This window comes from Rattus norvegicus, chromosome 8 (assembly GCF_036323735.1).
Source record: "Rattus norvegicus strain BN/NHsdMcwi chromosome 8, GRCr8, whole genome shotgun sequence".
In the NCBI taxonomy this organism is placed as follows: Eukaryota; Metazoa; Chordata; class Mammalia; order Rodentia; family Muridae; genus Rattus; species Rattus norvegicus.
The window spans coordinates 87,586,481-87,658,569 of NC_086026.1; the positions used below are offsets into that span (position 1 = coordinate 87,586,481).

At 42.2% G+C, this 72,089-nt stretch overlaps 1 long non-coding RNA gene across 1 annotated transcript; it reads left to right on the forward strand.

The window, feature by feature from the left end:
* The first annotated feature begins 11,009 nt into the window (after window positions 1-11,009).
* Window positions 11,010-39,371, forward strand: LOC134480076 (uncharacterized). The gene is made up of 2 exons (XR_010054222.1): window positions 11,010-14,133; window positions 38,657-39,371. It is a non-coding gene; the product is annotated as an uncharacterized LOC134480076 (long non-coding RNA).
* Window positions 39,372-72,089: the final 32,718 nt, after the last annotated feature.

Below are 72,089 nucleotides of genomic sequence, written 5' to 3' on the forward strand. Positions count from 1 at the left end.
AGAATTACTCATTAGAGTAACAAGGAGACACCACTCACCTGTCAGAGAAGTTAAAAGCCAAAACACTGACAACAGCCAGCACTGACAAGAACAGAAAGCAAGGAGAACTCTGACTCACTGTCTGTGGGAAGGCACAAACCATACAGGCTCTCTGGAAGGCATCTTGGAAGCCTCTTACAAAGCTAAATATAATCTTCCCGTATGATTCAACAACCACTGGTGTTTACTCAAACGCGTCGAAAACTTATCTCTACCCCTAAAAACTGCACAAAAGTATTTACAGCAGTTTTGCTGACAAAACTGGACAACCATGGAGCTGTCCTTCAACCTGTGAGCGGACAGATGGACAGACAGATGGTACTACACCCAAATGAGAGCATCATCTGGTACTGAAAAGGAACAAGAGAGCAAGCTGTAAGAAGACGTAAAGGGACTTGGGTGTGCTTGTAGAAGACGGCAACCTGACAACCAGAGCCTGAGGAAGAGGAGGAAAGGCATTCGGTGCTGGAGGAGCACAAACTGGTGAGCCGCTATGCAAATCAGTGTGAAGGTTCTCACAGACTGAAAGTAGGGTTACCACATGGCCCAGTACAGGACTCTAGAGTGTACTATATTAGGACATTACACAACATTACAGAAACTGTTACAACTCAACATTAAAACAGTGATGCAACTATCACGTGACCCGGCCATACTACTTACTCCTTTGAGTCATCGTGCCACAAAACATGCTTGCCCAAACATGTTTACGGCTGTACTGTTCACAGGAGACTGGAAATGAACCCAGGCGAGATGTCCATCCACAGGTGAATAGAAAATGAGGTCCACACGCACCACGGAATTTTATACAGCCATAAATTAAAATAAAATAATGACATTTGCAAATGCAGCTGGAAAGCATTACGTTAAACGAAATAAGATGAACTTGGAATCATGCAGAGCCTGGTTTTAAAATCATGTTGCCTAAATTGATGCCTGGCAAGAGCTAACAGGATGGAGAACAAGTCGGAGGAAGACATATATCAGCAATGTTATCTGTATTGTATTTTGAAGTGTGTGTGTGTGTCTGTGTGTGATGTGTGTGTGTGATGTGTGTGTGATGTGTGTGTGTGATGTGTGTGTGTGTGTGTGTGTGTGGTTGTGCACTCACACATTAAGTGCATTGCCATCAGAGGCCAGAAGAGGGATAATTGGCAGTTTTGAGCTGCCCCGATATGGGTGCTGGAACCTGAATTCTGATCCTGTATAAGACCAATAAACTTTCTAACTGCTATTTGGACAGTGACACTCTGGGATAAAGTAATAATAGACATTGGCCATTGTGTATTTGTGAAAACCCACAGAACTGTACAGTAGAAAATGTGAACCCTAATGTAAGCAATGAACTTTTCACCAATGATAATTTCTCAATATCTCCTCAGAGGTTGTAAAATAGCTGCCATTCCTTGTGCAAGATGTCAGTGATGGGGGGAATTCTAAGGAGTGTGGAGAATATGCATTTCTGTAGATTTATCTACTTTTTCTATACATGTAAAACCACTGTAGAAAAAAACAAGACAACCAAGAAAGAAATGACAAGGATCCACTCAGGGCATGGGAGCACACAGCAGATGGACTGAATCTGGCACTCTTCAATTCAGGGAAGATTTTCCAGAGGAGGTGAATCCTATCCTCAGTCTGAAGGGGGAGGAGAAAGGGAAAGAAGATGGAGGAGTGCAGGATGATGTGATTATGCAGGCAAAGGCAGGTACAAGACAGAACAAGGCCTGTCATTGGATGAAAAGGAAGGATGGGCGGGAGAAAAGTTTTAAGGAACAGGAGACTGGAACCACGGAGAGGGAGGCGCAACCGAGAGAACATGGAGGCGGATGTTAAGATTCCACTCTGCACATTTACAGTTGTTATTAATATTCTTAAGAGATGGATGTGTACAGGGCTTTGTATGTCTAAGTGGGCAATTATATCTTATCAATTGGATCATACGTTATTGTGTTATGTGTTCTTTCATGTGGTGATTTAATTGAATTCAAGAGAGTATGTGGTGGCTGTATGTGGAATTGAGATGTTTATGTCTAGCATGGTGGTAACCTGCCTTGGGAACTGGATGGGTAGAGAGATTGTTGCCAGGCTCAGAGAGTAGCCCTTGGCAGTGTGATAAGGGATGGAGCAGAGCAGGTGAGGCGCTTTGCTGACTGAGATGAAGATGTCTACCAGATATGATGGGGCACTGCGGTGCCCAACCTAGTGAGGAAAAAAGACAGCATGTTTTTTATAATTTTACAGCAACAGGGGAGAGGTGGGGAGAGGAGAAGGGGAGAAAATACAAAGTAGAGGGGAGGAGGAGAAGAAGGCAAGAAAGGGGGGAAGGGACGGAGGAGAAAAAAGAAGATGGGGAGGGGAGAGAGAGGAAGAGAACCAGGTACTACAGGAAGACAGGGTGATACAAGGTGGTAATAGGTAATATAAGGTGATAGAAGGTAAGATAATGCTTCCTACAAATGCAAGTTTTGATTCCCAGACCTGCAGAAGTCTCCATAGAAAAATAACAAAATAAAAGTGTAAAAGGAGATCTTTGCAAATGTAATAAAGCTCAGACTCTTGTCATGAGTAGATTATCCTGGACTATGCAGGTGAGCCCTCACCCCAATCACAAGTGTCTCACAAAAGAGAAGCAGTGGGAGGTAGACATACTATACTGTATTATTTTTTTCATTACAATAATAAAACACTTGAATCAGGTTAATCTTAAGAAAAGATTTGGACTTACAGACTCAATAGTTTAGGTCTGGGGACTTGAAATTGGAGACAGATTTCTTGCTGTCAGAATACAGAGGTGGCAGAGGACATCACAAAGCAAGAGACTGGGTGCTCACCAGTCTGTATGCCTGATCTCTTTCTCTCTTCCTGGAAAACCACCAGGGCTCAACCACAGGGTTGTATCTTGATGACTTCTTCCTGATCAGAAGCCCCACCAACAGGCACTGAGTTGGCTTGAGCTTTTTGTGTTTGTTTGTTTGTTTGTTTGTTTGTTTGTTTGTTTGTTTGTTTTTGGTCAACTTGACACAAGATATAGTCACCCAGGGTGGGTGAGAAAATGCCTTCATCAGATTGGTCCTTAAGCAATTTTGGACCAATTTTGGACCAGTTTTGAGGGAACATTTTCTTAATTCATCATTGACATGGGAGGGTCCAGCCCACTCTGAGTGGTGCTACCCTGAATAGGTAGTCCTGAGTTGTAAAAAATATCAAACAGAAGTCACGCATGGTGGCACATAACTTTAATCCCAACACTTGAAGACAGAGGCAGGCAGATCTCTATGAGTTCTAGGCTAGACAATTTAAAGCTACATAGTGAGACCATGTCTCCAAAACCATAACACAACAAGAACAAAAACAAAGCCGCTACCACCACCACCAAAGAAACAAGCCAGGGGAACAAGCCAGAAAACAGCATTCCCTATGGCCTCTGCTTAGTTCCTGCTTCTAGATCCACACCTTAAATTTCCTACCTTGTGGACTGAACCTGTAAGCTACAATAACATAATCCTTTTCCTCCCCAAGTTGCTGTGGGTCAAGGGTTTTATTGCAGCAATAGACAAACCTGATTTAGACATGGCCTAAGTTGCCCTATAATATAGCTTAATATAATATCTTTATATTAAGCTATAATAGCTTTACTAATATAACACTTAGGAATTAAACTTCTGTGTGAGTCTAGAACAAATCACATTGAAACTGTATCACACACAGAGAAGGTATAGGTAAGTGTAAAAATGGAGACACACTGGCATGATACCACCCCAAACCAAAGAGTGCTGGCTACCACCAGAAGCTGCCAGAGTGGGTGATGCCCTGCTCACACCCCTACTCACACCCCTGCTCACACTCCTGCTCACACCCCTGCTCACACCCCTGCTCACACTCCTGCTCACACCCCTACTCACACCCCTGCTCACACTCCTGCTTACACCTCTACTCATACCCCTGCTCACACCCCTGCTCACACCCCTGCTCACACTCCTGCTCACACCCCTGCTCACACCTCTACTCACACCCCTGCTCACACCCCTGCTCACACCCCTGCTCACACCCCTACTCACACCATTACTCACACTCCTGCTCACACCCCTGCTCACACTCCTGCTCACACCCCTGCTCACACCCCTGCTCATACCCCTGCTCACACCCCTGCTCACACTCCTGCTCACACCCCTGCTCACACCTCTACTCACACCCCTGCTCACACCCCTGCTCACACCCCTGCTCACACCCCTGCTCACACCCCTACTCACACCGTTACTCACACTCCTGCTCACACCCCTGCTCACACCCCTGCTCACACTCCTGCTCACACCCCTGCTCACACCCCTGCTCACACCCCTGCTCACACCCCTGCTCACACCTCTACTCACACTCCTGCTCACACCCCTGCTCACACCCCTGCTCACACCCCTGCTCACACTCCTGCTCACACCTCTACTCACACCCCTGCTCACACCCCTGCTCACACCCCTGCTCACACCCCTGCTCACACCCCTGCTCACACCTTCACTCCTGTTGACCGAATGCTGCTGAAAGTGGCGTTCTAGCTTCCAGGATGATAACTGCTAAATCCTTGTTGTTCCTAGACCATCATGTCCATGGAAATTTGTTATGGAAATTACTGGAAACTGATACAAAAAACAAAAGTGAATAATACATTCCCAAACCACCTCGTAGTGCATGCCTTATGCGTTGATTCATGTAATCTTTACAAATCTTTATACTGCTTACACTTTTCATATTATCCCAATATACATTCCATTTGTTTATTTAATCTTCACAACAACAAATTAAGTCGAATTTACCTTCATCCTGGACTGAGGTCACAATCAATAAACGACAGAAGTGATACTCAAGGCTAGCAGTTCGACCCCAGAACTTTTGTCTTTGTACAGAAGTGGCTTGGTCTGTGCTGGACACACATACATGGCTCTGTGAGCAGAGCTGTGAGCAGCAGCACAGGACTCTGGGTAAGCAGGAAGCAGACAGTGGTTCTCTAAGATCATCTGAGATCCAGTGTGCAGCATTAGGACAACTCTTCACGCCTGTGTTGTTTCATTTTTAAAATAGAAATAGAATTCTGAGCACAAAGTAAGTTAAATCATAACACTTGCTGTGTATTAACCACCTACACCAGGAAGATATTTCATATACAGTGTGATGGGAAGGGTAGAACAGAGCTGTAGCTCAGAGAAGACTCTGGGCACATTCATAGGGCATGCTCGGTCCCCTACTTCTTCTTCTGCTTTTAGCTTATTTATTTCATTATAACTATACTTAAGTAAATATCCTTACATTGGTTAGTACAGTGAAATTTAATAATTTGACTTATCCAACACAATTTAAACCAAACAGCTGTGTGTAGTACAAATTTTAAGCAGAAAAATAATTAAGACTTGAAGTGTATATTATTTTTGGTCTGTGTTAAAAAATAAACATATGTTATAGTATAAAAGCTTAAATCTGGGGGCAAGAAAGCCTTTTGTGATGTTTTAATGCTAATTGAATGAATCCCATGATTGCAGTTCAGCCGTGGAGGTGGGTAAAGAACCCATGCAACAGCTCAGTGGCTGTGCAGATCTTGTGATCGTTGTACGATGCCTCAGTCTGCACGTTCCAATCAAGCAGATCCCCAAGTCTGCAGAAACATGATGAGAGACACCCTGAAAAGCATGGAATTAAATCCTTTATACATTTAATCTAAAATTCCATAGTTTTTACGAAAGCATTTTTATTTTATTTTATGTGTATTGGTGAATTTCCTGCATGTATATCAATGTACCATGTGAGTGCCCGGTGACAATGGAGTCCAGAGGAGAGTATTAGAGCCTCTGGAACTGGAGTCACAGACCATTTTGAGCTTCCTGAAGCTGCTAATAATTGAACCCTGGTCCTGTGGAAGAGCAACCAGTGCTCTTAGCCACCGAACCATTTCTCCCGCTCTTGGGCATTAATCTTGATGGGAAAAGTTGATCTTGTCATCTTTAAGTTCAACATGTAGAGTATCTTAGTTAGGGTTTCTAATGCTGTGAAGAGACACCATGACCATGGGAACTCTTATAAAGGAAAACTCTGAATTGGGGCTTACAGTTGAGCAGTTTAGTCCATGATCATCACGGTGGGAAGCATAGCGGCACACAGGCAGGCATGGTGCTGGAGAAGGAGATGAGAGTTCTACACTGGGATCCACAGGCAGCAAGAATAGAATGAAACATACTAGACCTGGCTTGAGCTTCTGAGACTTCAGAGGCTTCAGAGGCTTGCCCACAGTGACACTTCCTCCAACAATGATACAGCGACTCCATCCAACAAGACCACCCCTCCCAATAGTGCCAGTGTCTATGAGCCTATGGTCCATTTTTATTCAAACTTTTGTGTAAGCCCAAGGTCACTGAAGAAATCCTCTTTTTCAGAGCAGCCAATAAATTCTGAGCTCCCCTCAGCCTGCCTGGAGGACTCTCTTATAAGTTCCACTGATGCTCTTAACTAAGGCAATTGCTGTGGATTTTCAAACCATCTTGTCAAACAGTGTTTTACTTTGGGTTTTACTTCTGTGAACAGACACCATGACCAAGACAACTCTTCCAAGAACAACATTTAATTGGGTCTGGCTTACAATTCAGTCCATTATCATCAAGGCAGGAGAATGGCAGCATTCAGGCAGGCATGGTGTGGAAGGAGAGTTCCACATCATCTGAAGGCTATTAGGATAAGACTGACTTCCAAGCAGCTAAGACAAAGGTCTCTCAAAACCCATCCCACAGTGACACAGTTCCTCCAACAAGACCATACCTCCCAACAGTGCCACTCCCTGGGCGAAGCATATTCAAACCACCACATTTCACTCCCTGGCCCCAAAGGCTTATTCAAACACATGAGTTCATGAGGGCCATACCTACCCATAGCATAATGCAAAATACAATTAGTTCAACCTCAAAAGTTCCACTGTCTGTAACTGTCTCAACATTAAAAGCCCAAAGTTCAACGTCTCTTCCGAGATTTAATCAACCACTTATAATTCCCTAATAAATCAAAATCAAAGAGCAGATCACATGCCTCCAACGTCACAGGACATACATTGCCATTTGGAAACATCATGGTGAAGAAATACGGGGCCAAAGCATGATAGAAAATCAGCTGGGCAAACTCCAAACTCTGCATCTCCATGTCTGAGGTCAAATTGCTCTTCAGATCTCCAAATCTTTTCAGTTTTGTTGACTGCAACAAACTCCTTTCTCCTGGGCTAATCCCACTCCCTGTTAGCAGCTTTCCTCAGCAGGTATCACATGACTCTGGCAACTCCAACATCTCAACACAGCTTCACAGCTTCTTTTCTCAATGTCTGGGATCCTACAGAGGGCTGGGGTCACTTCTTTAGCTCTGCCATCTGCAGCGCTCTAGGCTCTGGTTAACTCCACTTTACTACTGCTGCTGTTCTTGGTGGTCTTCCCATAGGACTGGTATCCCCAATACACTGGGGTCTTCTGCTGCAGCTAGGTGTCACCAATAGCCTCTCATAGGCTCTCTTCATGATGCCAAGCCTCAACTTCATTGCATGGGCCCTTCAGTCCTGGGCCATCAGCTACAACTGAGGCTACACCTTCATCAGTGGCCTTCCCTGGCCTCTCACAGCCTCAGATGTTCTCCATAACCCCTTCATACCTTAAAAACCACCTGGGTGATTCTTTTCCATTACAGCTGGACTTGTCCAGCTGTAGCATGAGGTACAAGATTGCCTATCTCTGGAACATAGCTTCTTTGTGCTCTCAGAAAACACTTCCCAGAAGATTTTACCTCACAGCTAACCAGCATCAATTGTCCCAGTGGTCCCTTCTAGTCTTGACTCTAAAGCTAGAGCCACGTGGCCAGAACTGCAGAGCTCTGCTGCATGCTGGGACTGAGACATACTCCCCTACCTCTTTATATTATAATATCACCAGCTTTCTGTTTTCCAATGCCTTCACTGCCTAAGCTTGGCTCTTTAGATTGTTCTTGAACTCAGAGATCTGCATGGCTCGGTCTCTTGAGTGCTAGGATTAAAGCATGTGCCACTATGCCTAGACTTAATTAAGCTTCTCTCCTTCGAACTTGCTCTGTCCCAGGCTGACCTTGAACTCAGAGATCTGCTTGCCTTTGTATCCTGGGACTAAAGGTGTACCATATGCCTGGGCCTAAGCTTTTCATGGTCACTATGCCCTCAAGATCTGGATCAAAAGCCTGTGTTCCCCATCTCTGAATTGTATTTTTTTTCCAAATTAACAGTACAAATGAAACAATAACCAAGTAATAATACCTAACATGGTATAAATATCCCTTGTTCAACTGCAAACACATAAACAATAAGGTTAGCTGGGTGGGATCCTGCCCTGAGATCACCACTTCCTTAATCTATTTATCTTCTTGAGCACAGGATTCAGCTCCATTGTACTTCCTGGTGCCCCTTTATTACTTGAACCAACATTTAGTGCTTTTCCTTTCTAAGCTTGCTATGCTTGATAAAAATACTCCTCATAAGACTGAACCACAGGATAAAGTCTAAACTAGGCTCTTTTTGAGACTTCCTTTGTCAGTACAGTTAATCTGAATCTCTACACCTTAGCCTCAGGAAGACTCTTTAGATCAGGGGAAAGAGCAGTCACATTCTTCACCAAAATATCACAAATACAATCCCTAGAAAACATGTTAACATTTTTTTCCCACTGAAACATCTTGGTCTGCACAGTTAAAGTCACCTCAGCTCCACTGTCTTCCAAGTTCCTTTTAGGATGGCCCATTAAGCTCCACTTAAAACATTCCATGGCTTTCCAAGTTTAAAGTCCCCAAATCCACAATCTTCCAAACAAAAACATGGTCAGGCCTATCACAGCAATATCTCAATCCCTAATACCAATCTCTAGTATTTAGCTTTTCCATTGCTGCGGACAGACACCATGACCAAGGCAACTCTTCTAAGAACAACATTTAATTGGTGCAGGCTTGAGAGTTGAAAGATTCAGTCCATTATCACCACGGCAGGAGCATGGCAGCATCTAGGCAGACATGGTGTAGGAGGAGCTGAGAGTTCTACATCTCCATCTGAAGATCACTAGAAGACTGACTTCCAGGCAGCTAGGAGGAAGGTCTCACAAAGCCTACCCCCACAGAGACACACTTCCTAATTGTGTTACTCCATAAGCCAAGCATATTTGAACCTTCACACAGAGTATTGATTATTTCAGCAAGGAAAACAGCCTTCTGTTGTTTGTTAAGATTCTTAGCAGCTAAGCCATGTCTTCAGCCCCTCGACTGTTTCAATGCTCATTTGGCTTGGTAGTTCTGTTCTTGTTTTATCCACATCCTTTGCACTGCTCTAATGCAAATGGGGCCGCAAGGAATAGAATGAACATTTGTACTTGATTCAATAAGATGGACTCATTTTTTTATCTCTTACTCCATAGACCTGTGGGTCTGCTGACAGGGTACTTTTGCTTTCTGGCATTAAACAGAGTTATCTATAGATGATGGACCAATAAAGATAGGGTAAGAGGTAAATTCCCCTCTGTGGAGAATCGTATGTCTCCGACTGTATCTCAGGGTTTTGTTTGTTGTTTGTTTGTTTGTTTTTAGATGGGTCTCATTCTATAAACTCCTTGGACTCCTACCAATACTCCTACCTCAGTCACCTAATTACCTTCATGCAATCTACCCGTTTCCATGGATACGTCTTAGCATGCAATATGTCTTTTAAGTAGTAGTGATTTCAAGAACTGAGCTCTAGAAGACACCAAGAACCTTTGACCGCCCTGGGAATCACTCAGCTTGCAGTGTATCCCTCCTTGGTGATTCAGAGAGAGAATTACCCACAGGAAATGTCACACCCCTCAGAGCTGACTTCCTCCAAGCTTTTCTTCTAATAACATCTGAAGGTCAGAATCTCATCTTCCAGATGCTTCTGTGACATAAGAGCCTGAGGCCTCGCAGTGGAAGTCTTTTCCTTGCCCTGTGCACAAATATCTCTTGCCCCCCCATCAAGTCTTCGTTCCTGAACCCAATGTTGTATCAGGCTTCCTCTAAACTGGTAGTGACTCTACTCCATGCACTTAATACCAGGAAAAATACATCTGTTTTTAAAACTAGGGTAAAAATAGATGCCATTTTAAAAACAAGAGTGGAAATAAACTAGGGCAAAAATATTGAAAAGCAATCTTTCTGTTCCACCTATTTCTTGAAAAAATATAGAGCGCCCATATAAAGCACTCATCAGCAGCAAATACATTTTCCTCAGCTTAGATCACTGTGATTACTTACGCTCGTATATACGTGAATGCATGCTTTTTAAATGAAGTTCTCACAGCAGTCCTGTGAGGTCGAGTCTATCATGCATATTTTACAGATGGGACAACTGAAGGTCAGATCTGCTCACTGAGTTATAAGCTTTAAGACTCAGGCTTCCACCTGATACAAAGTGCTTTTCCTCACAGCAGGCACTCAAGCTGTTGTCAATTGAAGGCAGAAAATTAGTAGCACTGTGATCATAAGCCTTTAGGGCACTATCACTTTAAGTACTTATTTCATTGAATCCTTATAATCTGTGCAGAAGGTAGTGTTATTTCTGTGGATGAAGAACTTTAGGCAGATAACCTGCAGGACTCTGGGGCTCACTGGTACAGGGGCAAGATTGTCTTTATCACTGTATAGCCATCTTTTTGAAATGGACGGGCAAAAATAAACATGTGTTGTTGTTGAATAAAACGTTAAAAATCACTCTCATTGCTTAAGAACAGCTAAAATATCTGAATAAAGTTTTCAAGTCATTAGTTAACAAGATAGAGAAAAAAAAGATTGCTACAGTGGGGTTGAAGAGTAGAAAGCTATGGCAAGTGAGAGGGAGAGAGGGAGGGAGGGAGACAGGAAAGGAGGGAGGAGGGGGGGGGGGAGAGAGAGAGAGAGAGAGAGAGAGAGAGAGAGAGAGAGAGAGAGAACACAATTTAGGAAATGGAGTGATAGAAGCCATTACCAGCAATGGCATACCGGAAGATTATAGAAGAATTCTAGAAGAATCTAAAAACAAACCAAAGCCCATTGCTCTACCAAGGTCAGTCCCAACCAAACAGGAAGCAGAAGTAGAGGAAGTTCTCTGGGTGGGTCTGAAGTGACAGTGAGAAAGGAGCCGGTCAATAGAGAAGAGACTGACTCAGAAGGAAGCCCTGGTTCCCAGGGAAGACTTAGTCGATTCCTCCTCTATTGCTTTTCAAACATTTGCTGGGTTTTTATTTTTGTTTTTCTTATTGAGCAAATTAGTACATACTCATTGCCAATTAGTTTAGCAATAGAGATGAATAGAAGAAGCACAATTATTGCTTCTCTGGAGACTCCCTGAACACCTGGGGAAGTGGACATTCTTCAGATCATCAGCGCCTTTTGCCTGGGAAAAGATGCTGTGTGTGTGGAAAGGCACAGCTGAGAATGCGGCACTGCAGGGAGGCCATTTCTACTGGACCCAGAGAGTCCAGTGTCCTGGGCAAGTGCACAGTGCGACACCAGGATGGCTCTCTCGTCTTCATAACAACAGAGTTGCCCCATGTTCTCCAGAAGCAAGAGGGGAAATTTATGGATCAAAATCCCTTTTCTCTTACCCTAAAGTGAAAATGTCAGGTGTTGGGCACTCACTTGTGAGTTCCGAGCTGTCCTCACGTGATGGGACTAAGGACACTTAGAGGACTGGAAGGCCTTAGCTCAGAGAGAACTCAGAAAGTTCCACTGTTCTACAAGGGAAGGTGTGGGGGGTATTTCTTTCATCTTGTAGCCATTATATATATCCACTGTTGCCCTTTCATCAACAAACACCATAATTATAAATATAATGCCTTTTGCTTGTCTTTTTAAAATTGGCATATCAAGGAATGGGTGTAATTACTATACTTTTGTAATACTTTGTATTTGATATTTCTTCCCAACCCCCCCCCAGCTCCAGCCTCTTCTTCTCTTCCCAGGGCCCACCACCACCACCCATCTCTCCTTTGCTTTTAACATGATGGTTTTTAAGAACATAAATAATTTTGCATTGAAATATTTCTGATTTTTCAATGTTATACAGTTTACTCTAGGCAGTAATATTAATAAATATGTTACTGATGTTTTGTCAACATGTAAATCATCATTACATGTGTAAATAAATCCATATATAATGTAATATATATGCCATTTTTGAGTGAAATTTTTATCAAATAAATTAACTTTGTTTTGGGCCATTGACAAGCTGCTCTCCTCAGCTTTCAGCTGAGGAAACACCAACTAATAATTGCCTATTCACAAAGAACAACAGTTCTTTATATAAGGTTTTGTATTTGCAGCCTTTCAGGCAACGTTCACTGCACTATTCATAGCTGTCTGTACAAAGTGGTCATGAGAGAATGGTATTCGAGTTTGTTTAATCAGTTCCCTTCAGAATTCAGTAATAAGCTTGAAGCTCAACTCTAAAACGCTACTTTATTATTTATGTAGAGTGGTCTTTTTTTCATTTAAGGTATATATGTTGATTCAACTAAACTTTTTGTTCAAGAGTACAACCTAAATAAAAGACACAGGATCAAAGCACACTGATAAAGTCTCTACCAAGTTCTCAATCCAAAGAGATTAAGAACTAGATCTGTCAGAGGTTGGAGAGGTAGATGGCTCTGACGTAGAGTACTGGGTTCAATTTCCAGTCCCCATGCCCTCTGTAACTCCTATTCCAGGGGATCCTCTTCTGACCTCTTCAGCACCACGGGCACACATGTCAAACAGACATATATCCAGGTAAAACATCCACACAATAAAAACATTTAAAGGATATAGATCTGTCAAAACTCATGATGGATGTGGAACTGATGAAGGAGTCTTTTGAAAAAGGTCAGTTATAACTCTAGTTGTAATCAACCCTCAAAGGCTTGGAGGAGAAGAGGGGACGCAGAGCCCTCAGAACGAATAACTGAATCAAGACATACGTCCTCTGCTCCCACGAATTTCCCACGCCCCGATGAGGCAATAATCAGAGACATTCAGATAGCCTATGAATGCAGCAACATAGTGATGAAGCAAAACAGGATGAAGCAAACAGTGACCACTAAAGTTGTACAAGAGAAGTCACTAGAACATTCTTCTCGCCCTTCAGGATCTAAAGTTCGCTGAAGCCACTAAGGCACCCACCACATGTTCCATGCAGCTCTTCCTCCACCGATGCCCAACAGGGTCAATACTAAGAAAATACCCTCCCTCCTCCGTGCCTTCCCTCAGCCCTCTCTTCTGAGGACAGGAGTCAAACTTCCTGATAACTTCCTGATATGTTCTTCTCTTGTCTTCAATGGAGTCAGTGTAGTCATGACTAAGAATTTCTACCATCTCCTGAGAAAGGGAAGAAAAACTCCACAAGCATCTCAATGCCTCTGGGTACAACTTGATTCAGGCCTGCCTGCATGTGCCTGCCATGGGAGCCATTCACTGTGCCAAGTTCTTAAATATTGAGCAAGTCTTGAAAGAAATCCCAGTCGGGCCTACTCAAACTTCCAGCGAGAAGAACGGGGAGACGGATTTAAAACAAAAGCAAACAAAACAACAACCCCCGAATAAAAGCAGTGCTACATTTTACACCGTGGTAAATAATGTGTCTGAAAGGTTGAGAATCAAATATATAATGAAGATAATCATTAATCTCAGCCAAAATAGAGGCTGTGTTCCAGGGAAGACAAAGTCAATAGGGAAAAGAAAGAAGAAGGAATATTCCAGACAAAAGGAAGAGTACACGTCAGCTCTATGGCACATTCAGTGAATGGAAAGGGAAGCTAAATCGGCTTGGTTGGGTATTGAGACACATCTAAGGATTCTGGCTAAGAAGTCATCAGCTCAGCACCCTGCCCTATTCCCAGGTGGCTTTCACAAGCCTGGAGTGAATAGCCTTAACGTGGTCCAGCTTTCGCTCTTCCAAGAATCCTGGGAGGCTTTACTGCAGAAGCTGCAGGACCACAGCCAGTCAGGATTCTGAGTACACAGTGTACCTTGTACTGACCCAGCATGCCGTGTGCAGCTTCAGAGGCTACCGTGTGAGAGCAGCAAGGGTCCTAGCAACAGGCTGTGGTGAGTATTCCAGGCGGGGGCGGGCGGGAGGTTCTATTTTTACTCACAAATGAGAGAGAGAGAGAGAGAGAGAGAGAGAGAGAGAGAGAGAGAGAGAGAGAGAGAGAACACTGTTTTTCAAGCTGTGATAGGTCACCTGTCTGAAGATGACACCTGAGAGAGAGAGAGAGAGAGAGAGAGAGAGAGAGAGAGAGAGAGAACGAGAGAGCACTGTTTTTCAAGCTATGATAGGTCTGATAGGTGTCTGAAGATGACACCTGAGGAGAAACATCCTCTGATGGGACTCCTCAGGGAATAATAGTCCATCAGCCGACGGGCATCGGCTGTTTCTATTTCCTGGCTACTGTGAATAGAGCAGCAATAGATAAACAAGTCTCTCTATAGAAAGATACAGAGCCCTTTTGATATATCCTTAGAAGTGTTTGCCTCGATCTTAGATCTATGTTCAGCTACTTGAGGAACCTGTACCCCGATTCCTGTAGTGGCTGCACAACTTTGCACCCCCAGAAGTAGAGGATAAAGGCTTCCCTCTCCCCACTTCTTCCACAGCATCTGTTGTCATTTGTTTTTATTTTGTTTTGTTTGTCATTCTGGTTTTTGTCTTGGCCATCCAGATGGCTAGCGTTTTCAACATTTTTCCAAGTGTTTCTCAGTCATTTGTGTTTTATCTTTGAGAACTCTCTGTTTAGTCCCATGCCCCATAGTTTTTAAGACTGTGATATGTATTTTCTTGTTTAGTTCTTTGCGTTCTTTATTTTCTTGTTTAGTTCTTTGAGTTCTTTGTATAGTGTAGACGTGTATCCTCTGTCAGATGCACAACTGGTAAAGTTGTTTGTTCCTTCCCATTCTGTAGGCTGCCTCCTTGTTTCAATGGTGGCATCCTTTGTTGTTCAGGTTTTGTGTGGTCCCATTCATCAGATGTTGGTCTTAATGTTTGTGCTATCAGAGTCCTGCTCAGAAAGTTCTTTGCTGTGCCTGTAAGTTCAAACCTATTGCCTACTTCCTCTGCTATTGGATTTGGTGTATTTGGTCTTACGTTGACATCTGTGATCCATTTGCAGTTAAGTTTTGGACAGTGTGATAAAAATGGATCTCTTCCCATTCTTCTGTTCAGCTAGACAGGACAGCTACCCAGTTTGACCAGCACCATTTTTCTGTTTTGTGATGTTTTGGGCTTTTCGTGAAACACCAGGTATCTTCAGGTGTGTGGACTTACATCTGGGTTCTCATTTCTGTTCCACTGGCCAGTGCCAGTTTTTATGCCAGCGTCATGCCTTGATTTATTGCTAGAGCACACAGCACAGGCAGAATGGGGAATGGTGGGATCTCCAAAGTTCTTTATTGTTCAGGATCGTTTTAGACATACTGAATTTTCAGTATTTCAATATGAAGTCTAAGGTTATTATTTCAATTACTGTGGGGAATTATGTTGGAGAGTGTGTTGAACCTTCAGATTGCTTTTGGCAGGATGGCCATTTTCACAACATTAACCTATCAAGCCATGAGTATGGAAGTTCTATACATCTTCAGCTATCTTATTAAATTCTTTCTTCAATGTCTTAAAGGTTTTTATTGTGCAAGCCTTTCGCTTCCTTACAGCTATTCTGAGATGTTTTTTGAAGCTACTGGGGATGGTACTGGGTTTTTCGTTGTTGCCGTTGTTGGTGGTGGTTTTGTTTCTTTTCTTCCCTTGTGTGTTCATTGACTGGCTATAGGAAGCCACTGATTTTTGTGTGTTGATTTTGTATCCTGTTATTTTGCTGAATGCATGTATTAGCTGTAGAAAATTCTTGGTAGAGTGTTTAGGTATAAAATCATATCATCTGCAGATGGATATTTTGACTTCTTCCTTCCTATTTGTACCCCTTGTTCTTCGGTTGTCTTATTGATCTAGCCAAGACTCCAAGAACTATACAGAATAGGGAAAGAGAGAGTGGACATCTTCAGCTTGTTTCTGTTTTTAGTGGAAATGCTTTGTGTCTCTTTGGGTTTAGAATGATGTTAGCTGTAGGCTTGTTGCAAATTGCCTTTATTATACAGCGATATGGCCCTCATACATCTCGTCTCTTCATGACTTAGATCACGAAGGGGTGTTGGATTTCATGAAAGGTCTTTTCTGTGTCTGATGAAATGATTCCTGTTCCTTAACTTATGTGGTGGATTATGTTTATTGATTTATGTATTTTGAAGCATCCTTGTTTCTCTGGGATGAAGCTGATTTTATTATGGTATGTAATCTTTTTGATGTGTTGTTGAATTCAGTTTCTGAGGTCCCCCCCCCAGAATATTTGCATATAGATTCCTCAGAGATTCTGGCCTATGGTTTTGTTTTTGTTGACTCTTCATCTGGTTTTTGTGTTAAGGTAATACTGGCTTTGTAAAAAGAATTTGGAAATATTCCTTCCGTCTCAATTGTATGCAACAGTTTGAGGAGTATTAGTGTTAGTACTGATAGTAGTAGGCATGGTAGAATTCTGCACTGAATCCATCTGCTGCACTACTTCTATTTAATTGGCTGTTATGAACCTGTTTAAATTATTTTGTTTAAATTATTTACTTCATCTTGATTTTACTTTGATTGATCATGTATTCATCCTTTTTTCTAGGTTTTCCAGTTTAGCAGAATACAATTTAAAAAAAAAATATGGCCTTATGATTTTTTTAATTTCCCCAGTATCTAACACTTTCCCCCTCATCTCTAATTTTATTAATTTGCATCATCTTTCTCTGGGATAATTTAGCTCAATATCAGTCTTGCTAATTTTTTCAAGGAACAAACTCTTCCTCGTATTGATTCTTTGTGTTATTTTTTCATTTCTATTTATTAATTTCATCCCTGAGTTTGATCATTTATTTCAGTTGTTTGTTCTTGTTTTCCCAAGGCTTTCAATTAGATGGGGTTGGGTAATGGGGAAGGGAGGGGCTGATTCTAGAAGTCTCTAACTAGGCTTTTGGCTTGGCAGTCTTCCTTCCAGCTTATCAATTACAACTGCTTTAGTAGCCAGAGACACATTGTCTAAACCAAAGATGACATTATTTCTGTCACAGTTGGCAAAGGGTCACTAAATGATCATGACATTTCGCTGTTTCAGCTCATGGATAACACTACAGTCTTACAAGGAATGTATTGGTGTTATTTAAAGTTTACACATGAAAATAAGGCTTAAATGGGTCAAATAGCCTGATAAATGTACAAGCAAAGACGTAAAAACATTAACAGTGGCTCAGTGGCTCACCTCTCAGGTTAAAATCAAGGATGAATAAATCAGGCTGGCAGGAACTCTGCTCCACAGAGTCATGAGAACCCCAGGACTCTCAGCATCTAGTATACCACCCTCATTTGCATAGTCAAAACCAACTTGTGGTGAAGAGGAAGAGCCTCCAGAAAGCAGGCTACAAATGGTTGAAAGTTTTAGCACAAAGGGAATGTCTATCTTCTACTCTAATTCCACATTCCCATTACCAAAGGATTCTGCAAAGTGGAGTGCCTGAATGTAATGCCATTGCTATAGGAGAGGTAGAGAAGTGACTTTGACGGCCAGTCTGGTACAAGCTATATTAAAAGGCTATCCCTATGATGTATGATACCATCAGCTCTCATCTGAATCATGCGCCTGACCTTACAGGTCTCCAAGTTCAATCTCGGTAAGCAAACTCCCCACAAAATTCCAAGTAAGCCAGTATAATAAAAGCCAGGCTGTGATATTCTTCTTCTCAGAACCCTGCAGAGGCCTCTGTCCTCATCAAGAACACAAGCAGAAATCCTTGCCATTACCACCTGGTCCCACCTTTAACTATGGCTCAGGCTGCCTTTCCCCCTTCTGCCTGTTGTCCACCTTTCTCCAGACGTATTGGGAAGTCTGCTCTTTCTTAAGGAGGTGAAGCAAGCAATCTCAATCACGACTTTTGTAGTTGATGGGACAAAAAGAAGGCAGTTAAAAGAACCTTGAAAGAGCATCATGGGCAGGGGCTGGGGATTTAGCTCAGTGGTAGAGCGCTTACCTAGGAAGCGCAAGGCCCTGGGTTCGGTCCCCAGCTCCAAAAAAAAAAAAAAAAGAGCATCATGGGCAGACGAAAAGGTCATCTCCGGACACTCTAGGGTAGCTATGAGAGAGTTATGGGTGGTTGGAGATGACAGCATCAGATGACAATGTGAAAAGGTTGAACATGCATGGCTTAGCATGAAAGGGAGGCTCACAGGGGCATGAATGAAACATATCATGTACAGCAGAATACATGAAGCACAGTGAGGAGGCAATAGGTGGTGAGAATACAGAGATAAGGAGGTGGCATTCTTTTAGCAAGGCTTTATAAAACAATGCAAGGCCCGTAGATTCCCTCAGAGTTCAATACCCAAAAGCCACTGGAACTTTGAGAGTTCTATCTGATCTCAGCTGTAAAGGATATATAGACAATGAACTATAGACCTCAGGCCTGAAGGCCAGAAAATAAGATGTCTTGCTCTACCCCACTCTTTACTTTTTACTTTTTTACTCTACTTGCTTCGACAACTTTCGATTTCTCATTTGTTCTTAGATGTCACCTATTCCATTGATAAATTGTTAAATAGATGATATATATTTTAACATATTTTAATATGTTATTTCAATCAACACTAGTGAACCTTATCAAAGCATTTGCAAGGTCCCACACTACATTTGACTCAAATGTTACTGAGGCATTCTCCCTGTCTTTAAGAAGGTACTAGTAGTTCACTGAGGAAGATGTTATACCCATAACTAAGACCCAACAGATAGTGCCCAGCTCTATAAAAGAGTTAAAATAAAGTTCTGTCTGTGAGAAGTTCAAAAGAATGAATGATAACCAACTCCCAGATGGCCAAACTACGGATGAATGTTTTGTGATGGTTTTTCTTGGTTGTTGACTCTGGATGGATTTAGGAGGACGTTTCCAGGAAAAACTTCCCAAGAATGGATGGTACCTTCTGTGAGTAGCCTAGCTATAAAGAGGTCCAGTAATGGCTGCCAGCACACTGGAAAAGCTGAGAACTATAACTAACTAGCCACTCAGTAAACAATGTTCCAGTCATTTTAGAAATTAGGAGAACCATAACCAGCCAGTCGGTCAACAAGGCTCTACACCTCCACAGTCCCAGTCGGACACAAGGCCATGGAGGATTCCTCGAGAGCCTTCGGTGGCCAGCAGTCTTCCCAAAGAGCCCTTTTCGTCCGCGCAGCTTTATTGTAAGCCTTGTGCAGCACTTAGCTCTTTCTTGCCAGGGTCTGACCTAGTTCAGCTTCCTGCGGTGAGTAGAACTGACCTTATCGGCTCTCTTCACACTGTCATAAGGGTAAATTGCATCTCTGTATCAGGAAGACTAGATGCCAGTGCTGCGGTTGAGACCAGAGGGTTATGAGAGAGATAGCAGATAAGACCTTACCAGAGAAGACAGATCAGAGGTAGGTGCGAATGAGAATAACAGACAACCCCCTTCTTCTTCCAAGTCTCATGGTTCTGTCTTTTATTTACATCTGGGCAGATCACAGTCTGGAGGCATGTGCGGGGGCGCTGTAGCCCTTCGGTGATTTGAGGCTTATTATGAATCTGCATTTAATATTAAAAGCAAAGTTGAAATGAAACTTGTTCGGCCATAAGAGAGGCTGCTTCATCTGTGGAGATTTTGCAGTAATTGGACTCTCTTCCTGAGTATCCTTTCATTTCCACCCGTGTTAGTCAGTGTCATACGGAGACAGGAAGGACAGGATGAATCTTATACATGGATGTATTAGGTGGGCTTGCGTGATTTAGTCAGTGCTGGCCTCTATCCCCCCTGATTCAAATATGCAATTCACCCATAGGATTGTGGTTCTATCACCCTTAGCATAGAGATGATAAAATTTGAGTCCATCTGCCTCAGGGAGTTGAGATAGGCCAGTGGTGTGCATAGTGGGAACTTAGGCTGTTTGAATGCTTGTAACCAACTGACAGCTTAAAAAGTATCTCTGACTGCAGAAATATTTGATTTCTGGTTTGGCTGTTTGTTTTTCAAAACAGAGTTTCTCTGTGTAGATCAAGCTGGCCCCAAACTCAGTGATCCACCACCCTCTGCTTCCCAAGTGCTAGGATTAAAGGCATGTGCCACCACTAGGCTGAAATATTTGAGTTTGAAACAAGTAGCTGAACAACTGTATAGTGTATGTTTGTTCAAAGAAAAATGTGGGGTTAGTGCAGCCATGATTCAGTAACAGACTGGACACCTATTGATAGAGTTCGCCCTTAGAATTCATGAGAAGATGATGCTCACAAACTCCAGCAACTCCATGATTCTGCCAGGAAAAGTTTAAGCCGGGCATGGTGATGCACGCCTGTAAGCCTAGCAACTGTGGGGGCTAAGGGAGGAGGACCATGACATGTAGCCTGCCTAGGCTATGTGGTAAGTTTCAGGCTAGCCTGCTCTGCAGAGTTAAATGCTGTTTCAAAGGAACAAAATGATGTTTTAAGTTACTTCTCTCTACTTTTTTTTTAAATAATGGCTTTTTTTTATCAAGCCTTGGTCACCTTCCTTTTTTTTTTAAATTTATTTATTTATTTCATGTATATGATTATACTGTCTTCAGACACACCAGAAGAGAGCATCTCGGATCCCATTACAGATGTCTGTGAGCCACCATGTGGTTGCTGGGAATTGAACTCAGGACCTCTGGAAGAGCAGTCAGTGCTCTTAACCACTGAGCCATCTCTCCAGCCCTTCTCTCTACTTTCAACACAATAGACATGTTTTACTCTTTTTTAAGTCAGGTGTGTGTATGACTCCATTGAGCTTAGGATCAGGTAGGAAAAGCATTACGATTCTGTCTCCTTTGGCTCGACAGGAAATCCTCCACTTTTTGTTTGAAGAACTCAAATTGACTAGCGAGTCCAGGGCAGGGCTTTACATCATCAGACTCTGGTGCTTAACTTCTGCCGCCAGTCTGACTTGACTGGAATCTCCTAAATTATGCCCCTCTGGGCAGATCTATGAGGTATTATCAGAAAGAGGCAACTATGAAGTGGGTAGGACCACCCCGTGCATATGAGTCCCAGGTCAAATAGAAAGAAAGTAGGGAAAGCCAGATGTGTGCCAGCATTCATCTCTCTCTGGTTCGTGATTCTCCTATATGTAAGCAACTCCATGTCCCTGCCACTACAGCTGAGCACAGCTCCTGTTGCCATGGCTACCAGGTGGGCTGCATCTTTTTAAACCATAAGCCCAAATAAATCATTCTTTCCTTAGGTTGCTTCTGTGAAGCATTCTGCCCAAAGCAGAAAAGTGGTACACGATGGGTTTAGAGGGCAAAACGAAAAGTTGTTCTTACATTTAGGAGATGGGAACAATACATGGGTATTTCTGTTTCAGTTCAGTAGGCAGATGGGTTTACTATATAGTCTGAGTGGAATACGTAGACATTGAGGTGAAATAGTAGATAGAATGTGCTATTGTCACAAATCCACTTGCATAGACTGTCGAATTAGAAGGGGACCATTTAACTCTAGGCAAGAACTAGAGGTGAAGCAGGCATTTCCAAATGCCATGTGTTCTAGGTGAAGAGAACCGCACAGGCAAGAACACCGAATCCTGCCTTCCATCATCCATTCAACAACTGTTGAATAAACAGCTCACCTGGGGCTCAAAGGCAGTCACTGCTGAGATGAGCTGAAGATTACAATCATGTTCCTACCTTCAGGGGACGGGCTCAGGACAGAGCTCAGTCTGATTACGCAGTGCCTACTGTGAAATAAGCTCATATTGAGTATGTCCTAGAATAGGGTTCATGGCCCCATCACAAAGCAGTCTATTGATTAGCATCTTCAATCTAGTTCACCGATATTTTTTTTCATAATTCATAAGGCTGTTTTCTCTGGCCACTCTTGCAGGTCTGAGCCATCAGCACATTTGTTCTCTAGGACCAGCTACTCGAATCCGAGCCAAGCTTTGTGGGCCGATGAATGGTCTGACCAGAGCCACCTGAGGGCAGGTTAATGGGTGCTCTTGGCTCGGAGTAAATACCATTTTCATCTGGCAGCTGGGGCACTAGGTCCTTTGGGGATAAAAGAGGACAATGACCTGTTTAGCCTTCAGCAACTGAAGATTAGTGAAGGCAAACAGAATCACATGCCTCTCACTCTGACTCACTTCTGGTTTGCGTTCATGCTCCGTGTTCAATAACCATTACCCTTAGGTTGCCGCTGCCACGGCTCTCCCTTGGCCTAGGTCTGCATTGTGTATTTCATTTATTTGTTTGTTTGTTTAATGTATGTGAGTACACTGTCACTGTCTTCAGACACACCAGAAGAGGCATGGTTTCCCATTACAGATGGTTTCGAGCTGCCATGTGGTTGCCGGGAATTAAACTTAGGACCTCTGGTAGAGCAGCAGCCAGTGCTCTTAACTGCGGAGCCATCTCTCCAGCCTGCTTGATCTGTATCAGAGCACTGGAAATGGAGCGGCAGAGGGAACAGATGGGTACACCTCGAGGTCCTGAAAGATCAAGACTCAGGAAACTAGTGAGGACTGCTGTCTTTCCAAGATGGTGCTCTGGACTGCATCCTTCTGAGGAGAGCATGGGACCTCACTCAGCAGAAGATGGAGGAGCAAGAGGACCACACTTTCTCAGTCAGACCATTTCACAATCCCTTCATGAACTTGAGCCCCTTACCCTCATGAACTCCCCAAAGGCACTACCTTCAAGCTCTGTTGCACTGGAGACCTGTTCTCTGTGTGTGGATTTGAACCCACATTTAGGTCACAGCAGGCAGAGTACTTCCTACCAATATGACAAACTATAATTAAGAGTGTGGACTTTGAACAAGGCATATGTGGGTCTCATTTTCAAGACTACAATGAAGGTAAATTTGGAACTTGAGTCGTTGAGCTCCTTTCAATAAAGGAGGCTGAGGGCAGGAGATCCCAGGGAGGGAAGGTTACTAAAGTTCTATGCATAGTTAAGAGGTGCCAGGTAGGTCTTTGTGCACATGTTAATGAAGGATAAAGGTTTAGGGGGAAGAAAAGTAGGTCCTCAGATAAGTCCCACTAGACAGGAAAGAATCTTCATGTAATTCAGTGTGTGTCCAATTTCCACACCAGGCACTATCCGTCAGTTTTTGTTTCAACTGGTCAGAACCAGTAAGTTGAAGTACAACCTGACCTTTAAGTATTTCTGATACAAGGGCTGTCTTAAGCAGGAAGTACCCATTTCATGGGAGGAAATTATTTAATTCCTGCCTGGCATTAGAACGCTGGTACGTGACATACCCATAGCTTTTAATACTTGTTACTAAATATTCCTGAACTTGTGCTCTCACACAACCCCAGGAATTTTACTCCTGAATCTCCCATCGCCCTCTCTGTCTCTCTTCTTTTCTCCCTCCCTCCTGATTGATTTTTTTAAGATTTATTTATTTATTTATTTTATGTGAATACACCGTTGCTCTCTTAGGACACACCAGAAGAGGGCATCAGATCCCATTCTAGATGGTCATGAGCCACCACATGGCTGCTGGGAATTGAATTCAGGACCTCTGGGAAAGCAGCCTATGCTCGTAACCACTGAGCCACCTCTCCAGCCCCCTAAATGAATCTTTTCAGTGTTCTAGAACTTTCATAGTACAAAGTCTTCTCTTTGATTTAGTAAAGGCAAAGATGGACTAAAAGATTTATAATTATTCTGAAAATCAGCCAGCCATCTAAAATATGAAATTCAAGCTCTATAAACATCCCCTACTGTATAGCAACAAAACTTCAAGTTGATTTTAAAAAGCATCAATGTAAAGAGTGAAATTATAAACCTGTTTCTGTGGTTTGGATGTGGCTTGGATATGAGAATTAAAAGTGTCCAAGTGTGGCCCCTCAGTGTGGCAGTGTGACAGGTGGCAGGGTCTTTAACATGTAGGGTGTATTACTGCAGGCGTTAACCTCAGAGGAGGTTAATGGTTGTCCCATATAATGAGTTCTCCTGAATGCGAGCTGTCATAAAAATACCCAGGCCAGTCCTTCCTTACCCTGCCTTACTGCCTCACCATGTTGCCTTTCTCTCCCTCATGACTTGCACAATGATACTGATGCTATATTGTGGGCCAGTCCAGCAGCCTCACTAAAGCCAAACATATACTTACCTGATTCTGGACTTTCTGTCTCTAAAAACACGAACTAAATAAACTTCTTTTCTTCATAGAGTACCCAGATTTTTGTTATAGGAACAGAAAGCAAACTATTAAATGCTCTCTAAGACATCGTGAGAGGATTACTTAATAAATGCAGTGTGTGTTACAAGCTCTCAGTAGAGAACTACCTCTCCAACTGTAGTACAAAAGTCAGGACCCACAGACAAAAGCGGTCAGTAAGTTTGAAGATGGGAAAGATGAGCATTTCTGCAAGGCAAACACCACCACTAACAGATATAACCTGGGACTGTCTGCCCAGGAGTGCCACTGGCCCTCTGCTGTCAACCAACAACCAACAAATGCAGTATAGACACAGCCCAGTTGGATGGAGACAATTCTCCAACTGAGGCTCCCCCTTCCCTGATGTCTCTAGTTTGTTTCAAGCAAACAGGGAGAAGTTTACTTGCGAATTAGATTGGAAACAAAAAAAAGTCATTTTTTTCTCATATTAAAAAGATACCTCTGACTGTTCCTCATCCTATAACTCCTCCCCCATCTCCAAGAGGATGTCCCTAATAACCCCCACTCCCACCCCACCAGGCCTCCCCACTGCCTGGGGCCCCAAGTCTCTCGAAGGTTAGGTGGATCTTCTCTCACTGAGACCAGGCAGTCCTGTGCTGTATAATATGTTAGGGGCCTCATTCGGGGGGGGGGGGGGGAGGGAGGAAATAACAACTGGACTGTAAAAAACAAATTAAAGAGTAATAAAATAAAAAAGACAAAACAAGATAATTATTAATAAAGAAATTAGCAAAAGAAAAAAAGATACCTATAAAGTACTGGTAAAAACTATAAAATCTGCTCTCAAGAATGACAAATCTAGCCATTTTGGTGGCAGATAGCTTTTATCTCAGCACTTTGGAGGCAGAGGAAGGCAAATTTCAAGTTCAAGTTTAAGGCCAGCCTGGTTTATAGCCTGATCCTCAGAGTGAGTTCCAGGACAGCTAGGGCTACACAGAGAAACTGTATCCTGAACAAACAAATAAACAAAGAATTCCAAAATTCCAAATGCTGGCAGTCCTCATTAAGGATATAGAACTGACTCTTAAGTACTAAGACATCTCAATCTCACTAAAAGGAATGTAAATTGAAATGATATTGGGCCTATTTCCAACTTATCAGAATAGTGAAGTCAAAAGACCGATGAGTCTGAATTGATCAGGCAGTTCCGTACTGCTAAGGGAATGTAATAGACATACATTTGGTGAAGAGTTATTACCAAAGTCTAACTGCCCATACACTTTCATTAACAAATTCTACATCTAGAAATTGATTCCGTATGTTACACTGATACAGTTCCAAAATGATACAGACATAAGGTTGTTCATTTGCTTATAAATGAAAAGAAACCCAGCCCAGTAGGAGACAAATGAACACTGCACGTCTGTGCTCCGCGTGGCTTTGTGTCAGTTCCCACAGTAGCTCACACGTCCATCGTTACTGTATCTGTTACAGTGTGATCGGGGCACTACGTACTTTGTCCATATTTGATGCCAACTTAGTTGACAACTGTGTTTCTGGCATGCCCACCCACAAGTCACTCCTTTTGTCTATTTTCTGAAGCAGGCCTATTTCTTGAAGCAGCAAAAACACTAAGATTAAGCTGTGCTGGTTGGTTTTTGTCAACTTGACAGAAACAAAAGGCATTGGGGATGAGAGAACCTCAAATGAGTGGTTACTTCTATCAGACTGGCCTGTGGGCGTGTCTGTGGTGCCTTTTCTTGACGGCTGATGGATGGAGGAGGGTCTAGCCCTCGGTGGGTAGTAGCACCCCTGGACAGATGGTCCTGGGTTATGTAAGAAAGCACATTGAACGTGAGCCTGGAACAAGCCAGGAAACAGCATTCCTCTATGGTCTGCTTCAGTTTCTGACCCCAGGTATCTGGCTTAAGTCACTGTCTTGGTTTCCCTGGATGTTGGACTGTGATGTGGAAGTGAAGCCAAATAAACCCTTTTCTTCCCAAGTTGCTTTTGGTCATAATATTTATCACAGCGATAGGCAGCAAAATAGGGCACAGATCAATCAATCACCTACAGTGGCCTGTGAGCGTTCGAGTAAAAGACAGAATTGCTTGTCTCTTACTGTACAAACAAACAAAACAATATCAATAACAACAACAACATCAACAACAACAAAACCCAGAAATCAGAGTCAATGAAGTAAGCACATCAAAAGCTAGATGCGCACACCAGTGAGCCAAGGATGCCCAACAAGGAATGCCATTGAAAGAAGTTAAAATTTCTCCTGCAGTAGATGCACACATTAAATAAACCATATAGGTTCTATATAATATGTAGAAAGTTCTAGTATTCAAGTCAGCCACAAGAGTCCTGAAAGCCAATGCCCAGACTCGTATAAGGCCTTAACTCTTGTCATTTCTATGAAACTAAGGAAGGGAAGGATACTACTGAAGAGAGGTTGTTGGTTCAGGCTCTGTGAGCCCCCACGGGCCCAGGTTAGTTGACTCTGTGGGTCTTCTTGTGGTGTCATAATGTTGAAGAATGAAGCTGTCTCTGTAACCTGAGGTACAAGGTCAAACATTCCCCATTAAGATGTAAGCTGCAGTGTGCTGCCTAAGGTGATGGCACTAAATCAACAGGTCTTTTCGAGTGGAAATAGACCAGTGTCTGTGGAAGAGGATGCCTTCTGGGCTTTTCCAAACTGCTGAGAAGTCAAATGCCGAACTTCAAAGGGCTAAAGGATAGATTGGGCTTTCTTGTCGGTGGCTAATGTTGTTGGTGACTTTAAGTTGATGCCAAAGCTCATTCAGAAAATCCTAGGTCTATGTGAATGACTCTAAATCTACTCTGTCTACATCCTGTAAGCAGAACAACGAAGTTTGGGTGGCAATGGATGTATTCACAACATGACTCACAGGGTATTTTAAGCCTACTGCTAAGTCATATTCTTAAAAACAAAACAAAACAAAACAAAACAAAAGGTAATTACTATTCAACAGTAGTACATATGCTCGACCGTGATCTGGCATGAGCTATACCACAAGGTCAGGGCTGTTTTTAAGCCTGCTAACAAGTACCCATTCAATAATAATATTATGATTGACCACCTGCCTTAAGGCTACTCCCGCCATAGACGTTGATCCACCAAATCAACAACTGGAGGAAATAAACTGAAACACTTCTGAGAAAGGGTTGCCAGTTCTGGAGAATATGAGTTAGGACAGGAGTTATCATTAATTACAACACCAAAGACCATTTGGAAGAAGACGATTTCAACCTCTGAGCAGTTGAAGGCTTCAGTGGAGGAAGAAACAGCAGAAATGGAATGAGAGCGGAAACTAGACATGGAGTGTGGTGACGCACCTGAGCAGAGGTCACCTCACACTAAAAGCTTAAGAAGGATGGCATTGCCTCTTGCAGAGCTGCTTCTGGAAGAGCAAATCCCAGCTAGGAAATCTGTTCATCACAGTGATGCATGCTCGAAGCAGTGTCGAAACAGCATCACATTTCATAGTTTTCACATTTCATAAAATACTACTTAATTTTGGTGGACAAAGCAATGATGGGGGGCAGCATACTGTTAAATAATACTTTAAATGTGGCCAAGCATAGAGACATGGAGTCTTTTGTGAAGAAAGGACCAGTTGGTGTCACATACCTAGGTGTTACAATGAACTTGCCACAGCCCTTGAAACCTACAACTACCACAGTGCTCAGTCACTAACCACGGGCACATGGGCAAAACCCTTCCCCAGCAAAGACTTACATCATTTGTTGAGATCTCAGGTGATCACTAACATTGTTAGCAATATGTCAGAAGCTATCTAGAAAAGGCTATGGAAAGCAGGTGAGTTTTCTGGAGATGGCCAACCATTTTGCATGGCTGAGATGGGTGTACTTGAGATATAGGGTCCTCAGAGACTTCATCCCAGGACTGCTTCTTAACTGATGTGGCCTTCCTGTCACTATGACAGAGCCTAATGATTCCAGGGCACCAGCTCACACTCTTGGGCAGCTCTCCTGCAGAATCAATATGAAGATGTACTTTCATGTAGTAATGCAGTGTAGACAAATTGATGGTTTCAAAATTCATAATAATGGTCTCGTAGAACTCTGAGATTGATACGAGTAATCTCAAGCCGCTTATAGAACAAAAGCTGCAAATGGAGCCCTGTAAACTTTCGTATGTCGTGGGCTAATTACACTGAGAAAAGAAAATAGGCTTGGAACAAATTTACAATCTAAGAAAATATTCCTTCTACGTTAGGAATGAGGCCACTAGCTGGCAACTAATGATCATAAACTGAATGGACAATTTATTGGAAGTATAAGGACATAAGATAAAATACTGACTAATTTATTTATACAAGACTTCAAAATAATAAGACACCAAGCAGGTGATTTGCCTCTTTACAAAACGATGCTAAATCGCAACATAAAAACATTGCTTTAAACTTAATAAAGAACTTATGGAGTCATAAAATACCTAATGAATGTTTAGTCACTTACTAGTTTTAATGGAAATACATGTAAACAATTCTGCTGTAACTCCTTAAACTTTACCAATCTATGATATGAACTATTGCCTTAAACTTACTATGAACTTATAAAATATAAGAGTGCTTAGAAAACCATGTGATCAATTTTCCCGCTGTAATGGTTCTACTTGATAGTTGTACGAAGTAACTTTTTAGAGATAAAAAAAGAACAATAAAATGGCAATCTAGCCATTATCTATGTGTGCCTGACTTCTTTCCTTTCCTTTCCTTTCCTTTCCTTTCCTTTCCTTTCCTTTCCTTTCCTTTCCTTTCCTTTCCTTTCCTTTTCTCTCTGGTTCATAAAGAATTAAAGAACTCCAAGCCTCTTGCCTGGCCTGGCCAAGAGGTCTGATTCAAAGAGAAAAGAACCCAAGTAACTAAGTTTCTTTTCCCCTGCTTCTGTTAGCAGCATTGACAGAAGCCAACAGCTTTTGGCCCTGAATAGCAAGAAGGAGCTAAATTGCCAAAAGTAAACAGCTTTTGGTCCCAATCACCACCAATTTTATATGCCCCCTCCTACTTTGTTGTCTTCCTTGGGGAACAAGATAGCCCCTGGCAGCAATAAAATATTTTAAATAAAATATGAACACTGTTAGGCATGATATTACCACATACTTAATATGGAGGAGTGTTGTATAAACATGACTGAGGAACCAAACAGGTCTCACCTTATTGAGAAATTCATATTGTTGCCATGGTCTGGCACTGAATTCACAGCATCTTTAAGACATGCGCGTACTTTTAAATTCAAGACCCCACTTCTGAGCAACTGTATTGTAAGATGTGACTTAAAAGGAGAAATTGATTAAAATTCCTCTGACCAAGGGTTCATACTTATAAAGAACCCAAAGTAAGAGTCTCTATAAATAAAAACATATATCCTTTGTCTCTGACCTAGGATTAAACTCTTAAAATACAAGTAATTCCTTTTGAAAACTTACGTCTGAAGAAACAAGGCTCACATGTTCTTTTGCACTCTGATACACTATTCAGAATTAAGAAACATCGATGTTGGCCAGTGAGATGGCGCACTGGGTTAAGGTGCTGTCACTGAGCCTGAAAACCGAGTTCAATTCATGGCAAAAAAAAAAAAAAAAAAGACTCCTACAAGATGTCCTCTGACCTTTGCAAGTACACTGTGGCATAGACTTGTGACCACCCCTGGCATATACACACAAATAAATAAATATTAAAAAAAAACTTTAAAAGAAAAAGAGAAAGAGCCTAGAGGGGTGGCTCTATGGTTAAGAGCAGATTGCTGCTCTTCCAGAGAATCTGGGTTCAATTCCCAGAACCCATATTAGGCGGCTCAAAACTCCCTCTAACTTCAGTTCTAGGGGATCCAGCACCCTCTCCTGAATCCCATGGACACAGACAGAGACACACACAGACACACAAAAATAAATCTTTTTTATCTTTAAGAAAAGAAATGTTTATACTGCCAAAGGCCAGCTTTGACAGGTTGGGTACTGAGGGGGATGTATAGAGGCAGCCTGTGATTAATCACTCAGCAGAGTTTTCCTCTGAGAGAGAAAAACTTAATTCTCTGGGGCCAGCAACCCCCCCAACACACACACACACACACACACACACACACACACACACACACACACACACACACACGGTGGATGAAGCAAGGCTCCAACAACTTTGTTTTTTTTTTCTCCCATAGCTTACATCCCCCAGCAGAATCTCTCAAACAGTATAAGAACTACAATGAAATTGCATTCTATTTTTCTTTAAGTGAATGGTTACACTAAGTACAAGTAAAAAAACAGTATTTTCTCCCAAACCCTCACACAATTAAACATTTTGTGTGTTACAGGTGAACAAAGAAAGTATTCCCAAGAACCCAAGTACATTCTGTTTAAGTAACGCGTCATAAGTTAACGAAGTCTTAGCAAGCAAGGTGTTTTTCTTGGCCAGTTCTTTAATTGGCAGGCTGCAATGTGCAATTACAAAGAAAGGATTAATCATTTTTATTATTTATCTTAAAAAGTAATCATAAAAAATTAAAGAATCACAAATTTAAATTTTTATATTTAAAAAACCCAGTCATTTCTACTTTAAATCCTAAGAGTGCACATCTACTCATTTACAATTTTTTTAATTAAATCATACCAGGAAGCCAAGGGCAAAAATGGGTATAAAAAAATTAATCATTGTCTTGATCAAGAGCCCAGCTCTAGCAAGAAAGGCAGGTCAGCTAGTCTTAGTCAGGATGTCATTGTTCTTGTTCCTTGACCTAAACAAGAAAAAAAAAATCCCTCATACAATTATCAAGAGTAAGCCTTTCTGAACTCATAAATTTTCCCAAATTTTTTTACATCAAAGCCAATGACAAAAACATCTTAGCCTAACTTAACTAACAATATGCATCTCTGAATTCTTTCTGAAGGTGGTAGCTGAGTGAGTAATCTACTCCTGCAGTAACACTTGGAGAAGATCAATCACTGTGACTGTAAGTGAGAATGACACTGCCCAGTGAGGGGCTGGAAACCCCCTTAGGGCTCTCATACAGCCCATAGATTATGAGGAATGAGATGATCTTGACAATGAGCAGAGTGAAACTCCGTAACCGCATGAAGTCCTCAGGACACATAGTCCCTGGGCTCTACCTCTCCTAGGCACACCCATTACAATTGTGCTAAACAGTGGAAAACCCTCCATGAGTTCTGAAGCTGTTTTCTGTTCCTCCTGCATGGACCCCAACATAACACAGTAGGAAGAACACAGCCCAGAGGACAGTCACCATGTATGCCAGATGTCAGTAAGAAAAGTGACTTCTTGTGTTAATGTTGGTTCTCTAGCTCAGCCATGATGATATCTCTGCTTTCTGGGAGAGCCTCAGCTTGTTCCAATTCTGCCTAACTTGGTATGTGTGAATTTGGGGTTGAGGATTATGGATCTCTTTGATCATCAGTTGGTCTAGGACAGTGGTTCTCAACCTTCCTAAGGCTGTGACCCTTTAATACAGTTCTTTATGTTGTGGTGACCCTCAACCATAAAAGTATTTCATTGCTGCTTCATAACTGTAATGTTGCCACTGTTATGAATGTAATGTAAATACCTGATATTCAGGATGTCTGATATTCTACTCCAAAGGATCACGATCCACAGGTTGAAAACCACTGGTCTAGGGCTTGATGTGTATCATAGGTGGATACAATATACTTACTCATCTTAAAACTACTCAGTGAGGCCCTCTCACAGCACCAGCATCTCACCATGGCTTGTGCTTTTATAGGGCATTTCCATGCAGATGTGGTGGGAAAGATCACTGGATAGCAGACAGCTGAAGGAGGTGATTTAATCACAGAGGACAGGAAGAGATCCTTGGAAACTAGAAGTGTGAGATGCTGTGGAGGAAGAGGATTAATGTGGAAGGGAAGAAGGTTTGTCCGTACTTTTTACTGCTAAGAGAAGGGAGAAGACAAGTGTGAAGCCAAAGAGATTTAACAGTAAGTGTCCGAGGCAGAGAAAACCACAAAATGGTGTCAGCAACCAGATTCAGCGATCATGTAGCTAAGTGAACGCCAACTCGGGGTGAGCATGGAGCTCTGAGTCCAGTGTTCGACACTGGACAATGCACAAGAGTGTTTGCAACTGAGTCACACCTGTTGCACAAGTGCTGTGCTAAGGATGTGTGCCTCTACTCCTTATAGACGCTTCTAACTGAGGCCAGGCTACTGGAGCTCCACGAAGCCACCAGTACTCTGGGTCATTATGAAGGCCACTTTTCCTCATTATATCTACCTGCAGTAAATGTTTAGTGTACAAGAGTCACTTCTCATGATTGCATGCTTTCCTCTACTCTTGCTCCTACCACATAATGTGCCTTTGTTCTATTTGGATGTGGCAGCAAATGCAATTTGGTAGGTTGCTTTAGAGCAGTTCATCGTCAACTGTTGCTTAATGCCTGCTACTAAGCCTCCAGGAAAATCTTAAGTTCTAAGCTATTTTGAAGGTGGTACATCACAAAGGGCAGGTGAATGATAAGAGGCTGGGACAAGTTATTGTCCCCTGTTTAATTCTCAGTACATTCTTGTAGGATTCTAAATATTTCTATGAAAAGAAAATATTCCTCATTCTCTTCAGACACTTTAATAATCTTCTTTTCCACGGAAAACAAATTTCCATTGCTTACATACTATATTTTGATTTGTTAGACATATTTTCATTTTAGGTCAATGCTTGTTTTTGTTTTGTTTTACCCTGGTTGGTTTACGGAACTCAGCTTCACATAATCTTCTGCATGATGTCCTCCAAATTGTAATGCCCCCAAATTAACCTGTAAGCCTCACCTTCCCAAGGACCAGGTAACATCCTGGAATTCTGGGAGTTGTAGTTTTTAGGAGTTAACAAGGTCTCTGGGAAAGGAGAGTGGACTATGGACTTGTGTTTATAAACCTGTGCAACATGTGTCTCCAGGCCACTTGCCAGAGACCAGCACCAAAGTGGTAATCTTTTTTGTTCTTGGTTCTCCTTGAGGCAGCAGAGGATAAGACTTACTATATACTTAGGATGGCTGTATAATAATATGTTTACTTATCTAAATCTAAGTTACTTTGTTAGTGTAACTGACCTGCCTTCTGTATTTCTCTGAGTCCAGAAACTGCAGTCTCTGGCTTAGACTCTGCACTTTATCCTAAATCAGCAGGAGATTAAGTAAAGGCTCAATTGCGTTAATTGCTATAGCCTTGTCACATTTGTCCAAATGCCTCTTGCTTGTTAAGCTAGGGGGAAGTTTGGAGCAATAAACATCTATTGAGCCAGGAGAAGAGAGTAACATTTGCAGAAGAAAAATTTTTTATGTAAGCAAATATGCATAAACTCACATAAATTCATATAAAGATTCACACATGCACATTTATACATTTCCTTTTATACATTTCCTTCAAACCAGTTGGGTTAAGCTTGTATACATTCTCATAATTACATACTTACACACACACACACACACACACACACACACACACACACACATCTATACTGACATATGCATTTGGAGCAAAAGACCAAGCACTGGTGCAGAAAGAACTCAACTCATTCTGGATGAAAAATGGGCTCCAATCTTTATTACATAGAGAAAGAAAAAGCTTCTACCCTTTTAATGCTAAATGAATTAAACTCAAGTTTGGAAGAAGAAAGCTTGTTCCTTTGATAAGACTAAGACTGCCTCGTTATTAAGAAAAGACCTGTTCTATCCCATGGTAAGGAAAAACCTGCCTGCTCCTTCTGCTCTCTGCAGCTTCTTCTTTTTTCCCCTTTCCCTCTGTATTCTGCACATTGCTCTCTTAGTATTTTGTTACCTTATAGTTTCTAAGTTATTCCACTCTGCATTCTCCTTCTAATCTTGTTTTCTCCTCCTGCTCTGAAGTCACAATAATGTTCTTACTTTCAATGCCTTTTCTCCAATGCTATGCCTTTATTCTAAGTTCTTCTCGAGTTCAGTTCTGTCTAATACATATGCTGTCTAAAACCTTCTCCTTGAGCTCAGTTCTGTCTCGTCTCTTTGTCCTCGGCACTTATACATCTTTCAGAATACATATTCACATGGTAAAAAAAAGTTCATCACAAGTTTACACATTAATTCAAACCATAAATTGAATAAGAAGTTTACCACAGTGAATGTTTACATCCATATCCATTAGGAGTAATTATCTGGCTAGACATTCATCACCTGTCACAGCTCCATGGGTTCATGGAGAGTTAAGAAACATAACTAAGTTATTAGTGAAGTTTTGTATAAATAAGCCCAGTCAATATTTTTATCTTCTGCCCTAGCACATATAATAAATAGCAAATCCCTTTTTATGACCTTTTGTTGGTGGTTTAACAACCTTTTTGAATGTGCCCTCAGTAGTAGAAGCAATTAACTGGTGACACTTGGATACTTGGTAGAGTTCTCATTGCAGTTTTTGACTATCAGAAAGGATCTAATAGCAGTTCCACTGTAAAAGAACTTAATACATACTGATATAATTTTAGAATTCTTATAGGATCATCATTAAGAATCAAGAAGTCATCCATTTGACTATATAGCATCACTACAAGACAATATATCTTTATTGTCCTGCAGAAATCTACTCAAAAGGGTGGGCTAATACATAGCGATTGTTATAAATATTTACTAATAACAGGAAAAGCATATTAATAGCAGTAATCTTTCCTAAAGTTGTTTTCTCCTGGGCCTTGCCTATGGGGGCAAATCTGTTGTGGATTATTTATTAATCCAGTGCAGACATATCTCAGAAAGATCACCTGCTAGTTTTTAGCTTGTCCTATGGTGGCTCCTGACACACCTGGAGTCTGAATGTTGCCCAGAGTCTTCAGATTAAGTCACAAAATGAGCTTCCTATGAACTGATCCTGAGTTGTCAGGGTATCCAGCTTATCCTGAATCATCCAATTTTCCACAGGCCACAGTCTCGTTCCTGATTCTGCAGGCAGACTGCTCCATCAGAAGAAGCTAGACTTCCCACAATTGTTACCAATTAGGACACTCCATTAGTGTACTTCTGTTGTTCAGTATGTGAGGATGGATTTGAAATGAAATAGGCTACAATTAACCACCAGCGTGCAGACCGATGGCCTGAAAGCATTGAAGGTGTTCGGGCTTTGAAACTGGGTTATGCTATCAGCAAGAAATCGCAGAATGTTCCTGAAAAGCCTAAAACATCTTTTCTAGGAAGTACACATTACCTCTCTTCTGTAGTTCAGGACCACCCCTCATGTCCACAGCTAGGCAGGCAAACAGCCAAGACAGTCTCTTCAGACTTCTATCTTCTGCGGAAAATGGCTCCGCAGACTCCTTGTGCTATTTTGGGAACATTAAGCTGAGTGAAATCTGGTATCATCTAACAGGTTAATGATCCAAATTCTTAAACGAGCCACACTAATGTATCCCAGAAGAGATGTTTCAGTCATCCAACATCTGAAAATGAGGGCACTAGGAAAGATGCTGAACGTGCGAGAAGCTTGCACCCCTCACTCAGAAGCCCATGCTCTGCCTACATAAGGGGAAGAGAGTATAACAGGGTCTTTTATACTTCTGATACCCAGGTCTGCAACACATGTATGTATGTGACAGGGTTGTCTCTCTGCTTTATGTGGAATGCAATATGCTGTAGATTAAGCTTTAACTTTTAAGTTATCGCCCATTTCTCTCTTAGCTTAATTAAGTTTACTGCATTATGACTAGCTTGCCCTTGCCAACTGTGTTAATGACTTCAGTTGTGCCTATCTGCTCCCTCAAATTCCATTCAGAGTCCTGGCATGCTCGCACATAACCCTTCTACACTAGCTCCTTAGGCATGACATCATTCATGTTCAGGCTTTCTCAGGGGTACTGTTTAATCTTTGACTGGAAAAAAAATTTGATCTAACGATAGTGTTCTCCGAAACAGGCTTTGGTGTTTATCCCAGAGTTGCTATCAATAGTTTAATGAATTTTAAAACCTCACAAATGTCATTCCATTCTGGAAAAATGTGTGTCCACTAATAGGCGCTGTGATCAGGCATTGCTGAGTCTCATAAGGGAAGGAAATCCTATCTCATAAACACAGTAGAGTCCAGACCACCTGAGGTTAAGCAGGGACTTGAAAGTTGAGGGGAAAAATGGCCCTGAAAGAGTGCTTGTTCTGGTCTTATTGTGTGGGAGGCAGAATACTGAAATGATACCCTAGTAACCGTCCTTCCCTCCTGAACAAGACTCTGACCTTGGAGTGCAGATAGGACCCAAGTATATACTCAGTATTATACAAGATATAGACAATGCAATTATTATACATGCAAGATATTAATGGTGCCAATTAGGTTCCCTTAGATGCTACAGCTGAATTTGTTTTATAACTATGTTTGAAAATAATATGAAGTTATCTCAACTGTTTCATACCTTAGTATCTTGGAGTATGTATAGATTACTGTATAATGCACAATATTACACAGTAACTTCTCATCTCAAAGCTGTGTACAGCTTAGCAGAAGGAGTCTCCTTTTCCCTCTACAGCCTATAGCAGCCATATCTTACTCTCTGTCATTGTGAATCTCAGAGTTCTGGGTAACTCGTGTAAGTGGAAGCAGTAACCATGGCTTATTGGTGTTAATTTACCCTGAAGTTTCACATACTTGTTATAGAACAAGGAACTAACCCCTCCTTAGAATGACATTTGCCTAGGTCCTAGGCCATTCTAATTGTTAGAGCTAGTCCACTGGCTGACCAAACTCAAGACTAATGAACATTTTCTTTCTTTCACTTACTTATTTGGGGGAAGACTCTTTCTAGTTATAAGTAGGTAATATGAATACATAGTTCACAGTGAAATAGATATATCAACAAAATCTTCCTATTATTACTGTTTTCCTCTGTTCTTGTTCTCGCCCGCTTTGCCTTCTTCTTCCCTGGAGAACGTCCGCTGTCAACATCTCCATGTTCTTCCCAGTGGTTTTAAAATGCAAGTGCATGAAAAAAACTGCTAATGGCGCTCATTACCCTGTGTTCTCATCTTAACTCTTTTAGAATGCTCAGTTGCAGAACTGGATGCTAGGAATTAAAACCATATTCCCCTGGATCCTTTAGACTGGGTGCAAGTAGGTAGGATATACCTAGGTGTGTGTGTGTGTGTGTGTGTGTGTGTGTGTGTGTGTGTGTGTGTGTGTATGTGTGTGTGTATCTGTGTCTGTGTGAGAAGGGGGAGGGGAAGGGAGGGGGGGAGACAGAGGTTTGGATACCTGTCTGCCATGACAATTGTATTCTACTTCCTTTGGGAGGAATTCTTTGTCCACTGCTGTGTACACAGCGTAGCTGACCTGTGAACTTTAGGGTTTCTCCTGTCTTCATCTCTGATCTGGTCATAAGAGCGCTGGGGATATAGGCACTCACTGCTTTGTCAGACTTTATAAGGGACCAGGAGATCAGAACTCAGGCTCACAGAGCTGTGTAGCTGCTGATCCATCTCTAGAATAGCCCAAGTCACTACTCTGGACATTCACTTTGTACATTACCACTGACCTCAAAACCAAATACCCATATAAATTTTGAGAAAATAAGATACATTTTTTTTTTTGCAAATAATGAAACATTGCACATTTCGCCATTACACAGCTCTGCATTGGTTTCTGGCTTCAATGTATCTGTCCATTTTTGTGCTGTCCAGGAGGACAGGAGCAGAAAGCACACCAGAAACAGGATCATTTATAAAGATTTAGACAGGATTTGGAGAAACTGGTAAAAGATAGTAGTGAAGTCCAGGGCTAGCAACTAGGGGAGCCTCCCACACCCTCATAGCTAAACACGTAAGTTAGATGGACTCCTTACCAGAAGCCAGATGTCTGCTTGTACAGATCATGATGACCCAACAGCAGCAGAGTATCTTACAATAAAACACAGGGCTGCCTCTTCTTTGTCTCTCTCTGGTCTCCCAGTGATACCTCATACTGGCTCAATGTAGTCAGAAGCCAGACAGTGAGGGAACTTTGGTGCTGGGATCCACCAAGTTGGTCTCTCACAGCCCAGGACAGGATAAAAAAATGTGCAGAATGAGTCTGAAGTGAAAAGCAGACACCTTCTTTCTATGCTAACATCACTTTTGCCCTTAGTTAGAATAAGAAACTGTGGTGGTTTAAACAGGAATGGCTCCCATAGATTTATGTGTTTGAATGCTTGGCCCATGGGGAGTGGCACCATTTGGAAGTGTGATCTTGTTGGAGTGGGTGTGGCCTAGTTGGAGTGGGTGTGGCCTAGTTGGAGTGGGTGTGGCCTAGTTGGAGTGGGTGTGGCCTTGTTGGAGTGGGTGTAGCCTTGTTGGAGGAAGTGTGTCATTGTCGGGGAAGGCTTTGAGGTCTCCTATTTTCTCTATCCAGAATGGAACACAGTCTCCTTCTACTGCCTGAGGATCAAGATGTAGAATTATTGGCTCCTCCAACACGATGTCTGCCTGGCAGCTGCCATGCTCCTGCTCTGATGATAATGGACTGAACCTCTGAAAATATAAGCCAGCTGAAATTAAATGTTTTCTTTTCTAAGACTTGCTGTGGTCACTTCACAGCAATAGAACCCTAGCTAAGACAGGACCTATGTACCCAACGCAGAGAACATGTAGTCTCAGTGATTACTTTCACACTGTAAGACATTCGATCTCATTCCAAAGCATTCATTACATCACTGTTCATTTAACATAAAATGGAGACCTGAGAATGTGATGAATACTTATCAAATCCCAACCGCTTCTTTTTCAAATGGACTTTCAGAGTCTTAAATTCATATGGAAATACAGAAGACTCCAGATAGCATCACTTTGAAAATCAAAAGTCCTGAGAAGAAGAACGAAAATTGAGTACTCCGATTTTCTGGTTTTAAAGGCACTGAAAAACAATAGTGATGGAGAAGCTTGTGGTCCCAGCCTAGGATGCGGATATAAAACAACAGAACTGAGAGGCTAGAAGTGAACCTCGGGGCTGGGGATTTAGCTCAGTGGTAGAGCGCTTACCTAGGAAGCGCAAGGCCCTGGGTTCGGTCCCCAGCTCCGAAAAAAAGAACCAAAAAAAAAAAAAAAAAAAAAAAAAAAAGAAGTGAACCTCATGTATGTTTGTTTGATTTTTGACAAAGGTGCCAAGATCACAAGAAAAGAATTATTCTTTCAGCATATGGTTTTATGAAAGGGGGGATGAATATACCTAACTCATACCACGTGGAAAAATTAACTCAAAACGGATCAAAAGCTGAAGAAGGGCGAAGGCTATGAAATCCTCAGAGGGAGTGTAGTCGTAGGACTTCCTCGTGTGCTGTGATTCGGCAAAGGTTTCTTAGCTATAAGAAAAAAAAGCCACAATGACCAGGGGACACGCATAAATTGCTTGGACCCTCTAAAAGTAAAACATCAGTGTGGCTAAAGGACCATTAAGAAAATGACCATTCTATCCATGCAAAGGAGGCAATACAGGACAATCATATCTCTAATGTGGATGCAATGTCAGAATGTGTAAAGATTTCTCACAGTGCAACGATAAAAAGACAAACCACAATGCAGGAGAAGGGTTTGAGCAGACACATCTTCAAAGAAGCTAGGCAAGTGGCCGAAAGCACACAAGAAGATGCTCTGTCACCATCAGATAAGTAAGAAGCAGACAACACAGACCTGATGCTTATTACCTGCTAGGATAGTTCTAAGGCACAGTAACCAGTACAGAAGAGGACACGAAGACGTTGGCGCCATCCTAGGTGTGCTAGACATGTAAAGTCGATCCTCTGGTCAGGAAGAAGCTTGGAGCACCCTGAAGATACTAAACACAGACTACTACATAAACCGGCAACTCTATTTCAGGACAGACAGGTCTGTTTTTTTCTTTAAAAGAAAGAAACAAGCATTCACTCAAAAACAGGTTCATAGTAGCATTATTCATTATTCATAGCAGCTAGAAGGAGAAACAAGCCCAGTGGGAAAACTTAAGCAATTAACCAACAAAAGCATGCTGTATTCAAAAATAGAATATTAGATAGCCATGAAAAAAAAAGGAATGGAATATACATACCTGCTTGTGTCATAGATGAACCTTGAAAACATTATTCCGCGTAAGACACAAAAGCCACTGGTCACAGGATTTTATCTATATGAAGTGTCAAGAGAGAGAAAATAGTGATTTCAAGTGGGTGGGAGAATAACCAGAAACGAGTATTAAAAGAAATATTTTGAAATTGATAGTAGAGGTGATTGCATGATGTTTAAGGGTTAAAAAAACTCACTGAATTGTAAAGATTATAAGACAGTGAATTTTGCATTGTGTGTGTGGTGCTTTGAATGAGAATATGAGTCTCCGTAGACTCATATATTAAAATACTTAGTCACGAGGGAGTGGAACTGTTTGAAGATTGGAAGGACTAGGAGGCGTGGCCTTATTGGAGTAGGTGTGGCCTTGTTAGAGGAAACGTGTCTCTAGAGGTGTGGGCTTTGACATTTCAAAAGCCCAAGTCAGGCCCAGTCCCCCCCACCCCACCCCTGTCTCAGCCTGCAGCCCACAGATCAGAATGCAAACACTCAGGTCCTTCTTCAGCACCACGCCTGCCTCCCTGACACTACATTCACTGCCGTGATGAAGAAATGTAAGCAAGCCCCCAATTAAATGCTTTATTTTTGTGGGTTACCTCGGTCATAGTGACAAAGGCAGTGGATTATAATTTACTAAAATATTAGGGGAAATGATCAGAGAAAGGAATGGGAAGACTTCCAAAATAACGGCTGCACCTCTCGGCTCCACCTGTCTCTGCACCTCTCAGCTCCCCCTGTCTCTGCACCTCTCGGCTCCCCCTGTCTCTGCACCTCTCAGTTCTCTAAACCTAATTTTAGATGACTACTCTTTCTGTCGTAGTCCATTCCACATTCCCCTGACATGCTAGTGCCTCACATGACTGCCTTCCCTCCCTGACAGGGTGGTTCACATTTCCTGCAGTGGTAGATTGAATCTGTATTGATCATTGCAGTGAATCATTCGTGATTTACAACTTGCCTGTGTTGTGTAGTAGAACTGACCTTCTCAATACCGACAAATACAAATTCTAACTACAGAATCGCTATCCACTCTAAGTGCTTTGTCTGGAAGAACTGATTTCCTCAGCACTGGCATCCATTGCTCGGATCTGTAGTCAGTCCTTTATCTGCCTCTAGTTTAGTAGCATGAGAAGTAAAAATAGAACAGGGGAGGGGTTTGATTTTTAAATTAACAAAATGGCCAGATTATATTAAGTGGACTGTGTTAAGTCCACTTGTGGACCTCCAAACCCACTACAACTATGGCTGTGTAAGTAGAAAGGGAAACATTCTGGACATGAGTATAGGGAAGGCTAATGATGAGAGGTGTGAGCCCTCCTCTCTCTGTCTTTGGTTCTCAGGTCCTCAGGTCATGTAAAACACAGACGCTGCTGAAGGGTGGTCCCTGTCACAGTGCACAGGCTGCGGCCTCTGGAGCAGCACCTCCTCTTGCTGCAGTTCTTCACAGTGTCTCTTCATATGGCTTCTGTGTGATGGGACCATTGCTGTACCGCTTTGCTGTTGAATGCACTCCCTCTGGGCAGAGGAGAGTGGGATTCTGGAATAACACATCACCATCAAAGAGGCCTGCTCTGCACTGGTATATGGGGAAGGTACGCCACATCCAGCTAAACTTCCGATTAGTGAAAGGAAATGGCCTCAAGAGTTTTCCTCCTAGAAAGTAACAAACACAGAACTGCTGTTGCTGTGGTTCACAGAGGCTTCAACCCAAGCTGGCAGTCGCCTTTGGCAGTGATATCTACATGGTGCTGGCTTTAGAGCAGTGGTTCTCAACCTGTGGGTAGCAAACCGCTTGGGAGTCACATATCAGATGCCCTGCATATTAGATGTTTGCATTATGATTCATAACAGAAGTAAAATTACAGTTGCGAAGAAGCAATGGGATAATGTTTTGGTCGTAGGATCATCACAACATAAAGAACTGCATTAAAGGCCCTCAATATCAGGAAGGTGGAGAACCACTGCTAGAGGCATGAAGGATGTCAGAGGGGAAGGATTGTGAGCACTTTGTTTGAGGTTTTAGGGAGCCACTGAAGCTAGGCTTCACGTGTGATGACGGAGTCCCTGAACGCAGACCCTAAGAAGACAAGAGGCTAGGGGAGACTATATCAGGAAGCTATGACGGTAAAGCCTGAGTTGCAGTGAAGTCCCAATATTTGGACATGCCGGAGCCATAAGTCATCTAACAAGGAGGCACACACAAGAAATGGAGAGCCGGCCCCAAAAGGCATGTCTGCAATAGGCAAAGCTGAAGGGGCAGGTCCATCCGAACCATTGACACTGGACTTGGAGCTACAGGAATTGCGTTGTTAACCTTGCTTGGTTTGGATCTTATTTGGCCTGGGATCTCCTCATTCTGGCCCCATTCCTCCCTTTGGGATGAGAATTTATACTCTGTGCCATTTGGTGTTTGATGTATATAATTTACTTCTTGGTTTAACAGAGGATTACATCTAAAAGATTATTTTAAGTCTCAAAAGAGAATTGGGCCTTGGGACCTCGCAACAATATCAAGAGACTTTGAAAGACCAGAGACTTTCCAGCTCATTTATGTTGTGATGTGACCATAACCCTATAGGGGTCAGATGGTGGAATGTGGTGGTTTGAGTGAGGAGTGGCCCTCATAGGCTCAGGCACAGAGCAGTTGGTCCCAGTTAGTGACACTCTTGGGGAGGTTTAGTTAGTGTGGCCTCGCTGGAGGACATAGGTCATTGGTGTGGAAGGAGGAGGCTTTGAGAATATATAGCATCCCCCCCTCCAGTCTGATTTGCTTTTGCTTACATTTGAAGATGTGAGCCCTCACCTTTCCACTCCTTCCTCCATGCCCATGGCTTGCGGCCATGCCTTCCTGCCCCGATAGATGACTCTTACTCCTCGAAAACCGTAAGCCCAAATAAACCCTTCCTTCTATAAGTTGCCTCGGTCATGGTGTTCTGCCACAGCAGCAGAACAGTAACTAATACACCCTGTCCCTCTCTCTTCCTCGGAACCTACCACGAGACAGGTTTACTTTGGTCTCCCACAATCTCCCTGCCCTAATAGTCTGACACCTACTGGCTCAGAAATAATGGATCAAAAGGACCATGGACTGAAAGAATTACTCGCCCCATAATAACTCTGCTTTTAAATTGTTTTATTGGAAATTCTAAGACACTAGTAAAGATGTGAGATCCAGAGCCCCTGCTGTGACACTGTCACCTCCTGTGTTAACCCTCCAGAGGAACTTTATCTTTGCTTTCCTGTTGTTACTTTTGGATTCAGTCTAAATTTGGGTTTAGAGTGGAGACAATCCTAGAGGCCTTCCTTCAGTCCCTGACTTTCTTCTTGAAGTCCTATCAACAAGAAGCCAGTGATATCTTAGGGGTCACCCCTGGAACTCCTCTTACAGAAGACCTGTTGGGAACATAGTGTGGAGGTAGGTCCTGTGCCCACATATATCCAGAAAAACATAGAAACGTTAAGCACATGAGGTTGTCTTTCCAAAACCCATTCTTTCATCCAGAAAGCTGAGATTTGGAAAATCAACAGCCTTGTAATCTGTGTTATCTGTTGGGACCAGCCATTGCAAGCTCCTACAACCAGCCTTGGGGTGGGTGGTAATCTAATGACACTTAGAGCCAGGATTCCCCCAGGCTCCCACAACTAGATGAGAGATGGCTAATTGTGATGGTTCGTATATGCTTGGACCAGGTTTGGCCTTGTTGGAGTAGGTGTGTCACTGTGGGTGTGGGCTTAAGACCCTCACCCTAGCTGCCTGAAATTCAGTCTTCTGCTAGCAGCCTTCAGATGAAGACTGAAGAAGAACTCTCAGCTCCTCCTGTACCATGCCTGCCTGGATGCTGCCATGTTCCCACCTTGATGACACTGGACTGAACCTCTGAACCTGTAAGCCAGCCCCAATTAAATCCTCTATAATACTTGCCTTGGTCCTGGTGTCTATTCACAGCAGTCAAACCATCACTAAGACACCAATAGTCTAAGTGACCTCTATGCTATCTGTATGACTGACACCAGGCCAGACCCTTAGGCCCTTAAGTTAACACAAGTAGCGTATCCCTAGAACCCATCTTCTTGGGTAAAATGGCATTCTGCTGAGTTGAGTTCAAAGTAATTACACTTTCTGTGCAACGGGGATCATATCACACCAGAAAATATTTTTTTCAAATTATCCCTCCAAATAATTTCCAAATATTCTTAAATACATTGGGAATGCATCCACCTGTTATTAGACTCCTCCAAGTTTGATCCAGCTTGACAAAGTCAGTCTGGGGTTTCCTTCTTATCAGTTCATGTGGCTCTCATCCCTGTCTGACACACGTAGGGACCCCCTCAAACACCAGCCTTTCTATGGGACACTCTGTACTCATCTTAGCTACTGCCATAAATCTGTATTTCAGTTTCTCACCTAAGGAACACAGGGCCTAAGGACTTGATGTTGATATTGACATGAGCCTTCAAGGGAGAAGAGAATGAACTGGCAGAAGCTTTTCTCACCCACTGGCTATGCTTGGCACTACCACTCTGGCTGAGAGCTGTTATCATCTTTCCTATCCCTGCTGAGTGATCTAGTCAGAGCCCTGTGATTCATAAGAAAGGGTGTTGACTACAGTGCAACACAGGGTAACCACAGCTCGACAACTGTAGATAGTGTGGGTAGAGCTACAGTTGCTTATAACCTGCTGCCAACCCTACTTCTGGGACTTCTTAAAGTCTGGTTTGCTGCCCTTCTGCTACAACAAGTCACAGAAAGTCAGCAACCTGCTTGAGACATGCACTCGGTGAGTGCAGACTCTACTGACTCCCAAATCTTGCACTGAACACCGCTAAGGAACAAATACATTTGAGCAAATTTCTGAGCAATCATAACTGCCATCTGCAAAAGGTTTTACAGTTTAAAAGGCAATTTTCTTTGATGAGTGTGAAGCATCCCTTCCCATCTCTTTTTGATCCCATCAATTTTGGTTTGAAATCTACTTTATTGGATAGTAGAATTGCTACACTAGCTTGCTTCTTAGCTCCATTTGCTTGGGAAATTACCTTGACTCTGACATAACATCAATCTTGTGTGTTTCTTGTATGCAGCAGAAGACGGGGTCCTGCTTTTCATTGATTCTCTTAGCCTGTGTCTTTTTATTATGGAATTGAGGCCAGCGATATTGAGAGATATCAATAAACAATTATCTTTAATTCCTGTCATTTTGTTATGGTTAGTGGTGGTGGTGGTCTCTCCTCATTGATCACTGCTTTAGTTCTTGCCTCCAGATTCCTGTCCGTCTTAGGTTTTTGCCTTGGCTTCCCCAACAATTGCCTGTTAATCAGGACATATAAACCAAATAATCCCTTTTATTTTAAAGTTTCTTTTGATTATGGTCTTTATCACAACAATAGAGAGTAAACTGTTGACACCAAGTATTTAATTGCTGGAGCCTATTGGGTCATTTCTCATTTAAACTGTCACAACAGAAAATTTTAACAAGGAATGATACATGCTTATCCATTACCGCACTATTTCCAACAACATTAAACCCACCACCATCCTGGATGTCTAGTGATGAAAGAATAATTTTGTTAATTCTGGCACTTCTGAGATTATTCCCCCAGAAAAAAGTGGAGCCTTCGTGAAAGACCTTGGGAAACAATATAGCCCCGTGCTGAACACAGCATTAATAGAGGGCAGAGAGCAATTTCTTCAACGCTGAGCACTGACACAGAAACCCTGCCACTAGCATGACACCTTGCTGCTTTAAACCAGAGGCTTGGATCTTAGCCCACTAGTCACTGTAAGAGAGACTGGCCATACTCCCAACCAGGAAACTGATCTAGCAATTGAATACAAGGGATTAGAGACAGCATACATCAACACTGGGATATCCAGTCTCCTCTGATCACAAGATCAAGCTTCTACTTCCTCTATTTAGCTTAAATGTCCTCATTGCATGTAGAGACAGGAGTTGTGTGTTTAGTTGTAATTCGGAAGAACAATGGCAGGCTAATCCTATGCTGTGGGTTTTCTAACAGACTTCATGCCAACAGGCTGGATGTGCCCATTAGCCCACATTTACACCTGACTGGTGCAGTGAGGTGTGCATCTGGAGAGACAGGTGCCATTACCTTTTTGGAAGGTAATCAACACATCAAGGGGATACCATTAAAGATAAGACAAATGCCATCTGTAAGGACAACTAATTACTAATTGCTCCTGGGAACTCCAAGACATTGTTACTTGCTAATCAGTCACTCTCCCATGGAGCTGCAGCCCTAGTTTTTAGGTGGCCCCCTTGAACTTTATACAGCTCCTGGAGAGTAAGGGGGAAATGACTAGAAAAATGTGATCTCCAAATGAAAATGGGTTTGAACAAAGAATAAACAGCTTGCCTGATGGTTCCTCTGCACAGACTTCCTCAAATTCCTCTGTTCCAAGGGAAAATTCTCACTTTAGGTCCACTCCATTCATCTTCCAGACAGGCTGGATAACTCTAATAAACAAATCTATAGGGAAGAAACAGCATCACAAACAGGATGCTAGATAAAAGGAGATTTTTTAAAAATTGTTATCTTATCTTATTATCTTATAATCTCATTATCTTATAAGCTCGTTATCTTATAATCAAAGATACTCAAACCATCAGTGAAAAAGAACTCTTTCATATGGTTTATTTATAGCCAGGCATAGTGGCACATCCCTTTAATCCCGGCACTCAGTTGGTAGAGGTAGGTGGATGTCTGTGAATTCAAAGCCAGCCTGGTCTTCATAAGGAGTTACAGAACAGTCAGAACTACATAGTGAGATACTGTTTCAAAACAAACATATTTTTATTTTTATTCTATGCGTGTGTGGGTTTTGCGTGCAGCTTTGATTGCTATGAAGAGACATCATGACCGTGGCAACTCTTATAAAGGAGGGCATTTAACTGGGGTTTGCTTTCAGATTTAGAAATTTAGTTATTGTGTTATCATGGTGGAAAGCATGACGGCACACAGGCAGACACGGTACTAGAGAGGTAGCTGAGAGTTCTACATCTGGATCAGCAGGCAGCAGGAAGACGCCTAAATCAGGTGACACCAGGCCTGGCTTGAGCTTCCGTAACCTCAAAGCCCACCCCTACTGACACACTTTCTCCAGGAAGGACACGCTTACTTCAACAAGGCCACACTTCCTAATTGTGCCACTCTTTATGAGCCCATGGAGGCCATTTTCATTCAAACCACCATAGTCAGGATCTCTTCAACCTTCACAGGCCTGCAGAGAGCCCCAGGGGATGGGCAAGAAGGCAGTTCAGTTCAACACAGTTCAGTAGCAAGTGTTGGTCCAAGCTTCAGGAGTCTGACCCTGAATGTCTTATTTTTAGCATGACCCTGAGTGTCTTATTTTTGGCATGTTTCACCACCACCCAATTTGGTGAAACTTTCCTGGGGATCATTAACTCAATCCCATATGCACAATAAAGAATACACAAATCTCCTTGAGGAATTAAGTAAGCTAAAAAAGATCAGACGTGATTATATTGAAACTGTTTGTAAAGTGCACGTGACACCCTCCATGTAGCTAGATTTTAGACTGACAGGGAAGAACAAGTTTATGATACGGGGCTTGGGGAGGAGTTGGGGTAGTCTGGTCACATAGATAGCACAAAGCATGTCCACTCCCATCCTTCTGGATGGGTAACATTAAGTGCTGTCCTTTGAAGGAACAACCCTGTATGCGTAAACTTCCAGGTTCCCCCGGTGCTTTTCTGTGAGCACAGACCTCAATGCATCTGTATAACTATTTTGTCTGCATGTGTGCCTGTGTACCTTGTGCATGCAGTACCTGTGGAGACTGGACAAGGACATTGGATCCCCTTGTAGTTGAAGTTACAGACCATTATGAGCCACAACCATGAGATTGCCAGGAACTGAACATGATGCTTTGCAAGGGCAATAAATGTTCTTAACCCTGAGCCTTCTCTCCAACCTCAAGGACCTTTTCTTAGCTATTCAGTAAGCCTTCTGCTTTTTTGCAAGAATAGACCAAAGAGCAAGAATTATGGTGCCAGGCTGTAGCCCCACAGTCTTTCTGTAGGACTGGCATCTCCTTGGCTATGAACTTCTGTCTGTACCAAGGGCTACAACTGCCTATGAGGGATCAATTTAGGGCGGTAAATGGAGACACCGAACTGAGCATCGCTGGTAGAAACATCTGGGACCAAGTTTCTGCCTTTCAGGTGTTTATCACAGCTGCCTGCCAGAAACCTATGGCAATCTCGGTCTCGGTGAAAAACAATCTCATCTTTCCCCCATCAGTCTCTTCTTATACTCTCAACATTACAGACCCCCTCTCCCCACCTAGAAGCCTGTAAATAGCCTCTGTTTCAAGTAGGCTACCTCATAGTTTGTTTATTTTAAATTTTTGGTAAAGGGTCTTACTATCCAGTAATTCAGACTGTCCTCCAATGCCCCCTCCATCTTATCTCTGCGTCCTGAGGGCTAAGCTCACAGTACACACGGTCCAGTGATTTTATTACCTAGCTATTCCCCCAGTATTGTGCCTTTGTCTACTTTATTCTGATATAGCAGATACCTCCATAAACCCAGAATTTATGCTATCAGAATAACCCACCTACAAAGAATAGTGTGTCCATGTTACTGGACATTTTTGTTGTTTCATGAGACAGGGTTTCTCCGTGTAGCCCTGGCTATCCTGGAACTAGCTCTGTAGACAGACTGGCCTCAAATTCACAGAAGTCTGACTGCCTCTGCTTCTTGAGTGCTGGAGTGAAAGGTGTGGGCCACCACCCGCTCTTCCTGGACATATTATTAGGATGACCTTCTTCCATAAAGCCATCAATGGATTCCCTTCACTTCCCAAATTCATCTCAACTCCTCAACTTGGCATGTGTGGGAGTTTAAACAGGTATGGCCCCCACACTCACGTGTTTGAATGTGTTTGAAGTGCCCTTAGGGAAGGACACTATTATGAGGAATGGCCTTATTGGACTGGGTGTGGCCTTGCTGCAGGAAGTGTGTCACTGTGAGAGCAGGCTTTGAGGTCTCTTATGCTCAAGGTATGCCTAGTGTAGCACACAGTCTCCTTTTGCTGCCTTCAGATCAAGATGTAGAACTCTCGGTTCTGGAGCAACATGCCTGCCTGCATGCCAACATGCTGCCCTCTGTGATGACAATGGACTAAACCTGTGAAACTCTAAGTCAGCCCCAAATGACTGCCCTTTATAATAGTTACCTGGGTCATGGTGTCTCTGTCACAGCAATGAAACCCTCACTAAGACAGTACGCAAGGCAGCTGCAGTCTGACCTCTGCCGACTTACAGTCTCCTCTCAGGACACCACTAGGCATATCAGGCGTCAGCATGTGACCTGCAGGGCCTCACGCATACCATATTATTGGCTCCTGAACTTTTCTAGCATTGCTTTCTAATCTAGAATGTCAGTTTCCTTTTGTTTCTTTTTTTAAAAATATTTTTATTTATTTTAGTCATATGAGTACACTGTCACTTTCTTCAAACACACACCAGAAGAGAGCATCAGATCTCATAGAGATGGTTGTGAGCCACTATGTGGTTGTTAGGATTTGAACTCAGGACCTCTGGAAGAGCAGTCAGTGCTCTTAACCGCTGAGCCATCTCTCCAGCCCTCCTTTTCTGTTTCTAGTGGTGAGACTCAGCTTCCCAGAGACTCTAGACAAGGGCTCCTCCCCTCCCTCCCTCACTTCTTCCTCTCTCTTTCCCCCTTCTTCTCTCCCTCCCCTCTCCTTCCCTTTCTCCCCTCTCCCTCCCTTCTTTCCTTCTATTTTTACCCTTCATTTTTCCATTGAAAATAGTTTTATTTGCAAGTACATTGTGTCATTGTGTGTGTGTGTGTGTGTGTGTGTGTGTGTGTGTGTGTGTGTGTGTGTGGTGTATTTCTTTGTGTGGCTATGTGTACATGTGGAGGTGAATGTACTTGGGTGTATGCACGCCTGTAGAGGCCGGAGATTGATGCCCTGTGTCTTTTGTCAATTATTCTCTTTGTGTTTTTTTTTTTTTTTTTGAGACAGAGTTTCTTACTGAACCTTCTATTCAGCTGAACTGGTAGCCAAAGAGCTTCAGGGATTCACCTTCCTCCACCCCTCACCCACCTACCCCCAGCACTGTAGTTACAGATATGTGTCACCTCCTCTGGTTCTTTAAGTGCATCTGGACATGAGAACTGCAGTTCCTGCACAGCGAGCCCCTTACCAGCAAATCCATTTCCTGACTCCTGAGCTCCAAGTCAGCACATCACCGAGACACTTGTACACCAATGCTTACCACGGCACAATTCATGACAGCTAAGTTGTGGAAGCAACCGAGGTGTCCAACAGCAGATGACCGGGTAAAGAAAATGTGCTAGATTCACAGTAGAAGATTAAAGTCATGTCACTTTAGAGAAAATAGCTGCAACCAGGGATAGTCAAAGTAATAAATCAAGCTAAACGATCTCAGAAATACAAATCTTTTCTCTTATAAGTTTTTAAATTTCATATAATGTATATAAATATATAAAAGTATAAAAATAAATATGAATACATACAGCCATGTATGTACAAATGAAAGGAAAGCAGACGAAAGGTTGTCTCAGGGATCAACAGAGACTAAGGACAGAGAAGAGAAACAGAAAGGTAGTGGGTGGATAGAATATGTTCAACTTATATGCTTGCGTGACTGTGTTCTTATGTAAAACAGTACCACGTACCATGAATGTACACAATGAAAACAAGGTTTTGAAGAGATAATTATTCATCTTTCTGTTTTCCTCTGTTTTAAAAAGTACCTCCTTAAATTATTTATGTACATAATCTTCAACTATTTTCCATCCCTCAATCACTATCATAAAACAAGAAAAACATGTAATCACTTTTATGAAGGGCTGTGCTAGACACTAAAGTACTAGGTTTGAATAACGTAGTCGCTGTCCCCAACCTGGCCCAGACACAATAAAAATTTATGAGGTGTGATTTAAATTCCAAGAGATAGCGTAGGGAAGAAACAGAGGTTTGTTTCTGTTTACTCAGAATCCACCGCTTGTCAGCCCTCGCTGTAGCCTGGGCAAGTGACCATGACGGTTTCCCTCACAAAGTGAGGGAAAGCAATGTGGTATGTCAGATGGACTGTGGGGGATGAGAAGTCAGGGGGTAGAAGGAGCCATGGTAAGAATAGTAGAAGTCAGAAGGAAGGGTGAGGAGCAAGGAAGGAACACACTTAACTAGAATCAGAGAAGGCACCACTGCAGTAACAATGCAAGGACAGAGCAGCAAAGTCCCCAACAGTAAGTGGCTTTCTGGACATTCTTGAGTCCACTGTGGAAGGTGGAGGGAGCCTTGATCTGAGGGGATCAGACAGAATATTTCTATTCCTACAGATCTACTTACTACTTAGAAATATTTTTTCTATTTTTTTCTTGTTCTTTCCCAATCTATTTTTCAAATATTACTTTCGTTTTGCAGTTCACATTTACAATCTAGTTTTAAAAATCTTTGTTTCTTTGTTTTCTAAGACCGTCTGCAAGAAACATCACATAATTGTATTATCCATATTTAGAATTAACATATATACAGTCATGGACTTTGAAACAATCTAAATTATTCTTTAAAATCTCTGTTGGAGGCTACAGAGATAGCTCAGCAGTTAATAAGACTGGTTGTAGACTAACGAGAGGACACAGAGAGTGTGTCCAAATTAACAAAATCAGAAATGAAAAGGGAGGCATAACAACAGAATCAGAGGAAATTCAAAAAAATCATCAAATCCTACTACAAAGCCTATATTCAACAAAACTTGAAAATCTGGAGGAAATGGACAATTTCCTAGACAGATACCAGGTACCAAAGTTAAATCAGGAACAGATAAACCATTTAAACAACCCCATAACTCCTAAAGAAATAGAAGCAGTCATTAAAGGTCTCCCAACCAAACAGAGCCCAGGTCCAGATGGGTTTAGTGCAGAATTCTATCAAACCTTCATAGAAGACCTCATACCAATACTATCCAAACTACTCCACAAAATTGACGGAGTGCTACCAAATTCTTCTGTGAAGCCACAATTACTCTTATACCTAAACCACACAAAGACCCAACAAAGAAAGAGAACTTCAGACCAATTTCCCTTATGAATATTGATGCAAAAATACTCAATAAAATTCTTGCAAACTGAATCCAAGAACACATCAAAACAATCATCCATCATGATCAAGTATGCTTCATCCCAGGCATGCAGGGATGGTTTAATATATGGAAAACCATCAACATAATCCACTATATAAACAAACTGAAAGATAAAAACCACATGATCATTTCATTAGATGCTGAGAAAGCATTTGACAAAATTCAACACCCCTTCATGATAAAAGTCCTGGAAAGAACAGGAATTCAAGGCCCATACCTAAACATAGTAAAAGCCATATACAGCAAACCAGTAACTAACATTAAACTAAATGGAGAGAAACTTGAAGCAATCCCACTAAAATCAGGGACTAGACAAGGCTGCCCACTCTCTCTCTATTTATTCAATATAGTTCTCGAAGTCCTAGCCAGAGCAATCAGACAGCAAAAGGAGATCAAAGGGATACAGATTGGAAAGGAAGCAGTCAAAACATCACTATTTGCAGATGATATGATAGTATATTTAAGTGATCCCAAAAGTTCCACCAGAGAACTACTAAACCTGATAAACACCTTCAGCAAAGTGGCTGGGTATAAAATTAACTCAAATAAATCAGTAGCCTTCCTCTACACAAAAGAGAAACTAGCCGAGAAAGAAATTAGGGAAATGACACCCTTCATAATAGTCCCAAATAATATAAAATACCACGATGTGACTTTAACCAAGCAAGTGAAAGATCTGTATGACAAGAACTTCAAGCCTCTGAAGAAAGAAATTGAAGAAAATCTCAGAAGATAGAAAGATCTCCCATGCTCATGGATTAGCAGGACTAATATAGTAAAAATGGCTATTTTAACAAAAACAGTCTACAGATTCAATGCAATCCCCATCAAAATTCCAACTCAACTCTTCAGACAGTTAGACAGAACAATTTGCAAATTCATCTGAAATAACAAAAAACCCAGGATAGCTAAAACTGTCCTCAACAATAAAAGGACTTCCAGGGGAATCACTATCCCTGAACTCAAGCAGTATTACAGAGCAATAGTGATAAAAACTGCATGGTATTGGTACAGAGACAGACAGATAGACCAGTGGAATAGAATTGAAGACCCAGAAAGGAACCCACACACCTATGGTCACTTGATTTTTGACAAAGCAGCCAAAACCATCCAATGGAAAAAAGATAGCATTTTCAGCAAATGGTGCTGGTTCAGCTGGAGGTCAGCATGTAGAAGAAGGCAGATTGATCCACGCTTATCACCCTGTACAAAGTGGATCAAGGACCTCCACATCAAACCAGATACACTCAAACTAATAGAAGAAAAAGTGGGGAAGCATCTTGAACACATGGGCACTGGAGAAAATTTCCTGAACAAAACACCAATGGCTTATGCTCTAAGATCAAAAATCGACAAATGGGATCTCATAAAACTACAAAGCTTCTTTAAGGCAAAGGACACAGTCGTTAGGACAAAACGGCAACCAACAGATTGGGAAAAGGTCTTTACCAATCCTACAACAGATAGAGGCCTTATATCCAAAATATACAAAGAACTCACGAAGTTAGACTGCAGGGAGTCAAATAATCCTATTAAAAAATGGGGTTCAGAGCTAAACAAAAAATTCACAGTTGAGGAATGTCAAATGGCTGAGAAGCACCTAAAGAAATGTTCAACATCTTTAGTCATAAGGGAAATGCAAATCAAAACAACCCTGAGATTCCACCTCACACCAGTCAGAATGGCTAAGATCAAAAACTCAGGTGACAGCAGATGCTGGAGAGGATGCGGAGAAAGAGGAATACTCCTCCATTGTTGGTGGGATTGCAGACTGGTACAACCATTCTGGAAATCAGTATGGAGGTTCCTCAGAAAATTGGACATTGCACTACCTGAGGATCAAGCTATACCTCTCTTGGGCATATACCCAAAAGATGCTCCAACATATAACAAAGACACATGCTCCACTATGTTCATAGCAGCCTTATTTATAATATCCAGAAGCTGGAAAGAACCCAGATGCCCTTCAACAGAGGAATGGATACAGAAAAGTGGTACGTCTACACAATGGACTACTACTCAGCTATTAAAAACAATGACTTTATGAAATTCATAGGCAAATGGAGTGGAACTGGAAAATATCATCCTGAGTGAGGTAACCCAGTCAAAGAAAAACACACATGGTATGCACTCACTGATAAGTGGATATTAGCCCAAATGCTCAAATTACCCTAGATGCACAGAACACATGAAACTCAAGAAGGATGACCAAAATGCAGATGCTTCACTCCTTCTTTAAAAGGGGAACAAGAATACCCTTGGCAGGGAATAGGGAGGCAAAGTGTAGAACAGAGACAGAAGGAACACCCATTCAGAGCCTGCCCCACATGTGGCCTATACATATACAGCCACCAAACTAGATAAATGGATGAAGCAAAGAAGTGCAGGCTGACAGGAACCAGATATAGATATCTCCTGAGAGACACAGCCAGAATACAGCAAATACATAGGCGAATGCCATCATTAACCCACTGAACTGAGAACGGGACCCCCGTTGAAGGAATCAGAGAAAGGACTGAAAGAGCTTGAAGGGGCTCGAGACCCCATATGTACAACAATGCCAAGCAACCAGAGCTTCCAGGGACTAAGCCACTACCTAAAGAGTATACATGGACTGACCCTGGACTCCAACCTCATAGGTAGCAATGAATAGCCTAGTAAGAGCACCAGTGGAAGGGGAAGCCCTTGGTCCTGCCAAAGCTGGACCCTCAGTGAATGGGATTCTTGGGGGGAGGGCGGTAATGGGGGGAGGATGGGGAGGGGAACACCCATATGGAAAGGGAGGGGGAGGGGTTAGGGGAACGTTGGCCTGGAGACTGGGAAGGGGAATAACATTTGAAATGTAAATAAGAAATACCCAATTTAATAAAGATTGGGAAAAATCAAAAGAAGAAGAAGAAGAAGACGACGACGACGACTGGTTGTTCTCCCAGAGGGCCTAGGTCAAGTTCCTAGCACCTACATAGTGGCTCTCAGCCATCTGAAACTCCAATCCCCGTGTGTCTAACATCATATTCTGAACTTTCTGAGTACCATATGCATGTAGCACCCAGATACTCACACAGGCAAACACTCATACACATAAAATAGAAAGTTTTAAAATAAAACAATAAAAGAGTAAGATTTCTGCTGAGTCTTCAAGAGCTTAGGTAGCATTACACACCCTAGCTCTTAGTTATTTTAACACAAAATATTTGTGGCATGAGAAGGTTTCGAAAGAAGTGTTTCACAAATGGCCAGCTCTGCTTCTGCTTTAGAAAATACAACTGTGATTATAAATTTGAACAATTATTGCTAAATAGAATTCTCGAGATAAGAGAACCAGTTATCCAGATGATCGTTCTGGTGTGACCAATAAGCATTCTGGAGGTTTATGATGTGTGTCAGGGGAGCAATAGCACAGAGAGAGAAAGGGGGGATCTTTCTCTTTATTATTGTTGCATACATAGAAACACATTAATATACAAGCACAACCCGCTGGGAACATTTAATGTTGCTTGTAGATATATGTTTTCAGGGCTGACCACAGAACCCCTTAGGGGACTCATCCCTGGAGAAGATTCTCTCCTCTTCTCCAAAGTCATGAACTACCCCATAGCTCTTCATGCAGGAGTGGGGCTCAGTGAGACCTCTCCCTTCTATGGTGGTGAGCCTATTGGTATGTCATTGTCCCGCATTCTTTAGGCAGCCATATTGTTAAGATTCCATAGGTGCAGCTTCTACTTCTGTGCTGTCTAGAAAACTCATCTCAGCAGGCTTTGCAGTCCTAGCTCTTACAGTGTCTCTGTTCCCCTCTTATGCAGTGTCCCCTGAACCTTGGGATAAGGGTTGTGGTGTAGATCTATCAAGTGAAATGGAACAACCCTTGGCCAGTTGTTTTCTACATTTTGACCACTAGTAGTTCTCTGCATTGGTTTCCATCTGCTGCAAAGAGACGCTTCTTCAAAGAGGGGTGAGAGCTACAATTATCTGTGGGTCTAGTGATAAGTATTTAGAATGCAGTTAGAAGTTATACTGGCTTAGCAAAATGACAGGATTGGTTTCTCCTCTAAGATCCATGACCCCGCTAGCCATGTGTAGTAGTCTAAGTTTGGTCCGTACCAGGAATGATTTCCCTTCAGTCGAGTGCTCCTTGATTCCAGTTGGACAGCCATTGGTTACTGCCAAGACACAAATGCCACTATTACAAACTTAGGAATATCTTTCCATGCTAGTCATTGTGGTGGTTCATAGGTCACCAATGGACAGGGTCTCAGTGGTTCTCCTCCTTTAGCAGCTTGTATGGCATCATCCAGCACTATGAAAGCTCATCCTCAGGGAAGAGTCTTTTCGGTCAGATTCAGCTCATTTCTTCCAAGTCCGATGTCCAAAGTATATGGTGTCTTCAACAATGAGGACGTAAGTTCAATTCTGGGAGGCAACCAAGAGCAATCACAATAGCCCATACTGGTTTGGGAGTCTTTTGGATTCCCCTGACCAACAACTTGAGAGTGGCCACCTTATGTCTGGCATGAAGGGTTTCGTTGGCTCATCCATGAATCTTGGAGGAAGCATTCTCACCACAATTAGCATATCTCCATTTAAAATATGTACACTTGGCTACACATATATGCATCATATATAATTTTAGGTAAATATTAAATAATTCCATATGGACTTTTCAAACATCCTTAGTGTTATTTACCCCACCCCACCCACCCCTGCCTTCTCCTCACCATTGACCTCCCTCTCCCCTTCTCAAGTCAAGACCCTCCCCTGGTTTTCCCCCATTTCTGTCTTCACATTACCCTTATCCTTCTATTTTTTTCTCTAGTGCCCCCTCGATAATAACCTTTCTATGTCCCTGGTCTCTTTGGTTACTTTAAACTATGTGCCTGTTCCTGAAGATTTGGAACCAGGAATCAGAAATAAAACACACATTCGTCTTTCTGGGTCTGGGTTACCTCCCCCCCCACCAGTGTAATCATTTCTAGTTCCAACAATTTCCCTGCAGATTTCATGACTTCAGGTATTGATAGCCAAAGGGTATCCCATTGTCTATATGTAGCACACTTTCACTCTCCATTCATCTGTGGGAGAACATTTGGCTAGCTGGTTACCTCGAATACAGCAGCAATGAACATGGCGGAGCCGCATCTGCTGTGGCATAGGATGTCAAGTCCTTTAGAGATGATACAGCTGGGTCATATGGGAGATTTATTTTTAGCATTTGAGAACTTTCCACACGGATTTCCAGAATGGCTGCCCCAGCATACATTCCCAACAGTGGTGAATGAGGGTTTCCTTTCCCTTCATCCTCATGGGCATTTGTTGTCAAGGTTGCTTCACCTTCCACTTCCCAAGTTGCTAAAGATGATGGGCGTTTTTGAGGTAATTCTTAGCCATTTTTATTTCGTCTTTGTTGAACTCTGTTCAGAGCTATAGCCAATTTTTAAATCAGACTGTTCGTTTATTTCTTAATTCTTTGTTTCTTGAGTTCTCTTTACATATTGTGGGTGTCTTCTGTCAGATGTATAGCTGGCAAAGATTCCCCACCATTCTTGCTGTCCCCTTTACTCAATTGATTCTTTCTTAGCTGGACTGAAGCTCTTTAGTTTTAGTTGTCAACTTTTTAAAATAAGAGGTAAACGAACAGCACAAGAAATTATATTAATGTCCACTAAACACGTTTGAATATAACAATGTCCAATAAATACATTTTTAGTTGTTAGAGAAATTAAAATTAAAACTACAATATTACTGGAAATTCATTTGTATGGTTAAAGTTTAAATGACTGATACCCACCTATGGTGGTTTGAATATGCTTGGCCCAGAGAGTGGCACTAGTAAGAGGTGTAGCCTTATTAGAGATAGTGTGTCATTGTGGGCATAGATTTAAGACCCTCATTCTAGCTCCCTGGAAGCCAGTCTTCTGCTGTTTGCCTTTGGAATAAGATGTAGAACTCTCAGCTCTTCCTACATCATGCCTGACTGGATGCTACTGTGCTCCCACCTTGATGATAGTGGACCGAACCTCTGAACCTGTAACCCAGCCCCAGTTAAATGTTGTCCTTATAAGAGTTGCCTTGGTCATGGTGTCTGTTCACAGCAGTAAAACCCTAATTAAGACAGCATCCAATGTTAGCAAGACTATGAAGGAGATAGAACATTTCTTGCATGCTAGTTAGAGTATAGAATGATTTAAGCACTTTGGCAATCTAGCCGTTTCTTAAAGAGTTAAGCACACATCTGTTGTATGACTCAGTAATACCAATTTTAGTGTTTATACAAAATAAATGAAAACATTCGCCCACAAAAAGCCTTGTGTACAAAAGCTTATAGCAGTTTTATTTCTAATAGCCCCCAAATTGGAAACAACCCAGGTGCCCATCAATAGAGCAGGAAAAATAAACTGATGTGCTCAGAAAGTGGAATGCAATTAAGTAACAAAGGAGAACAACCCGCTCCTGCTTGCAGAAACATGAACGAGTCCCCACCGTCTATGCCAAGTGAGGAGATTGAGTCTCAGGAGTGTGAAGTCCTGCAAAGAGAGAAACCTGGTAAAATCAGAGCAGTGACTGCTTGTAGAACTGACCAAGCATGACTACACTCCCTAGTTGATGAAAATATGCCTCCGTCTTTTAAAATATAGAGTTAAAAGCATTTTAATAGCAATCTTACTGGGACAGCAGGGAAGACAGACACCAGCAACATGTTCTTGCATGCTGGACCACGCAGAACAGAGTAGTGAGCTCATGGGTTCTACTGTGTAGTTAAAAGAAAGAAGTTGCAGATACCACTCTGTTCCCCTCAATTGGAAATTAATTTTTAAAGGAAAGTCCAAATGATGCTGCTTCCTGGAAATTTGCAAAAGTTTTGTTTGTCATATAGCTGCTGGACTGAGGGAATATGCACACTGACACTCTGACATCATCGCCTCTCATCCTCAAATTGATATTAAAGTCACACACGAGACAAAACAGAAAAGCTGCCAATGTCTGCAAAGTAGATGATGTTTCCTGTCTACTTGAAATCACATATTTAAGCTCCTTTGATTGTTCCTGTGGGGAAACGGTACCTCGTGTTCAGAACTACTGCTAACTGGAACAAGGGAGCTGTGGTTAGAACAGCCTTTGGTTTTCTTTCTGGTCACGCTGATTCTTTTTTTTTATTATTATTATTAACTTGAGTATTTCTTATTTACATTTCGAGTGTTATTCCCTTTCCAGGTTTTCGGGCAAACAACCCCCTCCCCCCTCCCCTTCCTTATGGGTGTTCCCCTCCCCACCCTCCCCCCATTGCTGCCCTCCCCCCAACAGTCTAGTTCACTGGGGGTTCAGTCTTAGCAGGACCCAGGGCTTCCCCTTCCACTGGTGCTCTTACTAGGATATTCATTGCTACCTATGAGGTCAGAGTCCAGGGTCAGTCCATGTATAGTCCTTAGGTAGTGGCTTAGTCCCTGGAAGCTCTGGTTGCTTGGCATTGTTGTACATATGGTGTCTCGAGCCCCTTCGAGCTCTTCCAGTTCTTTCTCTGATTCCTTCAACCGGGGTCCTATTCTCAGTTCAGTGGTTTGCTGCTGGCATTCGCCTCTGTATTTGCTGTATTCTGGCTGTGTCTCTCAGGAGCGATCTACATCCGGCTCCTGTCGGCCTGCACTTCTTTGCTTCATCCATCTTGTCTAATTGGGTGGCTGTATATGTATGGGCCACATGTGGGGCAGGCTCTGACTGGGTGTTCCTTCAGTCTCTGTTTTAATCTTTGCCTCTCTATTCCCTGCCAAGGGTATTCTTGTTCCCCTTTTAAAGAAGGAGGTCACACTGATTCTTAAACATCCCCTCTGTGGATTATGACTTCTGGAATGCTGTCTTGACCTAATCATTTCACATTTAGAATGAGCAGAGAGCCCGGCTGACCAGGCATGGTGCTCGGAGGTAGGACCAGGAAGATTGTAGGCGATGGCTTTAAGGTCAGCCTGAGGGGGCGGTCTCTCTCTCTCTCTCTCTCTCTCTCTCTCTCTCTCTCTCTCTCTCTCTCTCATACACACACACACACACACACACACACACACACACACACACACACACACACTTTTAAAATTAGGCCTCACATACACCAGAAAACGTGAATAAGGCTTTTGTTTTTCTGAGTCTGAGTCTGGCTGATCTCAATTAATATAAGGATTTCTAATCTTACATCAAGGATGTTGAACCATGTGAAGTTGGTTGGTTTTTTATACGGGATAAGAGATATAAATCCTGCTTCACTCCTTTACATGTGGCTGTCTCGTTTCCCCAGGACCATTTGTAGAAAGGGTTGTCTTTTCTCCCACTCGGGTTTTTAATGCCTTTGTAAAGATCAGGTGACGGGAACTATGGGTTTATTTCTTGTTCTTCTATCTTACTCAATTAATCTACATATCTGACTTTGTTTCATGCCAGTACAATACAGTTTTTGTAATCACAGCTCTGATAGCATTCTGGATGGGGTATTGTGAGGCCTCCAACATTACTCTTTCTGCTAAAGATTTCTCTAGCTATTCTAAGCTGTTCATGCTTTGTTATTAATTTTAACATTATTTATCTAGATCTATAAAGAATATCATTGGAATGTGGATTGCATTGATCTGTAGGTTGCTTCCAGTAATAGAGCCATTTTTACAATATTTTTCTCATGCACGAACATGGGAAGTCTTTCCATCTTCTAACATCTTCTTTAATTTCTTCTGTCAGAGTCTTAACATTTTCATTGTAGAATCATTTTCTGGCTTCCCCAAAGCCTGGCATTGCCTCTGTACTCCTCTTTTGGTGTTGAAATCCATCGCTAGGTCAGCATCCACCGTGGAAGCACTACGGTCTATGGTTCAGGATTAGGCTGGAGAAGCCATTGAAGGGTCAGGTAACACAGAAGTGCATATGTCAGTCCTGCTGGGTACAGCCTGCTCTATAGGAAATAGAAGATGTGGTAACTAGGAAGAAAATCCCCATGTTTCGAAAATTCTAATAAAGTTGGAAGAAAATGGAACACCTCTCCAGGCAATGATTCAGACACTTATATCTCCCCCTAAGTCAGAGAAGTGCTGCCCCTGGGGTGAAGTGCTCATAGCCACCTGCTAAGTCTGCTGTCTTCCAAGTGAAACAGCAGCTATGGCACTGTTCCCCAGGGGACCTGGACTTCTCACCATTGATGACCCCTAAGCCATTGTACAGATCAACAGCAGCTCACACACAGACAGGATCCTCAAGTGTGTGTTGTGTGGGGAGGGGTGGTATTTAAGATAAAAACCTTAATTCCTTTTAAATAAATGATGGTTATAACAATGCTGGTCAATACAAGGGGCTGGAGAGATGGTTCAGCAGTTGGAAGCATTGACTGCTCTTCCAGAGGACCTGGGTTCAATTCCCAGCACTCACATGCCAGCTAACAACAGTCTGTAACTCCAGGATCTGATGCTCTCACACAGACACACGGGAGGCAAAGCACATAAATTATAGAAAGTCAATATAAGAGAATCAAACCGAAAACTCCCTAAGTATAATTGTTTTCTTATGAAAACAAATAGTTAGTTATATGCTTAATTTAGTTTTTGCGCTGAATTGTCTAAAGGATCCATTTTTAGGACTGAAGTTATTGGGTTAATTTAAGCCTATGGGTATTGCCAAGTTATTCTTTCAAAACTGTACAGCCTTAACCTTTCACTGTTTCCTCATCCTTTGGCACACAAACACCTATTGAAGCTTTAATCAGTTGAATGGTTTTGAAATTTTTCTATTGCCATTTTCTAACATGCTACTTGGGAATAGGTTAAAGCTATAATGGTGGCCATGGACAACTGACGTCTATTTTAATATGTTCAGCAGTTTCCAAGCTTTCTTTTGGTAAGGAAAGGTGTGTTTCTTGTCATTGTTATTAGTTTGTGGTTTATCATCCCTCCGATTATACTTTGTAAATAGTTTATATTTGTATGTATTCATTTTGAAACTAGCTACTGTTGGAAATGCTCATTTTTCTTGTGATTTCTTTTTCAATTCTCCTGGAATAAAATGGTCCTGCCTGCAAGTCATCATGGCGAGGTCCGTCTAGAATCACAAAAACAGATTCTTTCTCTCTACTGATTTAAAGACTGAAAAGTCAAGAAGAGACCAAGGTTTCAGTGCTCAGACAACTTATACTAAAAGGAGAGGGAAAGGATTGGGGGTAGTCAGACTCTGTCAGAAGAAAAAGAGGAAGAAGAGGAAGAGGAGGAGGAAGAGGAAGAAGAAGAAGGGCAAGGAGAAGGGGAAGGGAATGGAGGGAGGGAGGGAGGGAGGAAGAAAGGAAGGAGGGAAAAAGTCAATCTGGACTGGAGAGAAGGCTTAGGATCTGAGGTTAAGAGCAGCTACTGTTCTTGCAGATGACCTGAATTCAGTTCCCAGCAACCATATTGGGTGGTTCATAACCATCTGTAACTCCAGCTCTATGAGGATCTGATGACTCTGGCCTCCACAGGCACCTGCACTCACATGCATATACCCATACAATACACATAATTAAAATAAAATAAAATATTCTTTTTTAGAGATAGATGTTTAATTTTGGAGACCATGGTGGTTTTTTTTTTTTTTTTTTTTTTTTTTTTTTTTTTTTTTTTTTGGAAAGAAGATCTCACTATGTGGTTGTTTTAGTTAGGGTTCCCTCCCCTTAGTTAGGGTTTTTATTGTTACAGTGAAATACCATGACCAAAATGCAAGTTGGGAAGGAATGGGTTTATTCAGTTTACACTTCCACACTCCTGTTCATCATTGAAGAAATCAGAACAGGAGCTCAAACAGAGCAGAATTCTGGAGGTGGGAGCTGATGCAGAGGCCATGGAGGGGTGCTGCTTACTGCTTACTCCCCCTGACTTGCTCAGCCTGCTTCTTTATAGAGTCTAGGACCACCAGCCCAGGGATCACCTCACCTGTGATGGGTTGGGTCCTCCCCCATTGATCACTAATTGAGAAAAGGCCTGACAGCTGGATTTCATGAGGCATTTCCTCAACTGAGGCTCCTTCCTCTCCGGTGACTTTAGCTTGTGTCAAGTTGACACACAAAACTGGCCAGTACTGTAGCCCAGGCTAGTCTCAGACTTATGACGCCTACAGTGAGTATGCAACACTGTGCCCATCTGGATGATTCTGTTCTGTTTTTGAGACAAGATCTCACTTCACTGTCCAGGCAGCAACACTCAAACTGGCTCCTGTCCTCTTCCTCAGCTCTCTCCAGTGCTAGCGTTATAAACTGAAAACCACCACACTCATGTCTGTCACGAGTTCTTCATTGCTCACGCTGGTCAAATTGCATCTGCCCTTCTGGTTGATTCTGTGCTATGAGCTTCATTTTAAAATAAGTTCTGCATTTCTGCAAAGACCTTGGCTCTTCAAATGCACCGAGCTGGGTGGGCAGTGTAGTTCCACACCTTTAATCCCAACACTCAGAAGGCAGAGGCAGACAGATCTCTGTGAGCTCAAGGCTAGCCTTGTCTACAAAGCTAGTTCCAGGACAGTCATGGCTGTTAAACAGAGAAACCACATTTTGAACCCCCGCAAAACAACAACAACAACAACAACAACAACAACAACAACAGCAACAACAACAGCAACAAAAATGTGTACTGCTAGAGTCTATTTCCAACACCACTGAATTCATCCTTCATTCTCCTTGCTAACATTTTGGTCAGGGTCTAAGTGTGAAGTAAGACTTGTCTATACTGTTTTCAAAATATTTAGTCAAAAAAAACCCATGTATTATATACAATTACAAAATATGCAGTCTGCATTTTTGTGTCTATAGAAGCCCAAGTCGAGCCACAAAAAACAAAGAGGAAGAGAAGGGTCACCCATCTACCTTTGATTTGAAGGGACATAAGGGCTAATCCTTATCTTGAATTATGGTAACACTACCATATTCACAACATTTACAGCATCATCTCACATGTTTGTAGCTAAGCATGGAGTTGGCTCTGGGGTAGGTCATGAGGAGGGACAGAGCAAGCACCTTAAAGGTGGTAAAACAGATGAGAGGGTGCACTGCAGGTGTGGTAGCACACAGCCTGAGCAGCCTGAGGGAGCACACTAAAGTAAGCTGTGCAAGATTGCTGTGCCCGATGAGTCTCATCAATGTATCAGCCTAAGTAATTACCAATTAGCAGTTTTCTATTGCCACTGCCTCAGAAACATCTAAAGTTAAGATAAAGAAAAGTTTCAGTTAGAGAATACCATGCCTGGCGTTGTAGGATCGTCCTTTCTCAAGGTTTTTTTTTGAGCCAACCACACATGTTCAAACCTCTGGTTCTCACCCTGCCGGTTGTGACTCCCTGGAGGTTATATATCCAATATTTACGTTATGATTTGTAACAGTAGCAAACTTGCAGTCATGAAGTAGTAGGGAAACAACTTTATCATCAGGAGTCACAGCAAAGGTAGGAACTGTATTTAAAGGGTGGCAGTATTGGGAAGGCTGAGAGCTGCTGGTTTTAACAAACCCTTCCTGCTTAAATTAACACTTAAGACATCTAACAACTACAACCTCAAATTGACTGGGCAGAAGGCATGTGTTTGGTAACCATGGAGAGCTGGTACAATAGTCCCTGTCTGTCAGCCAGTCTAATCCTTAAGGGATGAGAAGAAGAGAGTGGGTTTTGGGGACATTGCTTTAGTGAGTGACACACCTTAGTACACCCGGTGGCATCAGTGTAGCTCAGGAGTTAGGATGTATTTCTACGGCTGACCCTGACAAGCCTCTGTCTAGTGCCCACATACAAGTTCTAGGAACAAAACTAACAAAATTGACATTACCAGATCCAGGCCCACCAAAGTGGCCATTTAAATTTTGGAGCTACACCGTTGGAAGGGAGCAACCAGATACTGATTTTCTCTCCTAATTAGCAACTCCTGGAAGACACTCAGCCTGTAGGCACTGCCAACATGAATCCTACATCATCGAGCCATTAGGTTATGTAAATATGGCCATTACCACTTGACAAGATGAGCTTAGATTTCCCCAAAAGTGTGTTTAAGGGCTGGGCTGTGCTAATGCTCACCTTTAATCCCAGAATTTGGGAGGCAGAGGAAGTCAGACCTCTAAATTCAAGGACAATTTGGTCTACACAGTGAGTTCCAAGACAGCAAGGAGCTGTACAGAGAAACCCGGTCTTGGGGGGTGAGGATGGGGTACATTTAAAGACTGGATGTATGGACCACTGTATATGTGGCTTGGAGTACAATCCAATGTTTTAGGAAACCCACGCCCCTTGATGCAAACAATGTTTGCTACTTTCTATCCGGTCTTGCAGAAAAAGGACTCAAATCCTGTTTTTTGGTTTTTTTTTTTTTGGTTCTTTTTTTTGGAGCTGGGGACCGAACCCAGGGCCTTGTGCTTCCTAGGCAAGCGCTCTACCACTGAGCTAAATCCCCAACCCCCAGAAAAAGGACTCAAATGATACATTAGACTTTTTAAAACGAAAGTGAAAGCAGGAAGATGCTCAGACTTAGGAAAGTGGGGCCGTTTCCCCTCCCTCCAGGGCATTTGCTGGATGAACGAGATGTGACCAAAGGCCCCACACTGACCAGAAGACAAGATCCTATGTCAAGTTCATGCACAGCAGAGAGAGAAACAAAGACACCCAGGTAACCGAGGGCGAAGGGTTTGCTGTTCAAACTTAAATAAACAAAACTTGTAACCAAAACTAAAGTGAAAAGCTAGGCATGTTTATATTTAAATATTATATGCATAGCAACTAAGATGTGTATCTGTAAATTATACTTCATAAACAAGAGAGACTGGAGGGCAATAAAATAAAACCTTAGCCGTGATATGAGTGACCCTCTTCAAACATCAATGTTTTCAAATTTTAAAATTACAGAAAAAAATAAGACAGGACTAAAAACCAACCAAACAGAAAACGCCCAGTGGAAGCAGGTCAACACTTTCCTGCTGACAGAAATGTGATTATAATTCTTGAGCATATTTGTCTCTGGCAGCCTGTCTGGGGAAGGGACAGGGGAGTTGCCCCCTAAAAGATGTCAAAAACAATCAGCTTTAACTCTTGGCTCCAGCAGCCCATGGTCTCAAGCAAACATTCTCTTTTGATGGTCAGATGATATGGGAATAAGAAGCAATTGCTTGCTTGTCAGCTCAAGAGAATGCATCTTTAAAAATTAATTTAAAAACACGGGGGGTGGGGAGAAACAGATGGCACCTTGAGCCATCACTCTCTGCCGCTCATCAGTTGTAGCACTGGAAGCCAGGACCCTGGTTTTAAAGTAAGAAGAATGTTCTGTCTATAACACAGAAGAGTGAGTCAGGTCATGGACAGGATTCCTAAGTTAGGGTAGCAGAGATGTGAATGAAAGGTTGCCCAGCTAGAAGACAGGAACCAACTTGACATTTTCAAAAGATAGAAAGCAGGAACAAGCAGACAAAAATAAATAATAAATAGACTAAATTAAATATAGTAGGCAGATAGAGATAGAGAGATAGAGATAGAGATAGAGATAGAGATAGAGATAGAGATAGAGATAGAGATAGAGATAGAGATAGAGAGGAAGGGAAGAGAAAGAAGCCCATCAGATGGAAACTCGATTTCAGAAAGAACTCACGATGGAGTCTTTTCCTCTTTGAGTCGGTGGCTGATGTTTTCAACACAAAATTAAAATTACGCCATGTTGAACTGATCCAGGCACAAACTAACACAGATGCTCATGCTAGTTTAAGGCATGACCTGGTCATCACATTTCACATAGCAGAAGAACTTACTAATGATGATAAATAAAAAAAAAAAACCAAACAAACAAAACAGCTTCTGTATTCTTATCGAACTGAGAAAGTAGAATGGAGAAGCAAAAGGTCTGTTTGCATACAAGCCTGCCGAAGCGTTGAAAGATGCCCCTTCCCTGGGCCTGTTTCCCAGAGCTAACTGGTCCATTCAGTCTAAGCTGGTGCCTTCAAAGTCTCCAAGAATAGAATCAAGAGACTGCCAGTGTGTGGAGAGCTGGCGTCTGTAATTAGAGTCTATGACTGGTTCCGGCAGACGCATCTTTGCCAGTCTCTTGCTTCCCCGTTTATAGGTGTGAATTTTCACCTATGCATCTTATGTCATCCACTCCCTTTGAAGAAATCCACTGAGATTTTCATAGTCACCTTATATTGGAATGGACAGTACTACTTGTGAATGTAGCACGCCTCCGAAGGACTAGGATGCTTTCCTCCTTCAGGTCCTGATGGCTCCTGTTCCGTTCTTATGCACTGATGCAGTTTGCTGTCTGTGGTTGTGTGTGCTTATACTGACGTCCTTCATGCTGCTTGCCTTATACAAAGATGAGTATAATCTTAGCAACGTGGGAATACTAAAAATAGGGATTGAGCCGAACTGAATATAATTACTCAATTAGTAAGCACTCCAATCTCGCTAGGAGCTGGCACACATCTCACTCCGTGTCATGATCGGTTTGAAGTGTCTTTGTTGTCCTGCATTGTTAATGAGCTGTGTCACCATCAAGCTCCCACATACTTCTTTATCACCTTCAGAATTTTGCTGGTTCGTCCTCTTAAGCCCTGCCAAGTTCTGTGGCTTCTCCGTCACACCTGTCCTTCTGTCTGTCCCCTCTGTGCTATCTTACTCTAAAGATTTCTTGTTTCATCACGGGCTCTGTGTGAGGTGATTCTAAATTATCTTGCCACATCCACTGAACCCTTCGTATCATATCTTCCTAAACATAAATAATTTCTTTTAAAAACCTCAAAACAGGCTCAGTTACCAAAAAAAAAAAAAAAAAAAAAAAAAAAAAAAAAAAAAAAAAAAAGCCTAGAGGGCTTCTCCCAGGCCCTCTGCTTGGTACTCAAGTCTGTCCTTCCATACCATTTCAGCCAATGGTTTTACACTCAGTTACATGACCCTCCAACTCCTGTCACCTTACATGCTATGTCACTCTATACCTGCGTTAGATAGTTCTGCATTTCAAAAATTCTACGCTAAGCCCAGATTTGTGGAGCATGAACGTTAACAGAAAGGAAAGAGGGAGATAACTGAAATGTCATTCATTCATTATTAGAACTCGGATAATCCCTATGAAAGATGCTACATAGCTATCAAATCTCGGGGAAAGCCATAAGTGACTGTATGTTTTGACTCTGGAGTTGTCAAGAACTTTGTCTCTTTTGTCCCCTCATCTCCCAAGTGGCTGTCAAATACAAGAAACTAAACAAAAACCCTGTTGCATGATGGAAACCATCAAGGCATTTTTTGGTGTGGAAGAAACTGAGGTCAAATGCCTTTAAAATAACATCTTTACTGCACAACCACTCAGTCGCTAGCCATGGGTGAACACTGGGGATGGCTGTAGGCATAGTGAAGCTATGCTTGGCTCCTGAGGAGCTACAAGTTGGAAACAACCCCAAAATGTTCACAGTAACTTGACTGAGGAATCCTCCACACCGGGCTGGGTTCCCTCTCAGAAAGGAAGAAAGATTAATATCAATCCACAGTTGTGATCCTGATCCTGTTGCTAAAAACATCCCGTTTGCTCTTCCAGAAAGAAAGCGCCCAGGGGATCCACAGGATACCCTGAGATCCTCACACAACTAATTGTGTAACTGCGATGAGAGGCACAAGTAAAATTCTACCAAAGACGCCAATCAAGGGCCGGAGAGAGAGTTGGCGAAGTAGTTGCCCTACAACTATGAGGACCTGAGTTCAATCCCAGAACCCACTTTTTAGAAGCTAGGCAAGGTGAAGCAAAATTGTAATCCTAGCACTTTGGAGGGAGACGGGAGGAACCCTAAGTCTGGCTAGCCAGCTAACCTAGACAACCTGGAGCTCTCCAGGCCAGGGAGAGACTCTGTTTCAAGGAAAATGGCGGCAGGTTTCTGAGGAACAAAACTCAAAAGTTTTCTTCTGGCTTTTACATGCATGTGCATATACATGCAAATGCACCAGCCTACATATGCATGCACATGCATAAAAATACTGCCCAAATACCCAAGGATAAGAAGTAGGAATTAGATGCTATTTAATATGTATTCCCTCAGCCCAGGCCAGTGGCAATACTGTATATATTGATGTAGGAAACGGATTTTGGTGACTATTAAAATGGTCAGACTGAGACATTGTTTTAAGTCATAGAGGGGTCACTAAAAATAATGATGCTACATATAACTGGTCTAAAGATGAAGACAAGAAAGATTTATAATTAGCTAGATGTATAAATATATGAATTTTTTTTAAAGCTCTCATTTGGTGCGAACTTCTCAAGTGTTACTGTGTTTCTAATTTTGTTCAGGCTGAAAAATAAAAAACTCAGAGGTGTGTGTGTGTGTGTGTGTGTGTGTGTGTGTGTGTGTGTGTGATATAAATTCATATACTAGGCCTAGAGACTTTTCTCTATTAAAGTATAAGTTAGTCTCTGTATTCCCAAGAGCAACTTTTCACATAACTCAAGTGAACATTTAATTCTGGAACATAAATCATTTTGACCACAGTAGAACTGACATCAGAGCCCTTGTGTAGATACTTCTCATGGGGCAGGCCCCCAAACCTGGCCTGCTTCCTAAGCTAGGATGGGAGCAGGTTAAGTGTGTCATAGAGCATACCGCAGAGATCCCGTGCTGTGATTAACCTCACTGACACCCTATCTGGGCTGCTTGGCTTAGATTAGAAGCCCTTTGACACACACAGTAACTCATCTGATCCCACAACAAATGAGGAACACCGCATGGGCACACCGCCAAGTTAGCCCATTGTGCAAAGGACCTACCTAGCAGGTTCCCAATTCAGCCACATGGGATTTCACCCCCGTGTGCCCCTCCCCCAGAGTTTTCCACATATACTGTTTTAGACCTACCATATTTTACCACATCCTAAGTCCATGAGCTCATCAGCATCTCCTCTCTCTTTTGCCCTTTTCCAAGCAATCTTGTTGCCTGGAAAGTTGACAACACTGACAAGTCCCTTCCCCACAGGAATCCTATTATTATCTCTCAGTTGTCTGACCTGGTTCTGTCCAAGAGAAATATGAGAGAGGGCTACTTGTTTTAATTTATTGACTTTATTTCTGTGGGCTTATAAATTATTCGATAATGCTTTATTCTCATCAACATTAATGGTAGGTTTTGTTTGTTTTCCCAGAGTCAGCAAGTACACAAGTAGGGTCTGGCGTCTTGTCATCTTTGTCTGTAACAACTGCATATGGACGTGATGTGGGCATCCCTTGTTCCTTTGGCCCGGAAGCCTTGCTAATGCACACCTGAGGAGTCCTCATTAGACTCCCAGTAAACATCCGGGTGGGTTCCATTCATGTGTCTTGCTAATGGTGTGCTCTCTGGTCACCACTTCAGTGTAATGGCAAAATGGCATTTCTAGCAAGAGTTCTCCCAGCCCTGGTAGAAAGCCATGTCTGTGATTTAAAATTTCCTAGTAGAAAAATAAGTAGAGACAAGTGAAGTTGCTTTTTAAATTTCTCATTGTAAAATGTATACAACACAAAATTTACTACTTATACCACATTTCGTGTATCTGTTTGACAGCAGATAGACATTGAGGAGACATATATAGATGTATGCTACATTCGAAGCTATTTTTTAAAGTTTTTTTTAAAATTGCTTATTTGGGAATCTCACACCAGGCACCCTAATTGTGCTTACCTCCTAGTCTTCTTATGCTGCCCCCTCCCCCTGTTACACTCTTCTCCCCACAAAAAAGAAAAAGAAGCAAGCCCATTTTGTGTTATTTATATATTCACTGGAACATGATCAAATTCCTGGTGGCCAGCCCACCTGAGGGAGGATTAGTCTTTCTCAGCCTTTATCATCTCCAGGACATATCAACTGAGGAGAGCGGCACAGTGGTCAGAGAGGGGCGTGGCCAGATTTTCCACGCCCACCCCAACACTGGATCCTCTGTGCTGTGGACCAGTGAGAGGCCGGCTCATTTGGAACTGTTTTGCAGAACGCTGCCTTGAGGCCTGTAAAATGGTTCGCTGGGTTAGAGAGCTAGCTTTGCAAGCCTAAGGATCCGAATTCGTTCCCTGGAATCTGTGGAGGAAGAAGAGCAACCCTGGCCTCCAAACATGCGTTATAGTACACACACATTTTCCCCATCACACACGCATGTGATAATAAGTAAAAAAAAAATCATTTTAAACTTAAAACAGGGGCTGGAGAGATGGCTCAGTGGTTAAGAGCATTGACTGCTCTTCCGGAGGTCCTGAGTTCAATTCCCAGCAACCACATGGTGGCTCACAACCATCTGTAATGGGATCTGATGCCCTCTTCTGGTGTGTCTGAAGACAGCTACAGTGTACTTATATATAATAAATAAATAAATAAAAAGAAAATTATAAACTTAAAACAGGGAAAGAATACTGCTATGGGTGTTGGTGTCTGAATATCCGTGTCCTTGCTTTTACTAGTTTAACATTTACTACTGCAAAATTAACTCTAACCATGGATTTTTATTTAACTCAACAGATATAAACATTTCCATTTCAACATGCAATCAATGGGAAGATGAATGGGGAAGGGCCTTGTATAAGGTCTCAAATTCCAGTGCATTTACAGAGCCATTCAATTTAGGTATG